Raw genomic sequence first — 72089 nt, forward strand, 5'->3', positions numbered from 1 at the left:
AAATGATACTACCATCATTAAAGTGCTCTAAAAGCCTTAACTAAGCTATTGCATACTCCTAAATATTTATAGGAAGCAAAAGCTATACCTTCGTCCGTCGTTAGCCCTTTGATGTCGATGCCTCCAGAATTTGGGCACAACTCCGCTACGACTACCGAACGCCTCTCCGACCTCCGGACTAAGCCTAAGAAGACTAGAACAGCTCCAAAAGGACTAGAAAGGAAAGGAGAACTCGGAATTGGCAAATGAAAGTGAAGTCTCGGCCGTCTATTTATAGACAACGATCGGAACTTCCGATCCTTGATCGGAACGTCCGAACCTCGATCGGAACGTCCGATCCTGCCATCGGAGCTTCCGAAGATCCTGATCTACCACGTGTCAAAATATCATTTTATGACTCCGGATAGGGGTGATCGGAGCTTCCGGTCCTGATCGGAGCTTCCGATCCAACCACACGTCATGCCTGACGTAATATCGATCGGTGCCTCCGATCGCTCATCGGAGCTTCCGATCGTGCCTTCGGAGCTTCCGATCCGTCCGATACCTAATTCAATTAATTAGCATTAATCCTTTAATTACTCAATTAGGGTACGGGCTACTACATTCTCCCCCACTTAAGATATTTCGTCCTCGAAATCAGATCTTAAGTACTGAATGCAAATACAGAAATCAGAAACATTCTTTATTCAAATCAAACGTTTACAGAGTTTGCAACTGAATACAACTTAAAGAATGAAATCAAAAAAACTCAGGATGGTCTTTACGCATCCTGTCCTCAAGCTCCCAAGTAGCTTCCTCAGTGCCTCGGCGCTGCCACTGAACTAAAACCAAAGGAATGACTTTTTTCCGTAAAACCTTATCCTTATAATCCAGGATACGAAGAGGTTTCTCAACATAAGTCAAATCCTTGTCTACCTGAACCTCAGACCGCTGCAGAATATGAGATTCATCTGCCACATACCGTCGCAACAGAGATACGTGAAACACGTCGTGAATACTGGATAGATGCGGTGGAAAAGCTAGTCGATAAGCCAAATCGCCAATGCTCTCCAAGATCTCAAACGGACCGATAAATCTGGGAGACAACTTGCCCTTAAGGCCAAATCTGAGAATCTTGCGGAAAGGTGACACTCTCAGAAACACTTTCTCCCCGACCTCGAACTGCAAGGGCCTACGCTTGATATTAGCATAGCTGGCCTGACGATCCTGTGCAGTCTTAATCCGTTTCTTGATCTGATCAACAATGTCTATCGCCTGTTGGATAAACTCCGGTCCTTCAGCCTGTCTCTCCCCCACTTCTTCCCAGAAGAGTGGAGTACGACAACGTCGCCCATACAACGCTTCAAAAGGTGCCATCCCAATACTAGTGTGATAGCTGTTGTTGTAAGCGAACTCGATCAACGGCAAATGATCCTGCCAGGCTGAACCAAAATCCATGACGCACGCTCTAAGCATATCTTCTAACGTACGGATAGTGCGCTCTGACTGACCATCAGTCTCCGGATGATAGGCTGTACTCAAACTGAGAGTAGTACCCATCGCACGCTGAACACTCCCCCAGAATCTAGAAGTAAACCTGGGGTCCCGATCGCTGACAATGCTCACAGGCACTCCATGAAGTCGGACGATCTCCTGAATGTACAGCCGTGCCATGCGATCCACAGAGTACTCTCGGCTATAGGCAATGAAATGCGCTGACTTTGTGAGTCGGTCCACCATAACCCAGATAGCATCACAGTTCCTCGGGGATACCGGCAAATGGGTCACAAAGTCCATAGTGATAAACTCCCATTTCCATTCAGGAATAGGCAGACTGTGAAGCAATCCTCCAGGTCGTCGGTGCTCTGCCTTGACCTGTTGACACACCAAACATCTCGAAACAAACTGATAAACACTGCGTTTCATTCCCTTCCACCAGAAACGAGTACGTAGATCCTTGTACATCTTGTTGCTCCCAGGATGAATACTCAACTTAGTGCGATGTGCCTGAGATAAAATCTCCTCTCGCAACTCTTCATCCTGTGGAATCACAAGCCTACCAGACAAACACAAAAAACCATCTGACTGATAATGAAATCCAGACGAGCTACCCTCGTTAGCTAGACGAGCTAAACGCTGGGTCTTTGAATCAGACATCTGAGCATCTCGGATCCGCGAATACAAGGCTGGCTCAGATAATATCGCAAACATCTGGATACTCTGCATACCTTTCTTATGCTTGAAGGTAAAACCTGAAGTACAACAGTCACTGATCGCACTAGACATCGAACAAGTCTGAAGTGCGGATAGTCGCACCTTGCGACTCAAAGCATCAGCGGTGAGATTAGCAGCTCCCGGATGGTACTTAATCTCGCAATCATAGTCCTTAAGCAAATCCATCCAACGTCTCTGCCTCATGTTCAATTCTGCCTGAGAGAACAAATACTTGAGACTCTTATGGTCGGTGAAGATCTCAAATTTCTCGCCATACAGATAATGACGCCAGATCTTCAAAGCGAACACAATGGCTGCTAACTCCAAATCATGGACTGGGTAGTTGTCCTCGTGAAGCTTCAGCTGTCTAGAAGCGTATGCGATCACATGCCCATTCTGAGTCAGGACACAACCTAACCCCTGAAGAGAAGCATCCGTGTAAACTACATACCCTCCAGATCCTGACGGTAATGCCAACACCGGCGCAGAAGTCAACCGCCGTCGAAGCTCACGAAAATTCTCCTCACACTCGGAGGACCACTCAAAATCTACACCCTTGCGGGTAAGCTGCGTCAACGGTCGAGCTAACTGAGAGAAGTTCAGAATGAAGCGACGATAATACCCTGCTAGACCCAGAAAACTATGGATCTCAGCAACTGTCGTCGGACGCGACCAATTAAGTACTGCTTCAATCATGCTTGGATCAACAGAAATCCCCTCCATGGATATGATATGGCCAAGAAAAACCACTCTATCCATCCAGAACTCACACTTGCTCAGCTTGGCGTACAATTGCTCATCTCGAAGAGTCTGTAGTACCAACCGCAAGTGAGAAACATGCTCTTCCGTATTACGTGAATACACCAAGATGTCGTCAATAAAGACCACGACAAACTTGTCCAAATACTCCCTGAAGACACGGTTCATCAAATCCATGAATATAGCTGGAGCATTGGTCAAACCAAATGGCATCACTAGAAACTCGTAATGCCCATAGCGAGTACGGAATGCAGTCTTGGCTACGTCCTGATCACGGACTCTCAACTGATGATACCCAGATCTCAAGTCAATCTTGGAGTAAATTGATGTGCCCTGCAGCTGGTCAAACAAGTCATCAACACGAGGCAACGGATACTTGTTCTTCACAGTGACTCGATTCAGCTGCCGATAGTCAATGCACAGCCGCATCGACCCATCCTTCTTCTTCACGAAGAGAACAGGAGCTCCCCAAGGAGATACACTAGGACGAATGTACCCCTTGTCTAAAAGATCCTGTAGCTGATTCTTCAACTCACGCATCTCTGACGGAGCCAGACGATACAGTGCTTTAGAAATAGGCGAAGTACCCGGCATCAACTCTATGCCAAACTCGACTTCCCTAGCAGGAGGAAAACCCGGAATCTCATCAAGAAACACATCTGGAAATTCATCCACAACAGGAATGCTCTCTATCCCAATACTCTCAGCGGACAAATCAACTGCATAGATAAGGTAGCCTTCCCCGCCAGACTCCAGAGCTCGACAGGCTCTCAAAGCTGATACCAAAGGCATCGGGGGTCGCGCTCCCTCACCATAGAAAAACCAACTCTCACTCCCTTCCGGATGAAAGCGTACTAATCTCTGATAGCAGTCCACTGAAGCTCGATAGGTAGTCAGCACATCTATCCCCAAAATGCAATCAAAGTCTTCCATCGCCAGGACCATGAGATTCGCTAACAGAATGTTCCCTTCGAACTCTAAAGGGCAACCCATTACTAGACGCTTAGCCAAAGCAGATTGGCCCGTCGGAGTAGAAACAGACATCACTACGTCTAGTGCAATGCATGGTAACTTATGCCTCTTAACAAAACGTGCAGAAATGAAGGAATGAGATGCACCAGTGTCAATAAGTACAAGAGCAGGTATACCATAAAGCATAAATGTACCTGCGATGACTTTCTCATTCTCCTCCACAGCCTGATCATGTCTCAGGGCAAACACCTGGCCAGAAGCTCGTGGCCTCAAATGAGAACTCCCAGCAGACTGTCCCTGCGACCTCTGCTGAACGGTGGCCTGAGAACCCGATCCTGAACCAGATCCAGAACCGCCTCCCCCAGACTGTGGACAATCCCTCCGGATATGACCAGTCTCTCCACAACGGAAACAAGCTCCAGAAGCTCTGCGGCACTTGTCGGATGGATGGTTCTTCCCACAGTGATCACACTTGTCCTTCTTACCGAAACGGACAATACCTCCAGAACCAGAGGAAGAAGAAGATCCAGACTTCTTGAAAGTTTGGGCACGGGGACCCAAAGAACTAGCAGGTCTCGACTGAGAGAAAGACCTGTTCCGCCGAATGCTGTCCTCCGCCTGGTGACAACGGCTCACCAAACCCTCGTAGGACATGTCGTCGCCAACCGCCACACGGTCATGGATCTCAGGGTTAAGGCCCTGAAGGAACAGATTATACTTCATCTCTGAGCTATCAGCAATCTCGGGCAAATAGGATAGCAGATCAAAGAACCTCTGCTGATACTCATCGATAGACATGGTTCCCTGTCGCAGACTCAGTAGCTCGCCTGCCTTCGACTGTCGGAGTGCAGGAGGAAAATACCGCTTTTGGAAAGCTGTGCGGAACTCGGCCCAGGTGGCCACTCCTCTCGCCGCAACAAAAGGTGTAGAAGTAAACCTCCACCACCTGCGCGCACGCCCATCCAGAAGATAGCCAAGGGTCTCCACCTTCTGCTCCTCGGTGCATTGGAAAGTCTGAAAAGTCGTCTCCATGCGGTCTAACCAGTTCTCCGCATCCTCCGGAGACTCACCTCCAACTAAGGGCTTGGGACCCATAGCTAAGAATCGACGCACAGTGAAACGCTCGTCGTCATGATGACGATGACGTCGTTCTCGACGAGGCTCCCGGTCGGCATCACCCCAACGCCCACCAACACTGCCATGAGAACTCTGGTCGTCACGATTTGACATCTACAAAAATACCTCAAGATGAGACTAAATCCCAAGAAATCTTTTGCATGCTCTGATACCATAAATGTAGTGACCCTTACCCGGATCACCTACTAAACAGAACTTAGGCATGCAATTAACTTAATAAAACGGATATCAGAATAAAACTGCGGAATCAAATAACATTATACAATCCCAAGTAAAGGAATCTGTAATTATCCAATATTATACAACCAAATCGAATAGCTGTATAAACCCAGAACAACAGTAATAAAACCTAAGCGAAGCTCCAGCTGGCCAACCACTGACTAGCCCCTCCTGGATCCACCCTCCTCGTCCAATCGCAAACCTGCCCCATGGAATAGGGTGTCCAGAAAATACAGAGTACGAGACGTGAGCATAAAACGCTCAGTGCGAGAGTATGAGTATACATGCATGCAAAGTGAACTCCCTATAGACTCGAGGTCAAGGATCAGATAACAGAGACAGACCGGGCCCTGGTATGTAGCACGCTGTGCCGTCGCTTCAGGAGGTGGCTCCCATACCGAGATAACTGTGGATACGCCGGACCCAAATCGATGGAAGTCCATCCACTAACAGGATAGGGTACAACCCTACTAACAGACATCTCGAAGGAGATACAGCAAGATGCAAATGAAGGCAGCATAATATCATGGCATATAAATCATGCAGTCACATAATACATGCATACTCAGTCAAGATATCTCGAACAGTACTTTCGTACCTCAATACAGTGCAAGCTCTACCAACTCTAGGTCCACGCCTATAGTCTGCTCTACACTGCCAAATGATACTACCATCATTAAAGTGCTCTAAAAGCCTTAACTAAGCTATTGCATACTCCTAAATATTTATAGGAAGCAAAAGCTATACCTTCGTCCGTCGTTAGCCCTTTGATGTCGATGCCTCCAGAACTTGGGCACAACTCCGCTACGACTACCGAACGCCTCTCCGACCTCCGGACCAAGCCTAAGAAGACTAGAACAGCTCCAAAAGGACTAGAAAGGAAAGGAGAACTCGGAATTGGCAAATGAAAGTGAAGTCTCGGCCGTCTATTTATAGACAACGATCGGAACTTCCGATCCTTGATCGGAACGTCCGAACCTCGATCGGAACGTCCGATCCTGCCATCGGAGCTTTCGAAGATCCTGATCTACCACGTGTCAAAATATCATTTGATGACTCCGGATAGGGGTGATCGGAGATTCCGGTCCTGATCGGAGCTTCCGATCCAACCACACGTCATGCCTGACGTAATATCGATCGGTGCCTCCGATCGCTCATCGGAGCTTTCGATCCTGTTCGGAGCTTCCGATCCTGCCTTCGGAGCTTCCGATCCGTCCGATACCTAATTCAATTAATTAGCATTAATCCTTTAATTACTTAATTAGGGTACGGGCTACTACAGTTTTTATCTTAAATGAGTTTATTTGAGTTAATCAGAGATTACAGAGTTCTCGAGCCGGTTTGATTTTGATCAGGGTCCTTTTTGCAAATTTTGGAAATTTCAGGGACTAAAATGCAAATATGGAATTTTATATATTATCTACAACTTGATTGGATTGAGAATGGTCTTCTTCTCCTCCTCCTTTCCTTCTCCACGCCTCCAACCTCCATTAGAGAGCCAAACGTGAGTTTGGAGCTTTCAAAATCCAGTCCGAGCTCGATCCGTCCGTTAGAAATTAATTCTGAAGGCAGATTATCGATCACTGCAGTGAGAGCTCTGTTATATTGTAAGTATTTCTCCGATCGGATATGTTTTGTTTTTCGGAGGTTGTTAGAATCGATTTAGATTCTAGTATGTTGTTATAGACAGAGTTCTGATCGTTTATTATCTGTCGGTTTTGAATTAGAGCGACGTCCGGATTTGTTATGATTTTTGGAAGCCATTTTCAAAAATGTGGATTTTGAGATTGATGGGTTTGCTTTGTTATTGTTGTTTTGGGCATTGAATTGAGTTGTTATCAGTATTGAACTGCTGTCTGCGTTGCCGGTTTGTTCAGTTTATAGTCGTTATGCCGTCGGTTTGAGTTTTGGGTTTTCGAATCGTTTTTGTATTGATTGAAGTCTTGGTGTGTGAGTGATCGTGGTTGTTGATCAACTCTTGAATTCTTACAGATTCGTTGGAGTTTGTCGAGCCCTGTGTTAGCAGCATTGTTCGTCGAGAGTTGGACGAAGAACGGTATAAAGAGTTTTCCTTGAACCGTTGCCTTGTTGTTGTTAGATTGTGTAGTTGTTTATACAATCTCTTTTGTAGCTTATCCAGAGTTGGAGCTACTGCATTGAAAGGTAAAAGCAGTCATCGTAGCGGGATAGCATACTCGGGACTGTTGGTTCTCGAGTTTCCCTTTTTAAATCACATATTGCATTGATACTTGTTCTAGCACGTGGAACTTGTAATTGTTGATTGATTGAGTTTTTGTTATGTGGCTTATGTTTATGTTTCTGTTATGCATTCATCTTGAGCCTACTTTGATTTCAGCGGGCAGAACCGCCCTTTTTGTTAGACGTTTGGAAACTATGATTGAGTGGCCTAGGTTGTAGTATTTCGCCTAGTGCTAGCATACTCATTATGGTTGCTCAAAGTCTAGAGGAGTGGGATACGTGGCACCACCTCGATTGGGAGAGTCGGTGAGTCGTTACGTGATCTCATCCTCGGGATCCCAAAAGCAGAGCAATACTCCCGTGTTTATCAGAATCGATATCCTGGTTTTAAAGACATGCATATCATTAACTTCGACTTGAATATGTGGTATGATAGCATGTTGTGTATTCATTACTTGATATGTTGCTTTTACTGGGATTATCATTCTCACCGGTTATCCGGCTGTTGCTTTGTTTTGTATGTGTACTTGGCAACAGGTGGGGCAGGAACAAGTCAGAAGAGGCATGGTTAGCTTCGAGGGCAAGTAGTAGAAGTGAGACTCGGTTTAGAAGTCGAATTAGCATGTTTATCTAGTTTAAGATTGAAGCATGTTAGAACTCGAACTTGATATGATTTGTTATTCGAATTAGTTTGTATTCGGATTGTAATCTGAAATCGAAGTATGTTGTTGTTGTATCGATTTAGACTTCTGGTTGTTTTTAGGCCTTCTGAAAGCATGACTTGTTATGGCATGTTTCCCTACACCCTGTTATTGCATTTGTATTTGAAGGCATGTCGAACCAAGCGCGGAATCTTTTTTTTTTTCTGCAGCCTGAGCATTTTTTGCCCAGGCCTTCCGCGCGCGGGCGAGGCGTTCCTCGCGCGCGCGCGAGGCCTCCGTTTGGCCTCGGGATCGTTTGCCCGCGCGCGCGCGAGCTTGGTTCCTCGCGCGGGCGCGCGGCGTTTTTTTTAAAAAAAAAAAAAAAAAACTTTGACTTGTTTTACTCTTGGATTCTTGTTCGCTTAATTGTTGTTTAATCCGAGATTAGTGGTTTAGAATCGAGGTCTCACAAGTAGACTGTGGTTTTGGTTTTGGAGGATTAGTTGGTGTGGCCTTTTTGGTTGAGCTTTCAGTGCAGCTACTTTCCTTGACAAACACAGGACCTTTTGAACTTTCACCAACCTCAAATTTGCTATTTTCAAAACCTAAACCGATCGTACCATCTCTTCCCATCATGAGTAGAGAATCAAGCTTAGTAGTGCTTGAATTAAACTTGGCCAATGTAGTTTTTGCTTTTCCGAGTCCTTCCTTCACCTGACTTAATTCCATGTCTTTCTTACTCAGCATGACTTCCAGTCTAGACACATCAGCCTTTAGATCAGAATTCTCTTTGAAAAGAACGGTATTCATCTTATTCCTTCCGATCCAATCAGTGTGTAACTCTTCAAACATCATCCGAGCTTCTTCCATGAACATTGTTTCTTCACCTGTATCACTATCACACATATTATCAGTAATGGAAGAATTTAAACAAACTGACCTTTGGGAGGTATTACGGCCAGGTGTGGCAACACCTGCGGCGACACCTAAAGGATTGACTTGAAACTTCTTTTTGCTTTCCAGTAGGGCAGATAGGGCAGTGTGACTTTCTTCATGCTCTTCTTCATCAAACTCTCCATCACTTAAGGACGTATTCATCCCTTCCCTAAGCGTGTTAGCACACTCATTTGCATAATTTCCAAAGCCTTGACAAGCATGACATTGTACCGTGTCTAACTTCTTTGGAACTGACTTCTTCTTCTCTTCCAACATCAGTCGAGGTTTAGGAGTATCAGTAGGTTTCTTTGGAGACTGTTCTGGTCCAGTAATTCTCAAAGGCTTGTTAGAAAACATTGGAGCCTTGAGTTTTTGATCCGTCTTCCTTGTCTCTTTCATCTTCTTCAGATAATCATTGAATTTCCTAGTCATGAGTGAGATCGAATCATCCTCTAAATTAGACTGATGAACTTCTTGGTGGAATTGAACATACTCCTCATATGTAGGCTTTGAAGCTTGAAGTGCTATAGATTTCCCTTTATCATTCTCTTGTGCTGATGAGTTCATCTCGAATACTTGAAGGATACTTATCAGTTCAGTCATCTTCATCTTTGAAGTGTCTTTTACTTCTTAAAGCGCCAAAATCTTCCCATTGAATCTTTTTGGCAAAGACCGAAGGACTTTGTTTACCATATTCTCACTGGCTATAGGTCCTCCAAGAGTATGTGCCTCTGTAGCTATCTCCCTAAGCTTCTTATCATAATCAGCAATAGTCTCATTCTCATCCATCCTGATATTCTCAAATTTTGCGTTCAACAATCTCAGTCTTGTTCTTCTCACACTATCAGTACCTTCACAGTGTTCTTGAAGAGCATCCCACACATCCTTGGCAACTGTGCAGTCAGATATGATTCCAAACATTCTCATATCCACAGATGAAAAGATTGCATTGATTGATTTAGCATTGTAGCTTGAGCTTTGTGTTTCCTCAGCGGTCCAAGTCTCTTCTGGCTTGATGATGTAATCTCCTTCTGGATCTAATATCTTTGGAGGATTCCAACCAGTCAGAATACTTTGTCATGCACGAACATCCATCGCCTTGATGGTATATCTCATCCTTGTCTTCCATAGTGCATAATTCGTGTCATCAAGAACCGGAGGTTTCAAAAACGAGTTTGCAACAGACGATGAGTCCATCTTATTCTCTGTAATAAAATAAACAAACCAGGATCAGTTCTTAGTGTATCAATAATATGGCTCTGATGCCACTTGTAAGGAAATAAAGGTTGCACATAAACAGTTTGAGGTGTTGTCACAAGGTGTTGACAACACCTACAATAACATCTTGAGTAATTTGCAGCGAAATATAATTAAGGCGTGAATAAAATAAACAAGCAACCAAAACAATAGACTCAATTGATTTAAGCAAGAGTATAAAATACTCTTGCAGCGCCTCAGGGCAAAACTTCACTAGAAACGAATCAAAGAGTTTTACAAACCCTAAAACTAGTGATTATTGTAAAATCAATTTCTCAAAAAACATATGAGAAAATAAACTGTAAAAATAACTCCTAAAAATTCTATGCAAGATAAAACAAATAAAATAGAGTAAGGAGTTGAAAATCTTGATGCCAAAACTTGTAGAGACGAAAACACTCTTTGATCAATGATATACAAGTGTTCTTCAATGCATCAAGTAACCACGACCGATTCAAGCTTCCAGAAGATCTTCAATCCTTCGTTTCGACGTACATGAAGCTCTTAGACTCAATCTCTATCTCGGTCTCTCTTAAGTCCATATACAGGCTAGAGTCCTTCTTTAAGATGTTTCCTTGTAGACATAGGATTCTAGATCTTGTTCCTTTTTTATCACGTCAAATCTACTAAGTAAAGAAAGATATATATTAGACTTGATATGATAAATATTATAATAAGCTTATCAATATCTCAAATCAATTTATTCAAGGAAATAAATCACTTAAATAAATATTACTTCATGTCCAAGGAAGGCAAAAGATACTAAATAAAATCTTTTTAGAATTAAGAGATTTTAAGGAATAAAATATTCCTTTCACATGTGTTATGAATGCTATCTGTTGGAGTGAAATAATTGCCCCAGCAGGTAGAGCGATCGAACCATGGCGCTTGGGCTGCTGTGCGGTTTAAAAGATTTGAGTTGCATCATTACCACCAGTTATAACTTTTGGTAAAGCGGCAAGCGCTCGGTCCTACAATTTGTATCAGAGCCAAGGTCATGGGTTCGATTCCCATTGATTACAAGAAGTGCATGAGAAGTAGATTGTTGGAGTGCAATAATTAAAACGTAAATAATAACACCAAACCAACTTAAAAATACTCAAGAATTAGTACTTGTGCGGTGTCTCATGACAAAAACTTTCACTAAAAAATTGTAAATTATTTTACAAAAACCTTAATACTAGTTAACGACGTGAAAAATCAATTTTCTCAAAATATGTGAGAAAATAAAACATAAAAAGAAAAACTCCCTATGAAACAACTGATGCCAAAAACGCAGACAACCGGAATTCGACCCTAGTTGCCAAAACTCGAGAGACACAAAAAGTGCTCTCCACACTCCAAGGCAACAAGGGAAGTTGGCAAGCACGTCTGTGCAAAAATTCTCTTTCTTCAATGCTTCAGAACTTTGTAATGATTTTGCCTTTGCTTTTATGAAGTCTATATCTCTCAAACTCTTGTTTCTTTCATGCTCAATATCTCTCAATGTTCTTCTTTTCTGCTTCTCAAATTCTCCCTCTTTTTAAGTGTGAGAATCCTATCTTCATTTATCTTAATCTTGTATCCTTTTTCAAATGTGAAAAACAAATCCCTACAAAGAATAAAGAAATTAATTAGAAGATAGATAATTGAGAGATGATATCTCCTAGTTTAAAATATATGCATCCAACTCTTTCCTAGTTTAAGATATCTCAACCCTTATCAATTCAGTCGATGCTACCCCACCCGGGCAGTGCCCGAGTGGGGTAGCAACGGCCCGGATCACCAGAGAGATCACATGATGTGATCTCCCGGGTGATCCGGGCCATTGATGCTGGCAGATCGGGCAGTGCCCGACTGCCAGCATCGACTGAACCCCCCTTATCTATGATATATACATGATAATAATTTTAATCAATAATCCAAGAAAGACAAAACTCTTAAAGAGTATCTTTCAAATCATGAAAATATATTAATGAATAATTAAATCCTCTCAATCTCCATTTTTCACCTTTCTGAACAAGACACGCGACTCCCCTTGAATTTAAACTTATCAAATCAGTACTCCCCCTGAATTTAACGCAATTCCTGAGTGTTGTCTCTAGATGTTGGCAACAGCTGCACACAACACTCACCAAATACCTGTTCAAATCAAAGCACGTAGTGACCTGAAAATTTAATCAAAACAACATAAACAATTATATATCAAACAAACTAAACCAGAGCAAAGAGAGTTTTAATACCAACTCAAAATACATAAAACCAATAACTTAAAAGCTTAAAACTGATTGCTCTGAGAGTAGCCAATGTTTTTTCCATCAGAGCCAGAGCCAGCACCATCAGCTTGTTCTTCTTCTTATCCCTTTTTTTGTCCAGAAGATTTGCCAACGCCAAGTAGACTTCTGTATTGAACCAAGAGGGCTTCATAATAAGTAACGTCTGTCTTGGCCTGAGTGATCTTCTGTGCATCATGCATCATCTGGGCTTGGTTAGATGCCGAGTCCAGTTGAAGAGTGGAACAGGGTGGTATTGATGTGAAACTGACGAGTTCAGTATTGCTAATATCTGGCACAACATCTGAATCTGTCCAAGAAAGATCTAGCTTTCTTTGGCCTTTAAGAAAAGCAGGTGATAGCTTCAGTTCTTCCACAGCATCAGAGAATGGTTCATCATCATTCTTCTCAGAACCTTGTGACTCCAGTATTGCATAAATCAGAGAAGGAAAAGGAAGCTTGTAAGTGACCAGTCCATAATCTGCATATTGCATCACTGTGTTGAACACAAGTCTTCCAAAGTTGAATGTTGTGTCAGTCCCTACAACATATAACACAGCGACCTGATGTTTTGGGACACTTGTGACATTTGAGGACGATGTCCAAGTCTTCACAACTGTTTTGTGAAGAACCGAATACAAATAAGTAAGCCTTGCTGCAGACAGTTTGTGGGGATGAGCAGGAAAGTGTCTTACATGACCACCTGTGATTACAGAGGTAATCACATCCAGAGTAGGCAGGACATCATCATCCACATCAGGAGAATTAAAGAACCCATTTATCAATGCTGGACTAAAAGCAAAAATCTGATCTCTCACATAAACTTTACCAAACTTTGCAGACTTGGGGTTCTTCACATCAGCAGTCAAATTTGTATAGAACTCTATAACGGTTAAACCAGTCAAAACCGATCAAGAACTGATCTGACATGTCAAAAATTGGAAAACATGTTTTTCGAATTTCTTTTATTTTTATTTGAAAAATTAAATTTTTATTCTTAAAATCTTTAATATTTTATTATATGTATATTATTATTTGAAATTTATATTTTGTGAAAATTATTTTAGTAATATTATATCTTTTAATAAATTTATTTATTTATTTTAAAATCTATATCTTGAAAATATTTATAATTGTTCGGTCTTTAAATTATGATAAATATAATTTTTTTAGATAAATCTTTTAGTTTTTTAAAATTTAAAATAAAATATATTATTCAATATTTTATATTATATAAAAGATTTTCTAGTTCGATCAATTGAACCATTTTTTAAAAATAGATCAGTTCGATCACTAGTACGATTATAATAACATCTATATGAACAAAGATCGACTAACTTATCGAAGAAAATGACGATGCATTCAACATCTTGAGAGCATGACGAGGAGATGGAGGGAAAAAAAAATAATTAAATCTTTCACTGTTATTTTAGTTTTGGTGCATCACAAACTATTACATGCTTTATTCATATAGAGGTAAGAAAAAGATTTACATATTTTGATTTTTTTTTAAAAAGCAAATATTATATTACAAAAATACATGTTTAATATTGAGTAAGTCTCTTGTAAAATGATATTACGTATCAAAATTCATAAAACGGGTCCTCAGTCCATAAGTTGAACATAGTACACCATAATAACATCAGAATACAAATAAAAAATATAACTCGTTTAAACTCATTTTCAACACCACTTGATAGCCTCATAATTTCTTATTCAAACTTCCACAGAGCCCAGATACACATCATCAAGACCAACTTCACGAGAATTGGCATCAACCGAACTACCAGCGCTGCCATTTGCGAGACAAGAAGGAATCCTGGTACGTTTCACCCAAACAAAACCAATAAGAGAATACCACTACACATTCATGTACACACTACCAAAAATTGTAAACATGCTTCAATAAACAGTAAAATTCTAAAAGACAGAAGGTCATGTTGAAGAAAAGTGAAACATTCGTTGAATATCTAAGCTCGTACTTGTAAGGCACATCACCAAAGTAAAAGAGGCAGCACAAACACGGTCATCCTTGCTGATATTTGCAAACAACAAAACTTTTAAATATCGTCGGATCCAATTAATCACAAGATAGACTAATGAACGGACAAGATGACTTTCCAATCAAGACAAACTTAAAGCTAGAATAAATAAATACTAAACTAACAAAAAAAACATCACATACCATTACAATGCTCAAGTCATCTCCAGCCCATTGTACTTTATTCGAAAAAGAGATTTTAATAGATAAACCATTAAATTCATATTCATAAAGTACAAATGACCATATTGAAGAAAAGTGAAACGTTCATTGAACATAAGCTTGTGCTTGTAAGGTACATTAGTACTGACAATCACGATCATTCTTAATGAAATTTGCAAACAAATGACACAAGATTTTTACTGTGCAAACAAATGACACCAAACACAACTTACATGGGATCCAATTAATAACATGATATACCAATGAATAGATAAGATGACTTTCCAACCAAGACAAACTTAGGGAGTGTTTGGTAGAGCTTCTACAAAGTGCTTCTCAGCTTCTAGCTGCATAGAAGTGCTTTTGAGTATTTGTGAATGTTAAATTCTGCTTCAACTTCCACAACTTTTACCCAAAAGCAAAAACCTAAAATTTGATGTTTTTTCATCTTCTTCTTTTTTATTTATTTATTTAAGGTATAAAATTACAAGTAAACATATATACCGTTAAAAAAACTTATCATATTACATATGTTATTATTATTATTATTTATAAAATATTTTTTTTTAATTTTACATTATTATTACAAGCATTTTTTTAAAAAATATTTTTTAAAATTTTACATTATTATTACAAGCATTTATTTAAATATATATATATATATATATATTGCATTTTCATACATTTTCGTACATATCTTGTATATTTATACAAATTTTTTCATTTTTAATATTTTTATTAATCTTACATATTTTTTCAAGTATTCATCTTATAAAAAATAAAATATTTTTGATACAAAATTCATAATGTAAAATAATATATAAACTCATTTTTTATAGTGTGAGTATCAAAAATTAAATAATCAAATAAGGGTATGATTGTCATTTAGTTAAAAATTAAGTTTGGAAGCAATTATTTTCCAAACACTAAACTTTAGCTTGTATTAGCTTTCAACTTCTATTTTCAAACACTATCTACTTTAACTTCTCACCAACTTCAAAATAATTTCTAGTAAAATCACTTTTAAATAACTAAAAGCTCTTCAAAACACACTTAAAGCTAAAACATATAGATACTAAACTAATGAAAAACATCACATAACAATGCTTAGGTCATCTCCGCCCCCATTAAGTGATTTTAGTACTTCAAAACAACACCATTTCTGCACCAAGGATAAAGTTGTTCTCCAATCCATCAACTCTTCTACAATCCATCAAAACTCTAAACTTAACTCCAAAATAAACATTTTAGAAATAGAAATTTCAGAAATTCATATAGTTTATATACAACAATTATTTTATTCCGTGAATTATTTATTAATCAATTAATATAAAAAATTACACTTAAACTATAATATTAATTTATTCTTAACAATGAATTATAACTTAATTTAATCTTATTAAATAATTTTACCAAATAAGTTTAATAAAACCAATTCTTTACGAAAATTATCTTTATTAATTAAATATAAAAATTAAATACTTACATAAAGAAATAAATAATTAAATTCAAGTCATTAATAAAATAGTTTACTTTAAATAACTTTATATTAAATAATTTGTATCGTGAATCAAATACCAAACACAAATAAATTATACTATTGATTTGAATCTAATTTGAACTTTCGACATTTGTCCAAACATCAAAAGCACTTGAAAATGTTGAACTTTTTTTAGGTATTGATTGGAAGAGCTTGTAGGAAGCACTTTTCTAACTTTTCCTTCACATTTTTTTAAAATTACAGCTTCTGTATCCAAACTGACAATCTTAAAGCTATAATAAATACACAACCAAAGAGAAATAAATAAAGGAAAAATGCTTTAAGATATGATTTCATGATGAATTTTACCGTGAGCAGCTGAGAAGACAATTTTCAGCATGATCATCGGGAATCGTAATTTCTTTGCAACCCTAAAAATATATAACAAAAATTAACTTCCAAAGATGGTATGCCAAAGAAAAGATAACAGTGACAAAAAATTGAGCCTTTTGATGACACATTCATATTCCTCTTTTGCTCGTTCAATTCTACACTAAAATAATGGCTTTGATATTATTTCAAACTTAATTGAAGACGACACTTGTGCTCATATCATGGCCTCAATCAATCATCAAACAACATTACTCAGCAACTCAAAGAATCTTTAAGCGTTTACTTCCAAATACCATGCCATGCGGAAACCACTCCATTTGATGCATTTAGAACTTGCTGAGCAACAAGGCACATATCTATGTTTTGTCTTCTATGTTACCTCTTTCCATCTCATATTTAATAGTTATTGACTGGGACAATAATATCAAAAAAGTAATGAATCCCTACTTTGAAAGCTAAAAGGAACCAGTAAAAATCCAAACTCCATAATAAACAGACGTGGGCTTTCATTTAATTTTAACTCAGTTTTGAATTTGCATGCCTAGCATGTGAGGCTATAAATGTTGTGGGCCCAAACGAATAGAGTCTCGTAGCAGGAGAGAAGCTATTCTGGAACAAGGCTCTGTTATGTCCCCACACGAACCCACACAACGAGTATACAAGAGGTTCACGCATGGGCGGTTCAAGCAGCCGCAGTTGGGCTAGTATATCCTTGCATAAAGATTGGAGTCTTCTATATTTTTAGATTACTTTATCCTTGTTTTATTTTATATTTATTTGAATTCTGCAGATTAGGATTATTGGTGGTTGTTTTTCTTTTGAATTTAAGATAGGGATAAGATCGTATTTGGCTTAGGTTGGAGTCTTTGAGTCTGATGTATTTATTGAACCACAAGGAATGAATAAAGCATCAGAATTTTACCAAACAAAAACATCGTCAAGATCGAAGGTTCTCTTTTCAACGAGCCTTAAATTTACTCGTCACCATTGGGCGCCAAGGTCGAAGATCGAACAAGAAGGAATTATATTCTGACTTGGACGATTTTATTCCCCAACGTCCCGTAACGAGATCTCAAACAAAGAAACATAACAAATTGGTATCAGAGACAGGCGTTATGGGTGAATCGTCTGCGTCTCAGAAACAATTCGAGGCCTTCATGAAAATGTATATGGACGATAGAAAGGCACAGGAACAGGACCGGCAGGAGCTTCGTGCACAAATGGAGACATTATCACTGGAAATGGCGGCTATACGCACTGAAACTTTTGGTAACCGCGACAATAACTCCAATTTCGACACCAACAGACAAAAGGAGAGGGATAACGGGGACTCCACTTCGAATTTTCCCAAATTTTCGAAACTGGTTTTTCCCAAATTTGATGGTCTCACCGACCCATTGGGGTGGCTCAGTCGCTGCGAACATTTTTTCCGCCACCACAACACAGCGGAGAATGCAAAGGTGGGTATGGCCTCTTACCACCTTGAGGGGGATGCGCAACTGTGGTTTTTGAAGGTGGAACGTGATGAACCAGTTTTGACTTGGGCAGATTTCAAGGAGCACTGTAACCAACGCTTTGGTCCAGCCTTGCGGTGCACCAAATTGGGGGAGTTAGCGAGGTTACGCCAAACTGGGACGGTTGATGAATATCAGCGACAATTTGAGCAATTGTCGACTCGGGCGAGTACCTTATCCCAAGATCAAGAAGTAGAACTCTTTATTACAGGTCTGAAGGAAAATATCTCAGCGGAAGTATTAGTGCATCTTCCCTTGACTCTACCCAGGGCGATGCAACTTGCGCGTCTCTACGAACAAAAATCTGGACAGCGTCGGCAAGATAGTGGGATTAACAGCAAGAAACCTTCAGGTACTCTTTCAACTCAACCTTTTGTTAAACGTTTGAGTCGGGCTGAAATGGATGAGCGAAGAGCTAAGGGGTTGTGTTACAATTGTGACGAATTATATACATCGGGACACCGTTGCAAGAGGCTGTTCTGGATTGAGGCTTACGACCACCCGTATGTGGATGCAAATGACCCAGGCACCGAAGGACCCGAGATCTCCATTCATGCGATCACGGGCACCCAAGGGGCTCAAACTATGCAGATCCATGGTATCATCAGTCACCTTCCCTTCATTGTCTTAATTGATTCCGGCAGTACACACTGCTTCTTGGATGCTTCTTTGGCAGAGAAATTGACACTGATTATCGAGCCTCAGGCTTCTCTATGGGTGATTGTGGCCAATGGGCGTCGCCTACAATGTTTGGGGGTGTGTCGCAAGATCTCTATCACATTGGGTGAACAACCATTCTGCATTGATTTTCTAGTGATTCCGTTACAAGGGTTTGGCGCTGTGTTGGGTGTGAATTGGCTCCGGAATCTCGGGGCGATACAGTGGGATTTTTCCAAGATGTGCATGTCCTTTACCCATAACAACCAAACAACAGTTTTGCAAGGAATAACAAAGGAACGTGATCACCATGTTGGCGAGCTTGCTGCCACACGAGTCGTGGACTCCACGCATGAGGATATGCCCTCTCTCTTGGAGGAATTCTCGTGTATTTTTTTGGAGCCTACTGGGCTGCCACCTTCTCGGAACTTTATGCATCGCATAATTTTGGAGCAAGGGACAAATCCAGTTGTCGTGCGACCTTACAGGTACCCCCATGCTCAAAAGGATGAAATTGAGCGACAGTGTGCGGAAATGCTGGAAAAGGGCTTTATTCGCCCCAGTCATTCCCCCTTCTCATCACCGGTGCTGTTGGTAAAAAAATCAGATGATTCTTGGAGATTCTGTGTAGATTATCGTGCACTCAACACAAAGACAATCAAAGATAAGTTTCCGATTCCTATCATCGATGAATTATTGGATGAATTACATGGAGCTCAATTCTTCACGAAATTGGATCTCCGCGCCGGGTACCATCAAATTCCAATGGACCCCGACAGTATTCACATGACGGCATTCCGCACTCACCATGGACACTTTGAATTTCTAGTAATGCCTTTTGGGCTTACTAATGCCCCCTCCACCTTCCAAGCGCTGATGAACTCATTATTTCGCCCATTTCTCCGGAGTTTTGTGCTCGTATTCTTCGACGACATTCTGATTTATAGCCAATCTTGGCACTCACACTTGCACCATCTGCGTACCATCTTCAGTGTTCTTCAGAAACATCAGTTGTTCTTAAAGAAATCGAAATGTACTTTCGGAGGAAAGGAGGTAGCTTACTTGGGTCACATTGTATCTCCTTCGGGCATCCATGTGGATCTCGCAAAGGTAGAGGCCATTACACGCTGGCCCCAACCCACGACCCCCACGGCTTTGAGGGGATTTCTCGGGCTGACTGGTTACTACCGTAAATTTGTCAAGAACTATGGGTCCATTGCCGCCCCACTCACTGGTATGTTGCGTAAGAATTCATTTACTTGGACACCGGCGTCACTACATGCATTTGGGGAACTAAAGGCAGCCCTCACTTCCACCCCGGTTCTTGCTTTACCTGATTTCTCACAAACATTCATTGTCGAGTGTGATGCGTCTGACTTAGGCGTAGGGGCTGTTCTACAGCAACTTGGGCGGCCTATTTCTTTTTTTAGCCAGGCCCTGGCCCAACGCCACCAAAAACTTCCAGCTTATGAGCGTGAACTTATTGGATTGACTAAGGCTGTGCGTCATTGGCATGCATACTTTTGGGGACAGTCATTCGTGGTCCGCACTGACCATTACAGCTTAAAATTTCTTTTGGAACAGCGCCTTGCCACCCCGGCCCAACAGCGCTGGGTCACCAAATTACTTGGTTTCGATTTTTGTGTTGAGTATAAGGAGGGACGCACAAACATTGTCGCAGATGCGCTGTCACGGAGGGAAACTAGCGAAGGGCAGCTGGCCTCCCTCTCTACGGTTCACTGGGATTTTTTATCCGATATACAGAAGGAGTACTCCACTAACGAGGAATTACAACTCTTATTACAGCAAATGTCCGATGGACAACTACAGGGCCCTTGGGAGCACAAGGGCGGGGTTCTGCTGTACAAAAACAGATTCTACATCCCATGTGACTCTCCACTTGTCGACAAAATCATCTCTTCTATCCACAATAGCTGTCACGAAGGGTATCAAAAGACTCTCTACCGTATTACTAGGGAATTCTTTTGGCACGGCATGCGTCGACATATTCTGAATTTTGTTGCTTCTTGTTTGGTTTGCCAACGCAATAAAGTGGAACAGCTGCGCCCCGCAGGGTTACTTCAGCCACTGCCCATTCCTCATCAGATTTGGTCTCATATATCAATGGATTTTGTTGAAGGCCTACCCTCCTCTCAAGGGAAGAATGTCCTTTTTGTGGTGGTCGATCGGTTCTCTAAGTACGCACACTTCTTGCCTTTGGCCCACCCATATTCGGCTGCCTCGGTCGCCCGCATTTTCTTTGATCACATTTTCAAACTCCACGGTCTACCAGAGTCGATTGTTAGCGATCGCGATGTCACCTTCACTAGTTCCTTCTGGAAGGAGCTCTTTCGCCTTCAAGGTACCAAGCTTTGCTTTAGCTCTGCCTACCATCCTCAATCCGATGGTCAAACCGAGGCTGTCAACCGAGTGGTAAAAATGTACCTTCGCTGTTTCACAAGCGATTACCCAAAAAAATGGGTGAATTGGTTGTCTTGGGCAGAATTCTGTTACAATACGAGCTTCCATTCTTCTCTGAAAGCCACACCATTTGAAGTAGTTTATGGGCGCCCACCCCCGCGCTTACTGTCATACTGCCCAGGGCTGTCCAGGATTGCAGCAGTTGATCATGAGCTCCAAAGCCGTGATGCAACCCTGAAAAATCTCCGTGATCGCCTACTCCGTGCGCAACAGGTTATGAAGACCAATTACGATGCTCGACACAGGGAGATAGAATTTGCCGAGGGCGAGCTGGTCCTCCTCAAATTGCAGCCTTATCGCCACCTGAGTTTGGCTGCCCGTGCCAACAGGAAATTATCTCCACGCTTTTATGGTCCTTTCAAGGTCATCGCTCGCATTGGCAAAGTTGCTTATAAACTTGAGCTTCCGTCGTCGGCTAAAATACACCCAGTGTTCCATGTCTCTTGCTTAAAAAAATTCCGAGGGGACTTCAGCGTTTGCACTTCACTGCCTCCCCTACACTCCGAGGATTCCCGCCCACTTCCGCAGTCTGTGCTCGATACAAGATTCCACAGAGGCCGTGCAGAGGTTCTAGTTCATTGGCAAGGCCTTTCCCCAGCCGAGGCTTCGTGGGAGGATGCTGCACTTTTGGTAGAACGTTATCCTTCCTTCGTGTTTGAGGGCAAACACGCGTCTCATGGGGGGGGTGATGTTATGTCCCCACACGAACCCACACAACGAGTATACAAGAGGTTCACGCATGGGCGGTTCAAGCAGCCGCAGTTGGGCTAGTATATCCTTGCATAAAGATTGGAGTCTTCTATATTTTTAGATTACTTTATCCTTGTTTTATTTTATATTTATTTGAATTCTGCAGATTAGGATTATTGGTGGTTGTTTTTCTTTTGAATTTAAGATAGGGATAAGATCGTATTTGGCTTAGGTTGGAGTCTTTGAGTCTGATGTATTTATTGAACCACAAGGAATGAATAAAGCATCAGAATTTTACCAAACAAAAACATCGTCAAGATCGAAGGTTCTCTTTTCAACGAGCCTTAAATTTACTCGTCACCATTGGGCGCCAAGGTCGAAGATCGAACAAGAAGGAATTATATTCTGACTTGGACGATTTTATTCCCCAACGTCCCGTAACGAGATCTCAAACAAAGAAACATAACAGGCTCTCACACTCCCAAATAAATAAAGGCCACTGGAGTCGGTTATTCTTTTTCTCGAGTAGCATGCACGGGTTGTACAGAAAAATTTATCTGGTTTTCTTACCTTTCAATTGAGTATAACATATTCATCATATTTCAATTAAATACCTTTTTGTGAATTGTTAAATTATGGTTGCAACAGTGACAAAGGAGTTTTAAAGCTTGTAAACCAAGAAATTTTCAATTGGCATCACTATCAACACTACACATACCACTGAACACTCAAATAAACCAGATCAAGGATAATATGAACCCAATTAAAAATAACGAAAATTGACTGTAGACAAATTTGGGGAGGGGAGGATAGTACCTTGATCTCACAAAGCAATACTTTTTTCCCATTCAGCAAATCAACAACTCCTCGAAAAAGACAGCTTTCATGACAGTCAGGAGCGCATGCCCAAAATGTCAAGCAAGATAATACAACAAACCTGTTAAGCTTGCCAACCTTCTTGAGATAGAAATTCTTTTTCTGTAACAAACACAAAAATAAAAACAAACTTACTCATTACGTGAGTTAAATAATCAAGGCTGCCAATAATATATTAAATAATTTCTCTAACTTCTTTCTCGTTGTAGAATTTCAAGGCCAACCCCGCCAAATAGTTGAAATTTTCTATCCCATCGCAGTAAAATCGTGTGGTTCCTCCACCTGGGTGACATTCACGCGGGTTGAAATATGTATCACACATCTGCCAACAAATTTAAACTTTTAAGTTTTTCGATGTTCATTCATGGTGTGATAACGTAGAGTGCTAAGCCCAATTAAATCGAATAATAATATCGTAACAACACTATAAAATCCAAAGGATCAATCAAATGTGGTAGAAGAAAGGAACAACTTACATTGCGCAGATATGAAAACTCTGAATCATCCACTGGAAATAACCCTGCAAAATCAGTATCCCATTCAACTGTACTCATTTTCTTTGATCCCTCGCATTTTATATGCACACAAAATTCAATGATTTTTACCCAAAAATAAAGTCATCGATAAGCGACCTAACAAAACTCATAATACAGGTTCATGATATTTAGGCACCGTTTGGTTCATGGATTTGATGATGATGGATAAATAATCTAAGGATTATAAATCAATATACTTGGATTAGACAATGGTGTATGACATCAATCCTTGGAAGAACTTGAGTCAAACATTGAACATAAAAAAGATGATTAATCAATCAATGTGTTATCCTTCGCACCAAACGATGCCTAAGAAGTAGTAAAGATTATTTTTAAGATATAGCATACCTTAAAAAATTGCTTTTAAATATAAGCATGAAATTGTCATCTCAACGGGGTATAATGCAAGTTTTCAACAGCCTTAACTGGTTATCATCATCTTCCTAAGATTCAAGGACATGCACGTGTGAAGATGAGAACCAAAGTTCAACAACATGCAACTTATTTACACAGTAAAATATGTTTACAAATTAAACTTCTAGACTTAGCCAGTATACCCAAAACCTGAGACTTCCCAGGTCTCAAACTCTTCACCAACTTGGAACTTGGTTCAGCTCCAAGATCTCTTTAACTCAAAATATGAAGTGAGCATGATAGAACACGAGGAGGCTTAGAAATCAACAATATGAACTAGGGCAAGCTAGTTTCTCATGTGAACTCGTCTACAATATGAACAAGGGTAAGTCAACCTCAAGACAGCACCAAAACAAAATTTATGCAGTCGGGTTTCAATTCCAATTTTGTCAAACTAGATTTGTATTTTGTATCCAGTCCTAATGGACTCAATTTGTCCCGAATTCAGTCAACCCACATCCCACAGCTAGCCAAGCACAAATTCAATTCAATAGATAAAAAACAAAACCTGTTAGATGAGTCCGGGCAAACTTGTTGACATCCCTTAACTTTAGATGATGAGCCGGGTTAGCGAAGGGAAAATACGAGGAGATTGAAAGGGAGAACATGCACGATTGCACCCTAATCCTCCATGAGTTCTGCTCCCAGTGACAGACTTTATAGGTGAGGTGAGCTGAACTTCGGGTATGGGCTCACACTTACTCCTCCATTTGTATTTCTTTTATTATTATTATTATTAAATATTTTTTATATTTTAAGAGAGTGTCTCTTGTTTTAATTCCAATAGTACCCTTTGATAGCCAAAAAAGGTTTAAAAGACTTGAGAACATCAAAACTGAAAAAAAAAAAAAAATTTGCTTTGGTCTCTAAATAAGTTATTCCTTTCCGATAAACACTAATAGCACACGATATATCCATAAAATGTAAATTTCAAGATTACGTACCATCCACTTTGAACAGATCTACACCACCACGACAAACAGCTGCCCCAAAACTGCCATCAACCGAACCACCGGCAGTTTCACTAGCGTCGTAATCATCAATCCTTGTAGATTTCACCCAAAAAAACTCAATAAGAGAATACTATGAATACTGTACATGCATGTAGACACTGCAAAAAACTATGTTTCAATCAAAGAAGAGATTGTAATGAATAAACCAAAAAATTCTAAAGTAAAAATACAAAAGGCCATAATGAAGAAGAGAAACAGTCCCTGAACATCTATGCTCACACTACTAAGGCACATAACCAAAGTACAATAGGTAGCCACAATCACAGTCCTGACTGGAATTTTTAAAAAGATAATATAAGACTTTTAATAACGCCGAATCCAATTAATCACATTATATACAGATCAGTGTTCCAAAAGGCAGCGCCTAGGCGGTAGGCGGTTGCCCACCACCTCGCTTTTTTGCTAGGCTATGCCTCTAGGCGTTGCCCGCCAAATCTCCCGCCTAGGTGGTGCCCAAGCCGCCTAGGCGGTTACTATTTTTTATAAAAAAAATTTAAAATTAAAAACTAAAAGAGAGAGGCGACGCGAGAAACAAACACAGAAGAAAAAAAGAATCGCAGAAAAAAAAAGTCAAGCAAAAAATTAAATATCTTATTAAATACGAATACTTGATATCTATTAATATTAGTATCTATGTAATTATTATTATTATATTTTATAAGAGTTTCGTACAAAAACTGAGTATAAGACATAAAAATTATATTTTATAGTAAAACTCTTAATATCCTAAGTTATTTATTATTTAGGTTTTTTAAAAAAATCGCCTAGCTAGGCGGTGGGTCGCCGCCCGCCTACCGCCTTTTAGAACATTGATACAGATGAATTGATAAGATGACTTTCCAACCAGAACCATCTAGAGCAAATGACTTCCCATCTAAGACAATCTTAAAGCTAGAATATATAATAAATTCTCAACATAACCAATGACAAATCAATAAAGGAAGAACATGTTGAGGTATGATTTCATGATGCATTTTACCGTGGACGTTTGAGACAAGAATTTCCAGAATTATCAACTGGACTCTTAATTTCATCCTCATCCTAAAATTAAATGACAAAAATTAATTTCCCAAATATCATGTCAACAAAAATAAAAACAGTGATAAAATGTAGAGGCTTTGATGATGCAATCTTATTCCTCTTTTGCATGTTCAAACATAATCTAAAATTATGGCTTTGATATTTATTTCAAACTTAGTTGAAGACTACTCGGGAACTCAAAGAATTTCAAGCATTTACTTCAAAACGCCCTGCCACAAGAAAACCACTCCATTTGATGCATACATATAGAAATAGCTGACCAATATGACACATCTCTGCTTTGTCTTCTATGTTACCTTTCTCCATCTCATATTTTATAGTTATTGACTGGTACAATAACTGAATCAAAGATAAATTCACATGGCTAGCATACAACAAGTAATGAATTCCTAGTTTGAAAGCTAGTTAAAAATCCAAATCCCGTACTAAACAGGCTTGGTCTAATCTAATTTAAACTTGATTTTGAAATTGCATAACTGGCATGAGGCTAAAACTGTTATGGGCCCAAAAGACAGTCGCATAATGCGTGAGAAGCCCAAAATTGTATTTGTTTGTTCTAGAAGAAATAAGGCTCACACACACTAGAGGTTGAGAATATATGGAGAGAATAGAGCTACTGGGGAGTTGGCTATTTCTTTTTCCTGTGTAACACATTCTAGCCTGTGCTAGGGTTGTACCAGAAAAAAAAAAAAATTCAGCCTTCTTTCCTTTCAATTCAACAGAACATATTTATCATATCTCAATTAAATACCTTTCTGTGAATTGTTAAATTGTGGTTGCAACAACAAATGAGTTTTAAAGATAATAAACCAAGAAGTTTCATTTGGCACCACCATCAACACAACACACAGCACTGAACATTCAAATAAAACAGGAACAAGGATAATATGAACTCAATCGAAACACTAATGAAAATTGACCAAAGACAAAACAGTGAGAATGATACCTTGAACTCACAAAGCACTACATTAACCCCACCCAGCACATCAACAAAACCTCGAAAAAGATGGCTCTCATCACTTTCAGTAGACCCAGCCAAAAATGTCAAGCAATAATATGTGACCAATAAGTTAAGCTGGACAAATTTCTTGACATAGAGATTCTTTTGCTGTAACAAACCCAAAAAAATAACTAACAAAATAAGTAACAAAATCATTATAAGTGTTAAATAATCAAGGCTTAAATAATTTGTCTAACTTCTTGTTCGTTGTAGAATCTCAAGGCTGATTCCGCCAATTCTATGACATATTTTAACCTATCAAAACGAAAAAGTGTGACCCTTGCAGCTGGATCACGATCACGTGAGTTGAAACGTTTATCACACAGCTGCCAACAAATTTAAACAGCGTTAAGTTTCCGATGTTCATGAAACGTGGTGTGATAATGCAGAGTGTTAAACCGAATCAAATATCAAATAATAATACAGTACAAAACTAAAAATTCCCAAGGATCAAATCAAATGTAGTAGAAGAAAGGAATAATGTACTTCACGTCAAATCAAATGTAGTAGAAGAAAGGAATAATGTACTTCACGTAGTGATGACAACACCGAGTCATTCATTCGAAAAACCCTTGCAAAATTAGTATCCCATTCAACTGAACGCATTTTCCTTGATCCCTCACATTTTATATGCACAGAAAATCAATTATTTTTACACAAAATCCAGTTATCTAAAATAGTCAAGCGCAAAACTCATAATTCAGGTTCATGATATTTAAAGTAGTATACATAATTGTTAACATATGGCAGACCTTAAAAATAGATTTTCAACATAAGCATGAAATTGTCATCTCAACAGGGTATAATACATAAGGTCCCCATAGAGTAACGGTCTATCGTCTTATTACTATTCAAGGGCATTTGCACGTGAAGATAAGCACCAAATTCAGACTCAAAGTTCAACACCACGTACTCATTTACATAATAAATACGATTACAAATTAAACTTGTAAACTTAGCAATGTATCCAAGCCTGAGACTTCCACGACTCAAACTCTTAACTATCTTGGAACACAGAAGAGAGTTAAGCTTCAAGATCTCTTTAACTTGAAATAATAAGGGTCCGTTTGGAGTGGGTTATAAGATAGATAATATAGAGATAAGTAATATATTGTAATAAAAAATAAAAAATAAAAAAGATAGTTAATATATGATTTGATTTGATTGATATATTATGGTTTGTTTGATTTGATTGGTTATATTTTATATAAAAATTTGTTCGTTTCTCAAGTGTCCAGTTGGCTGATAAAGGGGATGCATGCTTAATCCACATCTTCCAATAAGGAACAGAGATTTTCGCATTGGGCCATGCTTTGCGGTTTCAATTATCCAGCAAGAAGTTTGATTTAACTATCTACCATATGACAGCAAGAGTTGGCAATTATACAAACCCCGAAACAGCACCAAAATGAAATTTGTGGCAGCAAGATTTAAATCCCATTTTTATATTTGTGAACTCAATTTTTATATAGTCTCTGTCTTGTCAGATTAATTTTGGCCCACATTCAACTAACCCACGGCTAGCCCAGCAAAATTTCAATACAGGAAAAGAGAGAACAAACCAAACATTTATCATCGTCTCTTACTGTTGGATGATGAGTCCAGGTAAACATTCATTGCCATCTAGTACCAATGGATGATGACCCAGCCTTGCAAAGGGAAAATACGAAGAGATCGAAGGGAAACAGCACCAGCCCAATTGTGGCCTAATCCTATGGGTTATACTCTGTCAGTTTTTTTATATCACTAAGGTAAGATGGGCTGAACTTTGGGTGTGGTCTCACACTCACTCCTCCATTTGTATTTGTACATTTATAATATAACGAGTTCAAATTTATATGTTATTTTAATGTTAATACATTTTGAAATTTGGTTGAATAATTCGCAAAATCTTCACACTTAATTTTGTTTGTCAAGTGTGGGGGGTTGTGGATAAGCGAGGATAGTTTGCAAGGAATATATTAAACCTTGTGTATAGATCAAATCGAGTACGGGTTTAAGTTTTGAAAGGTCGGGGTGGGTAAGGACCCGTCAATATATTAAAAAGCGCTCTCAGGTCTCCGGTCCTAGCCAGGTTGTGTGTCATACTTGATTAAATTTGACTATATTGTGCAAGTACCTCATTGTATTCAAGTTCATACATCTTGATGCATACCTCTTGTCAGACTTACAAATACGCATAATTTTCAAGCATTGGTTATGATCATATCATATTTGGTAATCATTCCCTCGGATTCCCAGATCGTATGAAATATAAGCTCTGGTTGCAGGAGAAGGTGATGGCAGCATCTATGGAAGAGAGCATTGGACCACTTCAGCCACAAAGGAAGAGAGCATTGGACCACTTCAACCTCATGGGAGGTAGTCCATGTTAAGTTAATTTTCAAAAGCATTTTGAATGAACAATATTTCGTTAGTTATCTGTATATTTTTCAAGTCAGTTTCCATTAATTACAAATTTCCATGAAATCACCAAAGAAGACAATGCTGGAATTACAAAAAAGACTTCACCATCACCATAAAATTATAATTAAAGCGGGTAAGCCTACATCATTACGAGAAAAAAATTGACAATAATTCAATAACGTTAATAAAATAATTAATTAAATTCAACCTTTATAAAGTTGAATTGTTGAAAATTTGTGAATTTTGTTTATTCATAACAAGCTTCAAACATATTTAGACGATAAACAACACACTTCATATACATTGAATTTAAATTTCACGCTTACGTACCATCCACCTTGCCCAGATCTGCACAACAATGACGTACAGCTGTCCCAAACATGCTTCATTCAAAAAAAAAATTGTTAATGGATAAACCACAAAATTCTAATCTAATCTAAAAATATGAAAGACCATAATAGAGAAGTGAAACATTCATCGAGCATTTAAACCTGCACTACTAAGACACATCACCATAGTTGCACAATCATGGTCCTCCTTACTGAAACTTGCAAATAAATAAGACGAGACTTTTAATATAATCCAGTTAATCACATGGCATACTAAAGAATACATGAGATAACTTTCCAACCAGGACCATCTTAAAGCAAGAAACTATAAATACTAAACTAATGAAAAACATCACATAACGAATCTTGGATCAAATGACATCCCGACTAAGACAATCCAAAAGCTATAATAAATACACAACCACTGACAAATAAATAAGGGAAGAACACATCAAGGCATGATTTCATAATGCATTTTACCGTGACCATTTGAGACGATATTTTTCCAAAACATCAACCGGAACGAAATTTCATCGTCATCCTAAAAAATAAATAACAAAATTAACTTCCAAGCTGAAAGAGTAGGTGCCCGTTGAGCCAACTTGTGGCTAAGGGCTTTGATGACTCTTTGTATAAACAATCTTTTGTTTAATTTAATTTACACTTTTATTAATGGCAATGACTTTATCTTTCTTCATATTGTTATATTGTGATATACTATTGTTGTTTTGATAAAGACCTTGAATATACTATAGTGTATGTAAGATGTGGTAGAACATGGAGATGTCTATCATGAAACACATCTTATAGTCACTGTGTATTCTAAACTGTTCCTAGTCGATTGAGCCGTCCGATAATAAGGATAAGGATCGCTCGAGTTTGAGACTAGCATTTGCGATGCAGAGTACCACGTTTCATTGGTAAGGAACATAGAGATGTTCGAAGCATGCAAATAGATATTCATACGATGAATGATCGAACTACCCTATCCGGACTTTCCAAGTGGTTATCACTTATCGAGTGGATAAAGTCCGCGGTTTTGGTTGTACACCATTAGTCCTTACTACTTGAAACATCATTGAGACTCTATATGCTAGTACTGTGCTTTGACTCGTTTACCGACTCTATTGGGGTCATCAGGTGTCGGGATTGGGTACAGTTACAACACATATAGGAGTCGATGCTTTGTTGTCAAGGGTTCACCACATACTTGTGAGTGTGGATATCCTATGCGATCTGAGGAGATATTAGTGTGACGAATCTCTGGCCAGAGTACATGATGTGTTTTAAGAAATGGTTTCTTAGTAACACATGCGATGTCACTATTTGATCTTCAAGATGTATTGCATAGTTATCGAATCTCGAACGACTCTCGATATACCAATGGTTGTTGATTCGATCGGGATATATGGATGAAGGGACCGTACTGTACGCTAACCAAAATCTATTGGTTCTTGCAGGCACTATCAGTGATACCTAGGGAATCATGGGGCGATGTTGCTAGGCGCTCTTACCATGATTCGATGGGTAAGTCGGAAATTGTTGTTCCGAGTCACAAGGAGTTGTGAGCCCACGGCTAGCTGTATCCCTGAACCATTGAGGATCACACAGAGTAATGAATTTTTAATCCCCGTTGAGATAGTTAAATTTAAAGAGTTAAATTTAATGAACAAAGAAGTTGGACTTCTTATTTAAGAGTAGAGGAGTAAGATTTCCTAAAATGACATAGGGATGGGCATTTTTGGAAACCACTGAATTCGGATTCAGAAAAATTTATCTTGACTTTAAAAGGTGCAGAAATGGTTTCTGTACACATTGGTGAAATCAGTTTATCAATCGGAGTCATGATGAATTTTATATTAATTTCTGAACATGCGGGCTTTGCTTGTCGGGCTTGAACTTATGACTAATGGGCCCTAAGCTGTTAGTGGCCTACATTATAAATAAGTTATTGCAGTACAGAAATTGAACAGAACAGGTCACAAATTTTCGAAAACCTAGTTATTTTATCTCAATAGTGGCCGCCCCCCTCCCTCTCTACTCGGAAAAATCCAGCCTGTGAATTTTGAATTATAGTCTGGTTTAACGGATCAAATTCGTTAATTCTCTTCGTAGAAACTTCTGATAGATTTTCTAGTGCAATCTATCAGAGGGATTAATTATCCGTTCGTGGACCTGATTGAAGAACAGTTCGTCCATCAGTTCCAGGGATATACAATAAGAGCAGAGCAATCTGTTGGTGTCCATAATCTCGCTTCGAGATTGGAGGTAAAAATTTATAATTGTTATTTAATTTTTACACACACAATTTAATCGTAAAAGTTTTGATACCCATTATGGAATCGTTCCATATAAAAATTTTTAAACTTCCGCTGCACCGGGTATCAATTCTGATTGATCTGATCGCCGCGTTCTCCAACAGTGGTATAAGAGACATGTTGCTCAGATCAAGAGATTAAATTAATCGATTGTACAAAAATTTTTAAGCCTCGGTTTTTGAAACAAAATAAATATTTTAAAAATAAATTTTTTTTTTTTCGGGCATAACCCGGGTAGCGATTGGATCGCTGCCCGGGGGGGGGGGGGGAAGCGATGGTCGCTGCCCAGCGCAGGGCGGCGCACGTCGCTGCCCATGGGCAGCGACGTGATCGCTGCCCTAGGGGCAGCCGGGCTGCGCGGCCCGAGCCCTTTGGGGCGCGGGCAGCCCGGGAGTGTCCCGGGCGGCCCGCGGAAAAATTAATTTTTTAATTTTAAATTAAATTTTAATATGTTAAAATTCTATTTTTGGTCCGATCGAAAATTGTTTTGATTGGTCCACGAGGCGTCGGATCGAATTGTTCGAGTCCGAAAATTTTCAAATTGATTTTTGGATAAATTTGAATTTTTGGAAAATTTAAATATTTTATCCGTTAAATTGAATTTTGAAATTAATTATTTTTGGTACAATTGATGATAAGATATGATCTTATGGATATATTGAGTAAAATATGATTTTATGTATAAAATTGGATTTTATAGATAAAATATGATTTTATTTGATAAAAAGATAAAATATGATTTTGTATGTAAAATAAGATTTTATATATGAAATATGATTTTATCCTTTTAAATTTAAATTGCCATTGCATGTTATCCAATAAATTAATTTTGAATTAAATGTTAGTGGATAAGGATGATCTATTGCCATGACCAATTTTGTAGGTGTATGTTAGGAATTTACATTTGTTTTTATTGTTGTTGGATTTATTAATGGGCCTGGTTTATGGCCCAATATGAATTGTCATATGTAATAAAAGTGGGCTTGGTTTATGGCCCGTTCCCACCCCTTAAAAATGTATCCCCTACTTGTCATTGTTATTTATTGTAAATACATTAGATTTAGTGGGAGATGAAGATTTGAAGACGGAGGTGGGCCCAGCAGACAATAAAGACAGAAGAAATGTAAATTGGAATCTCAATGTAATAGGATTGCATTGCATACTGCATATTACCTAGGATTGGACTAAGAATCGTGATTGGCAACCACGGGTCGATTAGAAATGGAATCGATCATCCTATATAATATGTGATATTATTTTTGTATGCATGTTTTAGACATAATTGTGTGAATCCGGCAAGCATACAAAATTTTAAAAATGATGAGACAAATTTTCAAAATTAAAATCCCTCATTTTAAATATGATTTAAAATTGATATCAAGATAAATAAAGGAAATTTAAATTTGTTTAAATGTTCCTACCTTCCATCAACGATCAATGTATGAGATGCTATCCGCGGATACGGTCCGGCTCATATTATTGGGGGGGCCCGTTCGTCGGAAAGCTGTACATTGGATCGACACATGTTGTAAGTTGGGTGGAACTCCGATGGGATTGGCTCATATTATTGGGGGATCCACATGGCGACCGTCCATCACAACTTAATATTGATGGGTCATCTTGACATGTCACAATAAACGGCGTCATATTATTGGGCCCTTATTGGACATGAGGTAAAAACGTGGAGGTTGCTTTGGAAGCAATTGGGCTCTACCTTTTGAAAATATGGTTGGCTGATATTATTCGGGACCATAGTTTGTCAATTGGAATCCATGTTCTCACTAAGGAAAACAGTTTCCCGTTTTCACTAGAGGGTAGTGAAATCGTTAAAATAGTGGGAGTGAGATTCATAAAATAAATTTCGCCTATTTTATGTCTTAGTAAATTACTTAAACAATCACTGATATTTATTTGTTTCTTTTCAGTATTTCATAAAGATGAATTCGCGTAATCCACTTTTCTCGATCCTCGAACAAAATAAATTGACTGGCGCAAACTATACGGAATGGTTCCGTAAGTTGAAGATTGTCTTGAGTTCGGAGAAGATGCTCTACGTGTTAGAAAAATCTCCTCCGAAGGAAGCACCAGCTGACATAAGTTCGGAAGAGTTAGCCAAACTTGATACATGGTGGGACCATGATATCAAGGCCAAATGCTATATGCAAGCCTCGATGTCTGATGAACTCCAGAGGCGATTTGAGGACACCGTGAATGCTGCTGACATTCACGTACAACTCAAGGAACTTTTTGGGGCTCAATCGAGGGCTGAAAGGTTCGCTACTGTAAAGGAGCTAATGACGTGTCGCATGCGTGAAGGGACTTCGGTCCGTGATCATGGGGTACGAGTGATTTGGCTCATACAGAAGTTGGTAACCCTTGATTTGGTGTTGGAGCATGAACTCAATGTGGACTTACTAATTCTATCTCTTCCTTCTTCGTTTGACGAATTTGTGGTGAATTTCAATATGAACAATATAAAGGCCTCCCTTGAAGAGATGGTCAATATGCTTGTGACATATGAATCCACATTAAAAAAGGATAAACCGGCTTTCTTGGTGGGCTCCTCTTCTTCTGCTAAGAAGGGGCCAAGTACAAAGGGTAAAAAACGTTCTACCCCACCCAAGAAAATCGAACCCGAGAAGAAGTACAAGACAAAGGCTTCAAACATGGAAAAATCCAAGGATGTTTGCCATTACTGCAAGAAGCCCGATCATTGAAAGCGTAACTGCAAGGAATATCTAGAGCAGTTGCGAACTGCGAAGGGTATGTTCTATATTGAAATAAATGTTTCACTTAATACTACTTCTTGGGTATTGGATACCGGATGTGGATCTCACATTTGCAATGATTTGCAGGTGATGACAAGAAGTCGTAGGCTTAGAATGGGTGAGACCAGCTGAGGCTGGGAAATGGTTCCAGAGTTGAAGCTAAAGCTGTGGGAGATATTTATTTAATTTTGCAGAACGATTTTAAGTTACTTTTGAGAGATGTTTTATTTGTTCCGGATTTGATTAAAAACATTATTTCTGTTTCTATGCTTGATAGAGATGGTTATTCTTGCAATTTTGTGAATGAGATTTGCAATATTTACAAGAATGAATGTTTGATTGGAAATGGACAACTTGAAAATGATCTATATAACTTAAAACTAAAAGACGTTCCAATAAATTATGTTGATAAACCGGCAACAACAAACAAAAGGAAAATCGATAGCCAAAACCCGGCAGACCTTTGGCACGCTAGGCTAGGTCATATTTCCTCAAGGAGGATGAACAAGCTAGTGGGAGAGGGCATGTTTGATATGTCTGATATTAACTCTCTACCTACTTGTGAATCCTGCCTGAAAGGAAAAATGACTAAATCTCCTTTTAAGGGGAAACCTGAGCGTAGTCAAAATCTGTTGGATTTGATCCATACAGATGTTTGTGGTCCATTTAGAGTTGGTACTCAATATGGCCACACCTACTTCATTAACTTTACTGATGATTATTCTAGGTATGGGTATTTATATTTAATGAAATATAAGTCTGAAGCATTTGAAAAGTTCAAAGAATTCAAGGCTGAAGTAGAAAACAAGCTAGGTAAAAGTATTAAAGCACTTCGATCGGATCGAGGTGGAGAATACTTAAGTACCGAGTTTTTGGACTATCTGAAAGAGAATGGGATTCTCTCTCAGTGGACTCCTCCTATGACACCACAGCTGAATGGTGTATCGGAGCGTCGTAATCGAACTTTGTTGGACATGGTTCGATCCATGATGAGCTTCACTGAGCTTCCACCTTCGTTTTGGGGCTATGCGCTTGAAACGACGGTATTGTTGTTGAACAACGTCCACACGAAAGCAGTGGACAAAACACCATACGAGTTATGGAATGGCAAAGCTCCTAAGTATTCGTACTTGAGGATTTGGGGATGTCCTGCTTACGTGAAGCAGACAGTGGGAGATAAGTTGGATAGTCGATCCACCTTATGTTATTTTGTAGGGTATCCGAAGAATTCAATCGGATATTATTTCTATTATCCTGCTGAAACAAAAGTGTTTGTTTCAAGGAATGCCACCTTCTTGGAGAAGGAGTTCTTATTGGATAAGAAAGGCGAGATGATGGAACTCGAAGAAATTCGAGAAGAACCCGAAATACAAAATAACGATCCTACACCTCAGGAACCATTGATAGACACGCCTGTACCTAGAAGATTCGAGAGGACTTCTAGACCTCCTATTCGATATGGCCTTCTTCTTGAAGGGGATCAAGATGAACCCGATGTTGGATGTGATCCAAGAAACTTCAAGGAAGCAATTTCTGATGCGGATTCAAATTTATGGCTTGAAGCTATGCAGTCGGAAATAGATTCGATGCATACAAACCAAGTTTGGTCTTTAGTAGATCCTCCCGATGGAATTGTTCCAATAGGGTGTAAATGGATCTACAAGAGAAAGCTTGGGCCTGATGGTAAGGTATTGACCTACAAGGCGCGATTGGTGGCGAAAGGTTATACTCAAAGACAAGGAGTTGACTATGATGAAACCTTTTCACCAGTTGCAATGTTCAAGTCCATAAGAATCCTTATTGCCATAGCTGCTTGGTATGACTATGAGATATGAAAAATGGATGTGAAAACTGCTTTTCTTAATGGAGACATTAAGGAAGAAATCTATATGAAGCAGCCTGAGGGGTACACATCCATGGGAAGCGAGCATAAGGTATGCAAGCTTCAGAGATCAATTTATGGTCTAAAACAAGCATCAAGAAGTTGGAACCAGAAATTTGATGAAACAATAAAGGATTTTGGTTTCATCAAGAACCCGGAGGAACCATGCGTGTACAAGAAAGTAGTTAAGGATGCTGTGACATTCTTAGTACTTTATGTTGATGACATCCTACTCATTGGGAATGATGTAGGGATGTTGCAGTCAACAAAGATATGGTTATCAGGTAGATTCTCGATGAAGGATTTGGGTGAGGCATCCTATATTCTTGGGATACAGATCTATAGAGATAGATCTAAGAGAATGATAGGACTCACTCAATCAACCTACATCGACACCATATTGAAACGGTTTTCAATGGATGGGTCCAAGAGAGGACATCTACCCATGTGTCATGGAGTTTCTCTATCCAAGTCTATGTGTCCCAAGACGGATGAAGAGATAGAGAAAATGACACATGTACCATATGCGTCAGCCATAGGTAGTATCATGTATGGGATGATATCTACCAGACCGGATGTAGCATTTGCTCTGAGTGTCACGGGCAGATATCAAGCTAATCCCGGTCAAATGCATTGGAAAGCCGTGAAGGACATTCTTAAGTACTTACGAAGGACTAAGAATATGTTCATGGTATATGGAGGAAGAGAACTAAAATTGGAAGGCTATACCGACTCTAGCTTCCAAAGTGACGTGGATGACTCGAAGTAAACCTCTGGATTTGTGTTCATGCTCAATGGCGGTGCTGTCTCTTGGAAGAGTTCCAAGCAGGACACCACAGCGGATTCCACAACTGAGGCAGAATACATTGCAGCATCAGCTGCTACTAAAGAGGCCGTTTGGATGAGGAATTTCGTCCAAGAGTTGGGCGTCATTCCTGAAGTTGTTGGTCCAGTCCCGGTGTACTGTGACAACACGGGTGCCGTTGCTCAGGCAAAGGAACCAAGGTCTCATCAAAGATCCAAACACGTACTGAGGAAATACCACATCATCCGGGAGATTGTGGAAAGAGGAGACATCACTATCGAAAGAGTGGCCTCTACAGACAATATCGCTGATCCACTTACTAAGCCCTTGTCAGGATCATTATTTGACAAACATCGCGAAGCAATGGGTCTACGTAGTATGACTAGTTGGCTTTAGGGCAAGTGGGAGATTGAAAGAGTAGGTGCCCGGTGAGCCAACTTGTGGCTAAGGGCTTTGATGACTCTTTGTATAAACAATCTTTTGTTTAATATAATTTACACTTTTATTAATGGCAATGACTTTATCTTTCTTCATATTGTTATATTGTGATATACTATTGTTGTTTTGATAAAGACCTTGAATATACTATAGTGTATGTAAGATGTGGTAGAACATGGAGATGTCTATCATGAAACACATCTTATAGTCACTGTGTATTCTAAACTGTTCCTAGTCGATTGAGCCGTCCGATAATAAGGATAAGGATCGCTCGAGTTTGAGACTAGCATTTGCGATGCAGAGTACCACGTTTCATTGGTAAGGAACATAGAGATGTTCGAAGCATGCAAATGGATATTCATACGATGAATGATCGAACTACCCTATCCGGACTTTCCAAGTGGTTATCACTTATTGAGTGGATAAAGTCCGCAGTTTTTGTTGTACACCATTAGTCCTTACTACTTGAAACATCATTGAGACTCTATATGCTAGTACTGTGCTTTGACTCGTTTACCGACTCTATTGGGGTCATCAGGTGTCGGGATTGGGTACAGTTACAACACATATAGGAGTCGATGTATTGTTGTCAAGGATTCACCACATACTTGCGAGTGTGGATATCTTATGCGATCTGAGGAGATATTAGTGTGACGAATCTCTGGCCAGAGTACATGATGTGTTTTAAGAAATGGTTTCTTAATAACACATGCGATGTCACTATTTGATCTTCAAGATGTATTGCATAGTTATCGAATCTCGAACGACTCTCGATATACCAATGGTTGTTGATTCGATCGGGATATATGGATGAAGGGACCGTACTGTACGCTAACCAAAATCTATTGGTTCTTGCAGGCACTATCAGTGATACCTAGGGAATCATGGGGCGATGTTGCTAGGCGCTCTTACCATGATTCGATGGGCAAGTCGAAAATTGTTGTTCCGAGTCACAAGGAGTTGTGAGCCCACGGCTAGCTGTATCCCTGAACCATTGAGGGTCACACAGAGTAATGGATTTTTAATCCCCGTTGAGATAGTTAAATTTAAAGAGTTAAATTTAATGAACAAAGAAGTTGGACTTCTTATTTAAGAGTAGAGGAGTAAGATTTCCTAAAATGACATAGGGATGGGAATTTTTGGAAACCACTGAATTCGGATTCAGAAAAATTTATCTTGACTTTAAAAGGTGCAGAAATGGTTTCTGTACACATTGGTGAAATCAGTTTATCAATCGGAGTCATGATGAATTTTATATTAATTTCTGAACATGCGGGCTTTGCTTGTCGGGCTTGAACTTATGACTAATGGGCCCTAAGCTGTTAGTGGCCTACATTATAAATAAGTTATTGCAGTACAGAAATTGAACACAACAGGTCACAAATTTTCGAAAACCTAGTTATTTTCTCTCAATAGTGGCCGCCCCCCTCCCTCTCTACTCGGGAAAATCCAGCCTGTGAATTTTGAATTACAGTCTGGTTTAACGGATCAAATTCGTTAATTCTCTTCGTAGAAACTTCTGATAGATTTTCTAGTGCAATCTATCAGAGGGATTAATTATCCGTTCGTGGACCTGATTGAAGAACAGTTCGTCCATCAGTTCCAGGGATATACAACAAGAGCAGAGCAATCTGTTGGTGTCCATAATCTCGCTTCGAGATTGGAGGTAAAAATTTATAATTGTTAATTAATTTTTACACACACAATTTAATCGTAAAAGTTTTGATACCCATTATGGAATCGTTCCATATAAAAATTTTTAAACTTCCGCTGCACCGGGTATCAATTCTGATTGATCTGATCGCCGCGTTCTCCAACACAAGCATCATATGGCAAAGAAAGATAGACAGTGATAAAATGTTAAGCCTTTAATGATGCAATCATATTCCTCTTTTGCTTGTTCAAATCTACCGTAAAATAATGGCTTAAATATTTATTTCAAACTTGGTTGAAGACTCCACTTATGGTCCTAATATGGCCACAAGCTATCATCACATGATATTAATCTGCAACTTCAAGTATTTTAAGAATTTACTTTAAAATACCCTGCCGCAAGGAAACCACTACATTTGATGCATACATTTAGAGCTTGCTGAGAAACATGGCACATATCTATGCTTTGTCTTCTATGTTAGCACTCTCCATCTCGTATTCATAGTTATTGACTGGGACAGTAATTGAATCAAAGATAAATTCACATGGCATAGCATAAAAAAAGTAATGAATACCTAGTTTGAAAGCTAAAAGGAACCAGTAAAAATCCAAATTCCATAATAAACAAACTTGGATTTCATTTAATTTTAACTCAGTTCTGAATTTGCATGCTAGAATAGATGGTTATACCTGTTGTGGGCCCAAAAGAAGAGAGTCGTGTAGAGGGGGAGGAACCCAACTGTATTTGTTTATTCTAAAAGAAAAAAGGCTCACAAACACTCGTGAGAGGTGGGTAGAGTACATGGAGAGAATAGGGCAGGGCTACTGGAATCAGTTGTTTCTTTTTCTCCAGTAACACATACAAGTTGTAAAGAAAAATTTTCTTATGGGTTTCTTTCCTTTCAATTCAGCAGAATATATATTCATCAACTTTGAACTAAAAAACTTTTTGTGAAATATAAAATCGTGGTTACAACAATAACCAAGGAGTTTTAAAGATTGTAATTTGTAAACAAAAAAATTTGATTTGGCATCACCATCAACACAACACATACCACTGAACATCTTTCTATCTTTCTATTCCATTATATTAAAAATCTGTATTAATTAATAGAGACAAAAAAAATTGTAGGTTGGTGTGGCTAAAATAAAAAATAGCAACAGGGTCCCTCAAAGTTTTTGAAAATTATGATATTACCCATATTTTAATATAAATCAAATTTAAGTAAAAAAAATTGTACAAGCACGCAACGCGTGTGTAGGAGCACTACTGCACTAGTTCAAATAAACCAGGAATAAGGATAATGTGACTCAACTAAAACACAAACAAAATTGATCAAAGACAAAATGGCAAGGATGGTACCTTGATCTCACAAAGCACCACCGTCATTGCACCCATCACATGAACTACACCTCGAAAAAGATGGCATGCATCACCTTCAGCAGTCCAAGCCCAAAATGTCAAGCAATAGTACGCAATAAATATGTTAAGCTCGACAACCTCCTTGAAACAGAAACTCTCTTTCTGCAACAAACCCACAAATACATTAACAAAATAATTATGCTTGTTAAATGATCAAGGCTGCCAATAATATTAAATCATTTGTCTAACTTCTGTGTCATTGTAGAATTTCAAGGCTAATGACGCCAAGCAGTTGAGTTTTTCTTGCCCATCGACATCAATATGTGTGATCCCTGCACCGAGGTCACAATCACACCGGTCGAAATGTGTATCACACAACTGTCAAAATATAATGTAGAGTGTTAACCTGAATGAATATCGAATAAAATAATACAGTAAAAACTATAAAACTCAAAGGAACAAATCACATGTAGTAGAAGCAAGGAACAACATACATCACGCAGTGCCCACGACATTGAATGAGCTATTGGACAATTCCCTGCAAAAATAGTATCTCATTCAACTGAACCCATTTTCTTTGATAACTAAATCTCATATGCACGGAAAATTCAATGATTTTTACCTAAAAATACAGTCAACCGGTAATCAACCCAGAATAGTAAGGCGCAACACTCGTAATTCAGGTTAATATATTTATAGTAGCAAACATTATTGTTAAGATATAGAATACCTTAAAAATAGATTTTAAACATAAGCATGAAATAGCCATCTCAAAAGGGTATATACTATGTAGCACAGATACTCCTGTTTTTTTTTTTTGAAGTATCGGATACGGATACGATACAGATACGGATACGATACGCAAATACGCGTATCGGATACGGTAAAAAATATGTCATTGACTTTTTTGAAGTTTGACCAGTCCGATACGGCGAGGATACGGCACGGACACGGCACGGATACGGCATGAACACGGCTGGGATACGTTTGGGCTCAAATTGCAAAAAAATTAAAATTTCTAGGGTTAAATTGAAAACCAATAGACTTCTGAGGGCTATTTAATAAATATACTAAAATTAATTGGGCCTAAAAAGCCCTAAGTAGTCTAACTCCTGCGATTATTTTTCTGCCCATCCATCGCCCATCCATCGTCATTCGTCAAGCATCCGACTCATCCCAATTCCCAACACCGATCGCCAGACGCTGTCCCGCCACCACTCGCCGCCGCTCCCCGACTCGCCGCCGCTCCCTGCTTCTCTCTTTCTGGTATGCTTTTTTTTTTCTCCCTTTCTGAACGTTTTTTTTTCTTTTTTCTTCTGAAATCAGTGGCCACTACCTAGATTAATTTTTCTCCTGCAGCCCATCGCTCGCCGTCGCCACCACTCGCCGCCGCTCCCCTCTGCTCGCCGTCCCCTGCTGCTGCACTCCACTCTCCCTTTCTGGTACGTTTTCTTTTCCTCCCTTTGTGATACATTTTTTTTTCTTTTTGATTCTGAAATGCCCAGATTATTTTTTGCTTTTTGGGATGTATCTTGATCTTCTCAATTGTTGTTTCTAGCAGAAAAGTCTTGATTGATATTGTACATTAGGCAGTAGGCAGTAGGTTGTACATTATGCACTAAGCAGTAGGTTGTTTCTTTGTTGGAAAGTCTATTGATCGATATGTTTGTATTATTTTCAGCCTATTTGTCATGGAAAGCTTTGAAAATGAGAGTGGACAGGAGGATGTTGATGATTATTCTCCTTTGTGGAGATTTGTAACCAAGGTGGAAAAGGAAACTGGAGGTGGAAATGTCACTTGGTCATGCAACATATGTACTAAATTGTGCAAAGGATCATATACAAGGGTGAAAGCACACCTTTTAAAACAAAAAGGCGTTGGAATTGCTGGTTGTACGGCTGTTACAATGGACCAAATGAAGCGTATGCAACAGCTTGTGGATGATGCAGAATTGAGAAAGAAGAATTCTAAACCGAAAGAAGTTCCATTGCCTTCATCGTCTGTATCATCAAACATGGCTTCAAAATCTTCATTCAGTGGTCCTTTGCAAAGCGATGATCCAACAAAGAAGAGGAAACTACCAATTGGCCCTCTTGAAAAAGCTTTTAACTTGAATGCTAGAGATGAGCTTCACTCTGAAATTGCTAGGTTGTTTTACACCGGGGGATTATCTTTCAACATTGCTAGAAATCCTCATTACGTTCGTGCATTCAGTTTGGCTACTCAACGAACGATTCCAGGTTATCTTCCACCTGGATACAATTTATTGAGAACTTCACTTCTTCAAAAAGAAAAAGCTCATATTGAAAAATTGTTGGAGCCAACAAAAGCTGCTTGGAAACAAAAAGGAGTTAGTATATGTAGTGATGGGTGGTCGGATGTGCAAAGAAGACCGCTAATTAATATCATGGCAGTGTGTGAGAGTGGTCCTATGTTTTTGAAGGCGGTTAACTGTGAAGGTGAGTACAAGGATAAACTTTTCATCTCTAAGTTACTCATTAATGCCATAAATGAAGTGGGACATCAGAATGTTGTACAAGTTGTCATTGATAATGCTTCTGTTTGCAAAGCTGCTGGGTTACTCGTTGAGGCAAAGTACCCACACATATTTTGGACTCCTTGTGTTGTACACACATTGAATCTTGCTTTGAAAAATATTTGTGCACCGACTGACTCTCTACAAAACAGAGAAGCCTTTGATGAGTGCAAGTGGATAGCTGAAGTAGCAAATGATGATTCAATGATCAAGAATTTTATCATGAATCACAATATGAGATTATCGATGTTCAACGATAGCTCAAACTTGAAGATGCTATCACTTGTGGATACTCGATTTGCTTCCACGATCATTATGCTTAAGAGGTTCAGACAAATCAAAAGATGTCTTGAAAACATGGTGATTAGTGAAAGATGGGATCTCTACAAGGAGGATGACGTAGTGAAGGCTAGAGCAGTGAAGTACAAGATATTGGATGATCAATTTTGGGAAAATATTGATTATATACTTGCTTTCACAAGTCCGATTTATGAGATGCTAAGGAAAGCAGACACTGATCAACCTTGTCTTCATTTAGTCTATGAGTGGTGGGATGAAATGATATAGAAAATGAGAGTTGCTATCTCAAAGGGGCCTCATAGTGGAGATTCAAAATTTTATGATGTTGTTCATAATATTCTGGTGGAGCGATGGAATAAAAGCAACACGCCTCTACATTGTTTGGCGCATTCTTTGAATCCAAGGAAAAATTCTAAAAAATTTCAACTATCTAAGTTTTATGCAAATTTGAAATATTAGTTCATGAATGATGTTAAACTATAAATCTTTTTGTATAGGTATTATAGCCATGAGTGGCTTCAAGAATCTACCAATCGTCTTCCTCCTCATAGGGACATCAAAGTTTCAAGGGAAAGAAAAAAGTGCATTGAAAGATATTACTCCAATTCATCCGAACGAAGAAGTGTCAATGAGGAGTTTGCTTCTTTTTCAGCTGCCATTGATGATTTTGTTGATAATGATGCAATGCGTGATCGAGGTTTGATGTCTCCAACTAAGTGGTGGGTTGTCCATGGTGCTTCTGCACCAACTCTTCAAAGTTTAGCTTTGAAGCTACTTGGACAACCATCTTCTTCCTCTTGTTGTGAGAGAAATTGGAACACCTACAGTTTTATACACTCACTAAAGAGGAACAAGATAACACCACAAAGAGCGGAAGATTTGGTGTATGTTCACTATAATCTTCGTCTTTTATCTAGGAGAAGTCCACATTATAGTGAAGGAGAGAGTAAGATGTGGGATGTTGGAGCAGATGGATTTGATTCGATGGACATGGAGGGTGCTGCTATCCTTGAAATTGCCAATTTGTCTCTTGATGAACCTGAATTGGAGTCGGTCTTATTTACTGACGAAGGCGGTGTTGGTGATGAGACCGATATGGATGTTTGATTTGTTTACTTGTTTAATATGGATTTGGTGTTTTATTATATTTTGTTATGTCTTGTGTTTGTGATGGATATTATGATTGATGAAATATGGTTTTCTAATCTAGGATATTTAATTTCTAATATTAAATTTATATATATTTAATATTTTATATTATTTAATATTCAACGTATCATAGCCGTATCGTATCTATATTTTCAAAATTTGCCGTATCGCCGTATTCATATCGTATCCGATACGATACTCGTACCCGTATCCATGCAACATAGCAAACACCTTATTAGCTGAAAAATCACTTTTTCTTTAAAAAAAGTGATTTTCTGGTCTAACTTTTAAAACCAAATGGGGCCTTAACGTGGTGGGTTGTAGATAAGCGGGATATTTTGCACCCATTATGTTAAAGCTCCTGAATAGAGGGGTTATAGCAGGTTAACGAGACGGTCTGACCCACAACCCGTGACAACCCACCATTAAACGGCACGGGACGGGCCCGGTTGGGATAACACCAATCCACCTATGTTAGATATTGAGGCGGGTCAACCCAAAAGACTTTTGTGTAATATAGTGGGTTGGGCCGGGACGGCCCGTTCGCCAGTTTGGGGGATTAGGAAATTATCAACCCAACTCACCTATTTTATATGGCAGGGCGAGCTAAAGCGATGAATCTAGTCCACTTTGACACCTCTACTCATAAATAGATTAGGTCGAGTATGGGTTTGAACTTTAAAGGATAAGGTTAGGTATGAATCGTTTAATGCTTTAAGGAGACACTTTCGGGTCTTTGGGACCTAGTGGCCATGACGTAATGTCATCCCTAGCCTAAATTGATTATGGTATGTTTTTAAAGCTCATTAAGAAAATCCTTCTTAACTCTCAAAAAATATAAACAAATGGGTTCATTTTATTTTTTGGTTTCTTAAAAACATTATATTTCATCTCAATTTTCACATTATTTCACAATATTGATTCAAAATTTATTTGTTTAGAAAAATAAATAGAGAATGAATAAGCTACCAAAAATTTTATCTAGCTTTCCAACTCAACTAAACAAGTGTTAATGGTGAAACTTGTTCTTGGGGTCGTGGATTCATAGATCGTACTGAAGAAAGGTACTGGTAGCTGTAGAAAAGATATGGCAGTATCTAAGGCGAGAAGTTTTCGCGTTGGGTTCAAACCATTGCCTCAGCCACAAAGAAAGATAGGTTTTGGGCCACTTAAACCTTATTATGGGTGGTAGTGCATGTTAAATTAATTTTGAAAAGCATTTCGAGTGGGCTATTTTTTGCTAGTTATTGGGAATAATTTGGACAGTTTCCATTAATTCCACCTTTCAATGAAAAGAAGAAAATGTTGTAACTATGAAAAGACATCACCATAAACAACACACTGTATATACATAGATTGTAAATTTCATGATTACGTACCATATGCATCCATGTCGCTCAGATCTAGACAAACAAGGCTAATCGAACCACTGACAGAGTTCTTTGCGCCAAAATCATAAATCCTTGAACCCCTCCCAGTCATCGAGGCTCAGAAGTGGGCGGGGCAGTAGCTAAACTCACTTGCCCAGACCCAGGAGAAGGGATGCGTTTTGGGTAAGCTGTCCCCCCTCTAGCCAGTACCCTAGGGGGCGGGCACAGCAGCTACATGGACCACTTCCTCAAAGAAACACAATAAGAGAATAATACATAAGCTTAAAAACAATCCCAGAAACTGTAAGCATGCTTCATTCAAAAAAAAAAAAAGATGTTAATAGGATAACCATAAAATTCTAAATACCAAAAACCATAAGGAAGAAAAGTGAAACATTCATTGAACATCCAAGATCCTACTAGTAAGGAGCATCATCAAAGTAAAAGAGGTAGCATGATCATGGTCTTCCTTACTGACATTTGCAAACAAATTACAGACTTATAATATCAACGGATCCACTTAATGGCATGATTAACTAACGAATAGATAAGATGACTTTCCAACCAAGACAAACTAAAATGTAGAATAAATAAATACCAAAGTCTAAACTAATGAAAAACAGCACATGACATAACAATGATTAAAGCAAATGACATCCCAACTAAGACAATCTTAAGTTGTAATAAATACACAACCAAAGACAAATAAATAAAGGAGGAACACAATAAGGTATGATTTCATGATGCATTTTACCGTGAGCAGCTGAGACGACAATTTTCAGAATGATTAGAGAAAATGACCTCCCAACTAAGACAATCTTAAGTTGTAATAAATACACAACCAAAGACAAATAAATAAAGGAGTAACACAATAAGGTATGATTTCATGATGCATTTTACCGTGAGCAGCTGAGAAATGATTATCTGGAATTGTAATTTCATTGCCACCCTAAAAGAAAATAACAAAAAATTAACTCCCGAACATGGCATGCCAAAGAAAAAATAAACAGTGATTAAAAGTTAAGCCTTTGATGATGCAATCATGTTCCTCTTTTGCTTGTTCAAATCTACTCTAAAATAATGGCTTTGATATTTATTTCAAACTTGCTGATCAACATGGCACATATCTATGCTTCGTCTTCTTTGTTACCTCTCTCCATCTCATGTTTTATAGATTGACTGGGACATTAATTGAAGATAAATTCACAATTTCACATGGCTAGCAAAAGAGAAGTAATTATCCCTACTCCGAAAGCTAAACAGAACCAGTAAAATCCAAATTCCATAATAAGCAGACTTGGGGTTTCATTTAGTTTTAACTCAGTTCTTAATTTGCATCTATAGCATAAGGGCCTATAAATGTTGTGGGCCCAAAAGAGAAGAGTCACGTTGGGGGAGGGAAGCCCAAAACTGTATTTGTTTATTCTGGAAGAAACAAGACTCACACACACACCCCTGAGAGGTGGGGGAGAATATATGGAGAGAATAGGGCTATTGGAGTCAAGAGTCAGTTAATTGTTTTTTTAGTAGCAGGTACTAGCTTGTGCTAGGGCTGTACAGGAAAATTATCTCTGGGTTTCTTTCCATTCAGCAGAATATACTCATCATATTTCAGTGAAATATCATTTTGTGAATTGTTAAATAGTGGTTGCAACTATAGCAAAGGAGTTTTAAAGAATGTAAATCAAGAAATTTCATTTGGCATCACCATCAACACAACACATACCGCTCAACATTTAAATAAATCAAGATCGAGGATAATATGAACTCAATTATAAGTTTAAAACAATAACGAAATCGACCAAAGACAAATCGGGGAAGACGGGACCTTGATCTCACAGAGCAATACTTTCTTCCCATCCAGCTAATCAACAACACCTCGAAAAAGCTGGCTTTCATCGCTTTCAGCAGTGCGTGTCCAAAATGTCAAGCCACAAACCACGATAAACCTGTTAATCTTTCCAACCTTCTCAAGATAGACATTTTTTTGCTGTAACAAACCCAAAAATACGCAAATAAAATCATTGAGCGAGTTAAATAATCAATGCTGCCAATAATATTAAATAATTTGTCTAACTTCTTTCTCATTGTAGAATTTCAGGGTTAATTCCGCCAAATAGTTGGCATGTTCTATCCCATCGCTGTAAAATCGTGTGATCCCTGCACCTGGGGCACAGTCACCCGGGTCGAAATATGTATCACAGAGCTGCCAACAAATTTGAACATCGTTAATTTTTCCATGATCATGAAAACATGGTGTGATAATGTAGAGTGTTCACCCCAATTAAATATCGAATACTAATACATACAATAAAATAAAAAATCCAAAGGATTGTAAGTAGAAAAAAGGAACAACGTACGTCACGTAGATATGACAACCGTGAATCCTCCACTGGACAAAGCCCTGCAAAATCAGTATCCCATTCAACTGAACCCGTTTTCATTGATCCCTCGCATAAATTAAATGATTTTTACCCAAAAATAAACTCACTCAATAATCAACCAAAAACAAACGCAAAAATCCATGGCTACCAAGCATAAATTCAATTCAATACATAGAACAAGAAGAATAAAACCAAACATCCATCGCCATCTCTTACCCATGGCTCTAGGGAAAGAATACGAAGGCATCGAAGGGGTATACGAAGACATCGAAGGGGTATACGGAATACGAGCAAGATTGCGCCCTATTTCTCTATGAGTCGGGTTTTATACAACCTAGGTGAGCCGAACTTAGGGCATGGGCTGACAAGAAAAAGATCAAGATAGTTTTTTTAAATGGTCCTCAGCAAATATCCAGAGTCAATTTTGGCCTTAATTTAAGATATTTTTTTAATTAGTATATTTTTTAACCATGTAAAGTTACAAAATGTTTAAACTCTGTCATCACCTGCCAGTCTGCCACCACTAATTTATGATTCTATATAGTCTTCGACAACTCATTTACTCACCCCAATCAATATTTCAATTGATTGGGGGTTGTGAATCAGCACAATTTGATGCTCAAATTGTTTCTGTTCGAAGCTCTCTTCTCCAGTCGTCTTCTTCGTTTTTCTCTTCATTAAATTGTTGGAAAACGCGGCTCTCAGATCAATCACGATTAATACCCGGTGCAGCGGAAGTTTAAAATTTTTATTATGGAACAATTCCATAGTGTGGGTATCAACCGTTTAACGATTAAATTATAAGTGTGTGTAAAATTAAATAACAATTATTAAATTTTACCTTCAATCTCGAAGCGAGATTATTGGACACCACACAGATTTTTCTGCGCTTCTTGTATCTCCCTGGAACTGATGAATATTCTGTCCTTCAATCAGGTCCACGAATGGAGGTTTAATCCCTCTGATAGATTGCACTAGAAAATCTATCAGAAGTTTTCTACGAAGAGAATAAACGAATTTGATTCGCTATTCCAGACTGCAATTCAAAATCACAGACCGGAATTTCTCACGCAGAGAAGGGAGGGGGGCGGCCGAAATATTTTAGAGAGAGCTAGGGTTTTCGAAAAACTGTCTCTTAAATTATGACCTGTTGTGTGTAATTTCTGTACTGCAATAACTTATTTATAATGTAGGCCACTAACACCTTAGGGCCCATTAGTCATAAGTTGAGGCCCGACAAGCAAAGCCCGCATGTTCAGAAATTAATATAAAATTCATCGTGACTCCGATTGATGAACCGATTTCACCAATGTGCACAGAAACCATTTCTGCACATTTTAAAGTCAAGATAAATTTTCCTGAATCCGAATTCAGTGATTTCCAAAAATGTCCATCCATATGTCATTTTAGGAAATCCTACTCCCTTACTCTTATTTAAGAAGTCCAACTTCTTTATTCATTAAATTTAACTCTTTAAATTTAACTATCTCAACGGGGATTAAAACTCCATTACACTGTGTGACCCTCAATGGTTCAGGGATACAGCTAGCCGTGGGCTCACAACTCCTTGTGACTCGGAACAACGATTTCCGACTTGCCCAACGAATCATGGTAAAGCGCCTAGCAACATCGCCCCATGATTCCCTAGGTATCACTGATAGTGCCTACAAGAACCAGTAGATTTTGGTTAGCGTACAGTACGGTCCCTTCATCCATATATCCCGATCGAATCAACAACCATTGGTATATCGAGAGTCGCTCAAGATTCGATAACTATGCAATACATCTTGAAGATCAAATTAGTGACATCGCATGTGCTACTAAGAAACCATTTCTTAAATCACATCAAGTACTCTGGCCAGAGATTCGTCACACTAATATCTCCTCAGATCGCATAGGATATCCACACTCGCAAGTATGTGGTGAATCCTTGACAACAATGGATCGACTCCTATATGTGTTGTAACTGTACCCAATCCCGACACCTGATGACCCCCATAGAGTCGGTAAACGAGTCAAAGCACAGTACTAGCATATAGAGTCTCCATGATGTTTCAAGTAGTAAGGACTAATGGTGTACAACCAAAACCGCGGACTTTATCCACTCGATAAGTGATAACCACTTGGAAAGTCCGGATAGGGTAGTTCGATTATTCATCCTATGAATATCCATTTGCATGCTTCGAACATCTCCATGTTCCCTACCAATGAAACGTGGTACTCCGCATCGCAAATGCTAGTCTCAAACTCGAGCGATCCTTATCCTTATTATCGGACGGCTCAATCGACTAGGAACAGTTTAGAATATACAGTGACTATAAGATGTATTTCATGATAGACATCCCCATGTTCTACCACATCTTACATACACTATAGTATATTCAAGGTCTTTATCAAAACAACAATAGTATATCACAATATAACAATATGAAGAAAGATAAAGTCATTGCCATTAATAAAAGTGTAAATTATATTAAACAAAAGATCGTTTGTACAAAGAGTCATCAAAGCCCATAGCCACAAGTTGGCTCACTGGGCACCCACTCTTTCAATCTCCCACTTGCCCTATAGCCAACTAGTCATCCTACGTAGACCCATTGCTTCGCGATGTTTGTCAAACAATGGTCCTGGCAAGGGCTTAGTAAGCGGATCAGCGATATTGTCTGCAGAGGCCACTCGTTCGACAGTGATGTCTCCTCTTTCCACAATCTCCCGGATGATGTGGTATTTCCTCAGTACGTGTTTGGATCTTTGATGAGACCTTGGTTCCTTTGCTTGAGCAACGGCACCCGTGTTGTCTCAGTACACCGGGACTGGACCAACAAATTCAGGAATGACGCCCAACTCTTGGACGAACTTCCTCATCCAAACGGCCTCTTTAGCAGCAGCTGATGCTGCAATGTATTCAGCCTCAGTGGTGGAATCCGCTGTGGTGTCCTGCTTGGAACTCTTCCAAGAGACAGCACCGCCATTGAGCATGAACACAAATCCAGAGGTTGACTTCGAGTCATCCACGTCACTTTGGAAGCTAGAGTCGGTATAGCCTTCCAATTTCAGTTCTCGTCCTCCATATACCATGAACATATTCTTAGTCCTTCGTAAGTACTTAAGAATGTCCTTCACGGCTTTCCAATGCATTTGACCGGGATTAGCTTGATATCTGCTCGTGACACTCAGAGCAAATGCTACATCCGGTCTGGTAGATATCATCCCATACATGATACTACCTATAGCTGACGCATATGGTACATGTGTCATATTCTCTATCTCTTCATCAGTCTTGGGACACATAGACTTGGATAGAGAAACTCCATGACACATGGGTAGATGTCCTCTCTTGGACCCATCCATTGAAAACCGTTTCAATATGGTGTCGATGTAGGTTGATTGAGTGAGTCCTATCATTCTCTTAGATCTATCTCTATAGATCTGTATCCCAAGAATGTAGGATGCCTCACCCAAATCCTTCATCGAGAATCTACCTGATAACCATATCTTTGTTGACTGCAACATCCCTACGTCATTCCCAATGAGTAGGATGTCATCAACATAAAGTACTAAGAATGTCACAGCATCCTTAACTACTTTTTTGTACACGCATGGTTCCTCCGGGTTCTTGATGAAACCAAAATCTTTTATTGTTTCATCAAATTTCTGGTTCCAACTTCTTGATGCTTGTTTTAGACCATAAATTGATCTCTGAAGCTTACATACCTTATGCTCGCTTCCCATGGATGTGAACCCCTCAGGCTGCCTCATATAGATTTCTTCCTTAATGTCTCCATTAAGAAAAGCAGTCTTCACATCCATTTGCCATATCTCATAGTCATACCATGCAGCTATGGCAATAAGGATTCTTATGGACTTGAACATTGCAACTGGTGAAAAGGTTTCATCATAGTCAACTCCTTGTCTTTGAGTGTAACCTTTTGCCACCAATCGCGCCTTGTAGGTCAATACCTTACCATCAGGCCCAAGCTTTCTCTTGTAGATCCATTTACACCCTATTGGAACAATTCCATCAGGAGGATCTACTAAAGACCAAACTTGGTTTGTATGCATTGAATCCAATTCAGACTGCATAGCTTCAAGCCATAAATTTGAATCCGCATCAGAAATTGCTTCCTTGAAGTTTCTTGGATCACATCCAATGTCGGGTTCATCTTGATCCCCTTCAAGAAGAAGACCATATCGAACAGGAGGTCTAGAAGTCCTCTCGGATCTTCTAGGTTCAGGCGTGTCCAGTAATGGTTTCTGAGGCGTAGGATCGTTATTTTGTATTTCGGGTTTTTCTCGAACTTCTTCGAGTTCCATCATCTCGCCTTTCTTATCCAATAAGAACTCCTTCTCCAAGAAGGTGGCATTCCTAGAAACAAACACCTTTGTTTAAGCAGGATAATAGAAATAATATCCGATTGAATTCTTTGGATACCCTACAAAATAACATAAGCTGGATCGACTATCCAACTTATCTCTCACTGTCTGCTTCACGTAAGCAGGACATCCCCAAATCCTTAAGTACGAATACTTAGGAGCTTTGCCATTCCATAACTCGTATGGTGTTTTGTCCACTGCTTTAGTGTGGACGTTGTTCAACAACAATACCGCCGTTTCAAGCGCATAGCCCCAAAACGAAGGTGGAAGCTCAGTGAAGCTCATCATGGATCGAACCATGTCCAACAAAGTTCGATTACGACGCTCCGATACACCATTCAGCTGTGGTGTCATAGGAGGAGTCCACTGAGAGAGAATCCCATTCTCTTTTAGATAGTCCAAAAACTCGGTACTTAAGTATTCTCCACCTCGATCCGATCGAAGTGCTTTAATACTTTTACCTAGCTTATTTTCTACTTCAGCCTTGAATTCTTTGAACTTTTCAAATGCTTCAGACTTATATTTCATTAAATATAAATACCCATACCTTGAATAATCGTCAGTAAAGGTAATGAAGTAGGTGTGGCCATATTGAGTCCCAACTCTAAATGGTCCACAAACATCTGTATGGATCAAATCCAACAGATTTTGACTACGCTCAGGCTTCCCCTTAAAAGGAGATTTAGTCATTTTCCCTTTTAGACAGGATTCACAAGTAGGTAGAGAGTTAATATCAGACATATCAAACATGCCCTCTCCCACTAGCTTGTTCATCCTCCTTGAGGAAATATGACCTAGCCTAGCATGCCAAAGGTTCGCCGGGTTTTGACTATCGATTTTCCTTTTGTTTGTTGTTGCCGGTTTATCAATATAATTTATTGGAACGTCTTTCAGTTTTAAGTTGTATAGATCGTTTTCAAGTTGTCCATTTCCAATCAAACATTCATTCTTGTAAATATTGCAAATCACATTCACAAAATTGCAAGAATAACCATCTCTATCTAGCATAGAAACAGAAATAATGTTTTTAATTAAATCCGGAACAAATAAAACATCTCTTAAAAATAACTTAAAACCGTTCTGCAAAATTAAACAAACATCTCCAATGGCTGTAGCTTCAACTCTGGAACCATTCCCGAGCCTCAGCTGGGTCTCACCCATTCTAAGCCTGCGACTTCTTGTCATCACCTGCAAATCATTGCAAATGTGAGATCCACATCCGGTATCCAATACCCAAGAAGTAGTATTAAGTGAAATGTTTATTTCAATATAGAACATACCCTTTGCAGTTCCCAACTGCTCTAGATATTCCTTGCAGTTGCGCTTCCAATGACCGGGCTTCTTGCAGTAATGGCAAACATCCTTGGATTTTCCATTGTTTGAAGCCTTTGTCTTGTGCTTCTTCTCGGGCTCGACTTTCTTGGGTGGGGCAGAACGTTTCTTGCCTTTCATACTTGGCCCCTTCTTAGCAGAAGATGAGGAGCCCACCAAGAAAGCTGGCTTATCCTTCTTAAGTGTGGATTCATATGTCACAAGCATATTGACCATCTCTTCAAGGGTGGCCTCTATCTTGTTCATATTAAAATTTACCACAAATCCGTCAAACGAAGAAGGAAGAGACAGAAGCAGTAAATCCACGTTGAGTTCATGCTCCAACACCAAATCAAGGGTCGCTAACTTTTGTATGAGCCAAATCACTCGTACCCCATGATCACGGACCGAAGTCCCTTCACGCATGCGACACGTCATCAGCTCCTTAACAGTAGCGAACCTTTCAGCCCTCGATTGAGCCCCAAAAAGTTCCTTGAGTTGAGCGTGAATGTCAGCAGCATTCACGGTGTCCTCAAATCGCCTCTGGAGTTCATCAGACATCGAGGCTTGCATATAGCATTTGGTCTTGATGTCATGGTCCCACCATGCATCAAGTTTGGCCAATTCCTCCGGACTTACGTCAGCTGGTGCTTCCTTCGAAGGTGATTTCTCTAACACGTAGAGCATCTTCTCCGAAGTCAAGACAATCTTCAACTTCCGGAACCATTCCGTATAGTTTGCGCCAGTTAACTTGTTTTGTTCGAGGATCGAGAATAAAGGATTACGCGAATTCATCGTATGAAATACTGAAAAGAAAAACAGACATATATCAATGATTGTTTAAGCAATTTACTAAGACATAAAATAGGCGAAATTTAATTTTATGAATCTCACTCCCACTATTTTAACGATTTCACTACCCTCTAGTGAAAACGGGAAACTTTTTCCTTAGTGAGAACATGGAGTCCAATTGACAAACTTATGGTCCCGAATAATATCAGCCAACCATAATTCTCAAAAGGTAGAGCCCAATTGCTTCCAAAGCAACCCCCATGTTTTTTACCTCAAGTCCAATAAGGGCCCAATAATATGACGCCGTTTAAAGTGACATGTCAAGATGACCCATCAATATTAAGTTGTGATGGACGGTCGCCATGTGGATCCCCCAATAATATGAGCCGATCCCATGGGAGTTCCACCCAACTTACAACATGTGTCGATCCAATGTACAGCTTTCCGACGGACGGGCCCCCCCAATAATATGAGCCGGACCGTATCCGCGGGTAGCATCACATACATTGACCGTTGATGGAAGGTAGGAACATTTAAACAAATTTAAATTTCCTTTATTTATCTTGATATCAATTTTAAATCATATTTAAAATGAGGGATTTTTTTTTTAATTATAAAAATTTGTCTCATCAATTTCAAATTATTGCATGCTTGCCGGATTCACGCAATTATGTCTAAAACATGCATACAATCATAATATCATATATTATATAGGATGATCGATTCCATTTCTAATTGACCCGTGATTGCCAATCACGAGTCTTAGTCCAATCCTAGGTAATATGCAGTATGCAATGCAATCCTATTACATGTGCTTCCAATTTACATTTCTTCTGTCTTTATTGTCTGCTGAGCCCACCATCTTCAAATCTTGATCTCCCACTAAATCTAATGTATTTACAATAAATAACAATGACAAGTAGGGGATACATTTTTAGGGGTGGGAACGGGCCATAAACCAAGCCCACTTTTATTACATATGACATTCATACTGGGCCATAAACCAGGCCCATTAATAAAACCAACAACAATAAAAACAAATGTAAATTCCTAACATACACCTACAAAATTGGTCATGGCAATCGATCATCCTTATCCAATAACATTTAATTCAAAATTAATTTATTGGATAACATGCAGTGGCAATTCAAATTTAAACAGGATAAAATCATATTTTATATATAAAATCTCATTTTACATATAAAATCATATTTTATCTCTTTATCAAATAAAATCATATTTTATCTACAAAATCCAATTTTATGGATAAAATCATATTTTACTCAATATATTCATAAGATCAAATCTTATCATCAATTATACCAAAAATAATTGATTTCAAAATTCAATTTAAGGATAAAATATTAAAATTTTCCAAAAATTCAAATTTATCCAAAAATCAATTTTAAAGTTTACGGACTCGAACAATTCTATCCGAAATCTCGTGAACCAATCAAAAACAATTTTTGACCGGACCAAAAATAAAATTTTAACACATTAAAATTAATTTTAAATAAAAATTTAATTTTTCCCGCGGGCCGCCCGGGACACTCCCGGGCCGGCCCGCACCCGTGGGCGCGGGCCGGGGCAGCCCGGCTGCCCCTTTAGGGCAGCAATAGTTGCTGCCCTGGCGGCGCCGTGCGCCGCCCTGGGCGGTGCCGAGCGTCGCCCATGGGCGGCGCCGTGCGCCCCCTTTGGGCGGCGCTGTGCGCCGCCCGGGGCAGCAACAATTGCTGCCCCACCGGGCAGCGATCTAATCGAGCGTCGCCCCTGGGCGGCGCCGTGCGCCGCCCTGGGCAGCGCCGAGCGCTGCCTTGCGCAGCGCCGAGCACTGCCCTGGCGGCGCTGAGCGCCGCCCCTGGGCGGCGACGTGCGCCGCCGTGGGCGGCGCTGTGCGCCCACTTTGGGCGGCGCCGTGCGCCGCCCGGGGCAGCGACCGTCGCTGCCCCATCGGGCAGCGATCCAATCGCTGCCCGGGTTTTGCCCGGAAAAATAAAATTTTTATTTAAAATATTTATTTTGTTTTAAAAAACCAAGACTCAAAAATTTTTGTACAATCGATTAATTTAATCGTTTGATCTGAGCAACCTGGCTTTGATACCACTGTTGGAAAACGCGGCTCTCAGATCAATCACGATTAATACCGGTGCAGCGGAAGTTTAAAATTTTTATTATGGAACAATTCCATAGTGTGGGTATCAACCGTTTAACGATTAAATTATAAGTGTGTGTAAAATTAAATAACAATTATTAAATTTTACCTTCAATCTCGAAGCGAGATTATTGGACACCACACAGATTTCTCTGCGCTTCTTGTATCTCCCTGGAACTGATGAATATTCTGTCCTTCAATCAAGTCCACGAATGGAGGTTTAATCCCTCTGATAGATTGCACTAGAAAATCTATCAGAAGTTTTCTACGAAGAGAATAAACGAATTTGATTCGCTATTCCAGACTGCAAATCAAAATCACAGACCGGAATTTCTCACGCAGAGAAGGGAGGGGGGCGGCCGAAATATTTTAGAGAGAGCTAGGGTTTTCGAAAAACTGTCTCTTAAATTATGACCTGTTGTGTGTAATTTCTGTACTGCAATAACTTATTTATAATGCAGGCCACTAACACCTTAGGGCCCATTAGTCATAAGTTGAGGCCCGACAAGCAAAGCCCGCATGTTCAGAAATTAATATAAAATTCATCGTGACTCCGATTGATGAACCGATTTCACCAATGTGCACAGAAACCATTTCTGCACATTTTAAAGTCAAGATAAATTTTCCTGAATCCGAATTCAGTGATTTCCAAAAATGTCCATCCATATGTCATTTTAGGAAATCCTACTCCCTTACTCTTATTTAAGAAGTCCAACTTCTTTATTCATTAAATTTAACTCTTTAAATTTAACTATCTCAACGGGGATTAAAACTCCATTACACTGTGTGACCCTCAATGGTTCAGGGATACAGCTAGCCGTGGGCTCACAACTCCTTGTGACTCGGAACAACGATTTCCGACTTGCCCAACGAATCATGGTAAAGCGCCTAGCAGCATCGCCCCATGATTCCCTAGGTATCACTGATAGTGCCTACAAGAACCAGTAGATTTTGGTTAGCGTACAGTACGGTCCCTTCATCCATATATCCCGATCGAATCAACAACCATTGGTATATCGAGAGTCGCTCAAGATTCGATAACTATGCAATACATCTTGAAGATCAAATTAGTGACATCGCATGTGCTACTAAGAAACCATTTCTTAAATCACATCAAGTACTCTGGCCAGAGATTCGTCACACTAATATCTCCTCAGATCGCATAGGATATCCACACTCGCAAGTATGTGGTGAATCCTTGACAACAATGCATCGACTCCTATATGTGTTGTAACTGTACCCAATCCCGACACCTGATGACCCCCATAGAGTCGGTAAACGAGTCAAAGCACAGTACTAGCATATAGAGTCTCCATGATGTTTCAAGTAGTAAGGACTAATGGTGTACAACCAAAACCGCGGACTTTATCCACTCGATAAGTGATAACCACTTGGAAAGTCCGGATAGGGTAGTTCGATTATTCATCCTATGAATATCCATTTGCATGCTTCGAACATCTCCATGTTCCCTACCAATGAAACGTGGTACTCCGCATCGCAAATGCTAGTCTCAAACTCGAGCGATCCTTATCCTTATTATCGGACGGCTCAATCGACTAGGAACAGTTTAGAATATACAGTGACTATAAGATGTATTTCATGATAGACATCCCCATGTTCTACCACATCTTACATACACTATAGTATATTCAAGGTCTTTATCAAAACAACAATAGTATATCACAATATAACAATATGAAGAAAGATAAAGTCATTGCCATTAATAAAAGTGTAAATTATATTAAACAAAAGATCGTTTGTACAAAGAGTCATCAAAGCCCATAGCCACAAGTTGGCTCACTGGGCACCCACTCTTTCATAAATTTCTTCTTTTTTTAAGTGCAATTTAGAAGAGAAATAGGAAATCCGGTTGTGGACCTGATTCGAAGATTAAAGAAAGAAGATAATCCAGTTGATCGTTCCTAGGGATTTACAACAAGAGCTATTTTTGAAATTGTTTCGAAATAGTTGAAGCCATCGTCAATATTTTACGATTGATATGTATAAATTTCATATACTCCCTATGAATGTTATTTTTAAACCATACGAGTGTCCAAGAATATTGAATGTCAAAATAAAATTTTAAACTTCCGATGTGTTAGGATCGAAATACGTGTGTAGAGGGGGGGGTGAATACACACTTAAAAATAAATAAGAGCTACAATAGCTCGTTCTTGAAATGTTAAAAAAAATAAACCGAGTACCGATGAATTATATCGAGTTTGGTTTTCAAATCAAGCGGAATAAACTCGAAATAATCCTTCGTAGAAACCAAATAAACATTTTATAAATCATTTGAACTAATGCAAGTTGAAATAATAAAAACAGTTTGGTTGAAGCATTTTATCAAACACTTTGTATGCTATATTTTGATCTATGAAGAACACATAAAATGCTTCAACAATGCATCTTAAAACAGTGGCAATAATAATGTAAATGCGATAAACAAATAGACATGAATTTGTTTATGGATGTTCGGAGCTCAATCTCCTATGTCACCCCTTCTTCCATCTCGAAAGGATCCACTAGAAGACTTTGATTTATACAAACCCATTTGTACAAACCCAATCCAATTTAGGACTTATCTCATGCCTAAACGAGAACTCCTAGCCACTCTCGATTGTAGGCCTCAACCTCACAATCCGCATATTGTTTAATGTCTCTTATGCCAAGACTACAAACACAATGTTTAATGTCTTTGTGCTAAGACTTTCACTCAACTAATCTATGAATACATCTCTCGAATATGTGAGTGAGTTGGGTGTGAAGAACTAAGGCTGCTCACGCTCAAGATTCTGATGATGTTCTTCACACTTTGGGCTTTGCTCTCATCTAGCTTGTTTTCTTCATGTAGGCTGCCCACACTTTGAATCTCATGCCCAAGCTTTTGTTTAATCTTCAAAGTGTTGTATTTATAAGCTCCAAGAATTATTTGAACGTTAGATTCAATAATATGACCGTTTGGGATGTTTCTGGACACTTTCTGGAGTTGCAATGATCATATTTGAGTTGCTGTCAATTTTCTGAGTTCGAGCTGATTTTACTGTTCATCGGACTGGTTTGACTGATTCGATCTGGTCAAACTCATCTGGTCTGGTCAAGCTTTGATCCGGTCTGGTCCGACTTTGATCTGGTCGAACTTTGATCTTGTTCTCATCAAGCTTGATCTGCATCATTCCAATTGATCTGGTTTGTTCCAGATTCAAGCTGATCTATTCATTTGCTTCTAGCTCTTGATTCACTGATTTCTGGGCAAAGTGATAAACATAAAAGTTGTATCCCTTTGTCTTGGCTTTCCATGGAATCAAGAATCAATCGATTTTGAGTTTGTATGTGAAAGATATACTCGAAATACTAAGCTGTGTCAGAAATTCTGTTCTGCAGAATTTCTGTGCAGATCTCTAAAATTCATCATGCTTTATCTGCTTCTTACACTCCGATTCAGATTTAGGTGCTTGAAGATGATTTGTAGATCATTGTCTTAGCTTCGTAACGCATACTGAATCATCCCGTTTGGATAAGTGAGCTGTAAGTTGTGACCAAAATACCAGAGATGGTCTGTTTGATCTGGTGGCTGTAACTTTGATCTGGTTCGCATCCAGATCGATATTGCGACCACTTTTTCACCTTGATAACGTCCTAATTAACTCATCTAGCCTGAGATATAACTTGTAGATATTGGAGTAAGATTTCTAACCGTTTTGGCCTCAAGTCATTTGAATACCCGAGCTGTGAGATATGATTGATTTACTGAGCTGCGCCAACTTGAGTTATTTGATTTCCAGCTCAAAGACTTCCAACTTTGATCTACTAACTACAACACTTGATTAAATATGTTAGAAACACAATAACAAGTTTTGTTAGCATCAAAATCAAGATTGCTTGTGTTTCACAACCCAACACGCTGCGTCTTCGGCACGAGAGATCCGGTATCCCAACAGTGGTATCAGAGACAAGTTCTCTGTATCGTATGATTTATTTCATGTTGAGAATTTTTAATTTCTAACCGCATAAAAATATTCACAAAATTGCATCGCATCAATATTATTATTTTTCAGATTATATATATATATATATATAATACCGATATATATAATGGTTATATATATATTGGTTATATATATTATAATAATATTAAGTGGTGTCGGCCATTATGGCCGACACACTTATATGTTATATATATTATATTTTTAGGAAGGATTGATTAAACATAAAAATTTATTGTTGTTTAATCTTTTTCTTTTACAAAAAATATAAGGAGTTTACCGGAACTAATTAAGCAGATCTAGATTCAAAATAAATACCCACAATGCTCTAAAAGCCATTTCTAGGCATAAATGAGCTGAAGGGTAGTACATGAATCAGATCTACTTAATATTTACCCCGAACCTTATAAAAAAATTTAACCATCCTTCAGATCACCATAAATCTCAAACCATCACAATACCATGGTCATTTTGTAGGAAAGTTATGATCTAACATAAATAACTTAGTCTGCCATAAGGCTCAATCAATAAAAGAAAATATTAAATAAAACTTAAAATAAAGGGGAAATAACTTACAAAAATTGTTACCAAGAAGCTTCAGACTTTATTTGCAGAATTGTTTTTATTACAAGAGAGAGAAAGAAAGAGAGGCGAGCAAACTCAAGCATGCCTCTAAACTTACAAAACACACTTATAAATAGGAAGAGCCGGACATCAAATCCCGGATTCCACGCTAAGCTTATAATACAACTTTTATTAAAATAATAAAAAGTAAAGATGCATTATTACATCTTTTAAAAGTAATATGACTTCTAACAATCTTTATAAAAGATGAAAGATATATTACCTAAAAGATTCCTTTCTTATCCAATCTTGGACTTGAGCTATGCTTTTAGTTTTTCAAAAGTTTCATCAATTTGATTTTCTTCAAGATTATCATCTTCGAGATCTTGTCCATCTTGCATATGCATTAATTTGATAAACTGATTATGGTTGTCATTTGAAGTCATGGACTGATCAGATTTTGAATCAGTACTACCAATATTTTTAAACAAATCTTTTTTCATTTCTTCAACATATAAGTCGATCATCTGTTCTTTTGAGTAGATGTCTTGATATTTCTGAGTGATAATTTTGAAGGGACTTATCACATCAGATTGTTTTCACTTCTCCTGTTGTGCAAAGTCATTTTTGTATTGAGAGATATTTTCTTCCATTTTTTTGTAATATCTCCATGCCATATGGTTTTCCAGTTTCAGGATCATTTCTGAGCAATTTTTCCCAGAATTTTGATAAACTTTTTCTCCATAAGCAAGGGATTCCCGGATCATTATATCCGAATTCTGGTTGCCATTTCCAGATCTATGAGATGCCAAATTCAATAAAGAAATTGCAGGATAAATTATTGTTGACCCAATTTGTAGTCATGTTCTGTATAACCTTTGGAGAGAATCTGATCCAATCTTCAAAGTAATTTTTGAAGTCTTCAGGTAAGATTTTTGAAGAAGGCCCAAAGAATTGCCACCAGTTTATGAACCAGCTAGGAATATTATCATGTGAATTATTTTCACATATTTTCAAGAACCAAGAATGTTTTATTTTTGAATTTTCGTAGAATAGAGTTGTATAAAAACTGTAAGGCCCGAAAATATTAAATTATTAATTATTGGATGTGAGAATTAAATTCCATATTTTGGGCAAATACTGATTTGAAAAGTTATGGAAATTATAGATTTAATGTCTGAGCCAAAAATATTTAAATTGAGAATTTACGGATGTTGAGAATTAAATTCCGAGAATTCTTAAATTTAAAGAATAAATATTGATTTGAATATTTATGGAATTTAAGATTAAATTCCAAGGTTCGAGAATGAATATGATTTAATTCGAAGGTAAAACCCGATCAGAGACTGGTTTGAAATATCAAAGTTTCAAGGGCTGAAGTACAAAAGGCCGGGATTATTTGATTTAATCCGAATTTATTTAATTTTAATCCGAGTATATTTAATTTGGGAATATTTAGAGTTTTGATTTAAATTCTAATATTATTAAATTATTTAGGATTGAAATTGAATTAAAAAGAAGGTCGATGACTGAATTGTAATTAATGAAGACTTGAGGGACTAAATTGCAATATTGATTGAATATATCCGAAATTACATGTCTTAGTCACCTTCAACGTGTATTTCATATATGTCATTCAGAATTTTGAGCAGAGGTAGCCGAGACCTTCAATTTCTTTTGATTTTCGATTTTTCAAATCTCCGTAACTTTTGATCCGATCGTTCGATTTCAATTCCGCAAATTGTTCTGGAATCCTTGCAATGAGGACTTCGATTTGATGTAAGTATTCCTATGAGTTAGCAAGGTTTTGAATAGATGATAAACCAGAAATCCGATTTTATGTGTCTATTTGTGTTCTTGAGAGTTTATTTGGTTCGATGTCGAAAACGGTTCAATGATTTGATATTGTATGCTATTATGAAGATGTCCAGCTTAGATTTGAACATATACCTATTGAATTCGAGTAGTTTATGAGGTGTTGAAGCTGGTATGAAGTCGTGTATCATGGTTATGTTGAAATAATGATTTCGATATTATTTCGGTTACCGATTTTCAATCGCTACGCCGCCAGTTTGAGAAGTTGATTGAGTTTGCATATCGAATGTCGAGCTGAACATGTTTGTAACTAGTGTTTATGTTTATAGCATTTGATTACTTCATTTCAGCATTGATAAGACTTGACGACGCAATAGGGACGCATTTGAAACGAAGAAGATGAAGAAGGTTTGCAGTGCTTTGATTGTGAAGATATATTGATGATTTCGAACTGATTCTGAAATGATTGAATAGAATGAAGTTGATATGAATGTTTTGATGCTATGTTTCAGATTTGAAGTGTTCAAAACAGAAGAAATATGAAGGTATAATGACGACATCGTAAGTCAGGGATTTTGAAACTCAAGAACGATTATTCTTGAGTTGTCCCGCCAAAACCACGTACTTTTTATGTTTTGATTTGATTTTGATGTTGTCGATCCATCCCAGGTAGTGGATCTTTGATTTAAGTCGATATGATTATGATATGAGATGATATTGAATTGATTCTATGCCGAAGTCGGAGGGTGACCTTATTGTTGAATCCGGAATGATTTCGATAGATGGATATCCATGTCAAGATCGGATACGAATCTTGATGGCAACGATGATATATGAATCAATTCTTAATTGAGATATGCGTTATTTACTCTATTGTTGAGTCGTTTACGATTAGAGTTGATATGATTTCTTTAACGCATTTATATGTCGAATGTTTTCTCACCGGAGTTTATTCGGTTGTTGCTTTGTTTTGTATGTGTGCATTGCAACAGATGGGACAGGAGCTATCTTGATAGGACGTTGATAGCTCGGGAGCGAGACTTAGCAAGTGTGGACTCGGGTTTAAGCTGAAGAATGGTAGTTAGATAACATTGAATTTGACATGAAACTTGTAATGTAGAAGCTCACTTTTGGAGACTTAGTGTAGCTTATCGTTTCATGCTTTTACGCTATTCGATTGATGTATTAAACGCATGATTTGATTCTTGAAACTTTATACATGTTGATATGCATGTTTTAGATTTGATAAACTCTGTTTTGGAGTTGATTTGTGATGATTCGGATTGAGGCCAAGCTTTGACAGCAAAAGATTGTTTGTGGGAAGTTTTTTGGTCGTCTGGGCGCACCCGCGCCCTGTTTAAGAAAAGTTTCTGCCACTCCGGGCGCACCCGCGCTAGGGAATGGGCGCACCCACGCCCATATTAAAAAAAAAAATTTGTTGTCTTGATTATTTACTTTTTGGTTTGTAATTAATCTTGATTTCCCATTAAGAAGAAAGAGTATCACCCGAGGTCCTCACAACAGGTGGTATCAGAGCGTAAGTTTCTGAGATTGAAGCTGAGCGAGGTAGATTGAGTAACATGCATTTATATTATTACATGATTGTGCATTACTTGATTTGATGATTCGATGATTTGAAGAATTGCATGTGAACATGATTTACTCTTGAAGTGAAACTATTTGATTTACTCATTTGTAAATTTTTGAATTTATTATCGATGTTGTTATAAGATTTTCTCCGGGTGATGTAAGCACCCATAATTGAATGAACAGTGTTCTTTGGGTGATGTAAGCACCCCAGACTGAACAGAAGGTTATGGTCAGACTGAACAGAATAGTATTGCTCAGCTGAAAGAAGTATATCTGATTGACCAGAACAGAATATCAGCAAATGAATAGATGTTATTGCAGGTAGAAGTTGACTTGAAGAACTTGATTAGTTTTTCAAATACTTGAAAGATACAGATGAATGTCGTATCAGATTGATTGAATACCCACTTTGAGACCTAGAAACCAGCTGATAGATTGTGACAAAGAAATGCTGAAAGAAAAGAGGTATATTATTTTGTTGTTGGTAAGTGCTTAGAACAGAGTTTGATTAAAGATTTTGTGCCACAACAACTAGAAATGAAGAGAAACAGAAGATTATACTAGAAAAGAAGAATATACCAATCAAAAGAAGAAGGAATGAAATTGTAGATATATGACAGTGTGTAAGATAAACACAACTTTAGCTACAATTTCTATTCCAGAGCAGATATGAAGTAAACGATCTAAAAGTAGATCTTTAACTCTAATGAACCGAGACAGATTGTTCTGGGTCTGAATGCAGAGTATGTTAGAAATTATTACCCTGATTGTGGAGGGAGAAATCCTAGCAAGCAGTACCAAGATATTTTAAGCAAATGTACTAGAATATGTTCGAAGCAAATTAGATTTTGAGAACATTTGAATACAGAACAGGTCCAGAAATATACAGAGGATCAGAATGAAAATGCATCTAGAAATGAGATTACAGGTAACAGATTTATTTTGTTTTAACCTGTTTATGTTATTGATGCAAGAGATATATGATAGCTGAAAGCTTATTATATTTTCACCTCTGTATCAGAAAAGAGAATTTGTGAATTGAACTGAGGAATGGAACTACTGCTTCGATGAAATGAAACTGAACATGTTGTTGTTCATACTTGAGATATTTGGTTTTGTGGCATGATAGATGATGATGCTATAACCAAGTGCTGATTCGTGATGTTTTTTTTTAGATTATTGAAGCACTTGATTTTGTGATTGGAATATCGGCATATTTTATGCTTTCCGAAGTACATGTTTACCTGAATATCTGAGTTGATTGGAAGCATGTATTACGTGAAAATGAAGTACAACTAGTTCTTGATCAGAACTCGAATTATTGAGAATGTAAGAATAGTCTGATCAAAGGAGGACTGAAATAGAATTGATGAATAGCAGAAGATTGATGATAAGAAACGATTCAATTAGATCAACAAGAACATAATGTGCATATGAATATGATAATATAGTATGAATCTAGAATTAAGATTCTTTGATTTCGGATCAGTGTATATTGTGTTGATTACAAATATAGTCCGAAATAAGTATATTTTATGCCCTGAATATGTTCAAGATCAAAACCAACATTGATAGATATACCAATGAGTGGAAATTGCAGATATGTTCCAGTAAGAGTTCAACTTTAGTTTAAGTTGTGAACTGAACTTCAATAGCGCATTAATGAATTTATGAATTGAATACTGCTTTTGAGGTTTATAGAATAGATGATGATATGAAAATCAGTTACAGTTGAGTATTTTCTTTGATTATGCTGAATCGATTACATCAATTGGATATATGATTCTTGAAATGTTGATTTGAGTGGCTCTCCTTGTTTTGTTCATAGAGCCTGAGTTAATTTACTCATTTTGAGTTATGAGATGCAAGTGAGTTGTTTTCACTTCGCAGAGTTTGTTATCCAGCAGATTTGATTTTGGATGACCTTGATTGAGAGATTTTCTCAATCTTGATTTATTTCTTTTAATTTTAAGAATTATTGATCCTTTGATGCAAAATTTCAGCGTATTTAAAGATTTATGGCTCGTAACGGATAGAAAGATTTGAATACTATTCAGATGTTGGATTGATTTTATAATTTGTCAGTACTTTGGAAATAGAAGTGAGAAATGAAATAGGCATTGATCGATTAATTTTAGATTTCTGTGTATTTTGGTTTGAGTATATTCAGACGAATATATCACCAAACAGAATGATTTTTGATTGGAAGTAAGCCAGAACTGTTCAGAAGATGAAAGAAACACAGAAAGTAAACTAAAGCCAGAACTGTTCAGAAGATGAAAGAAACACAGAAAGTAAACTAAAGCGATGAGACAGAATGCCAGATTGAGATATGAATTGAAGCCTCAGATCAGAATGGATGAATTCGTTTGTGACTATTTATCTGATTGTGCCTGATATTTTCGAAAGAGATATTAGAATTTGAAGAATGGCACAACAATTGCACAACAATGAATTCAATATTCGTTCAATAATTGTTTTATCAGAAGATAAAGCAAACAGATGTAACACAATTAGTACGTTTTCGAAGTTAAACGTATAGAGAGTTTCTGATGAAATTGACAATCGTTGACCAGATGAGTTCAGTGATAGTTTAGAAACTCCAGAAATTGAAACGATATTATAATTTGAAAGAATATTTTGCGAAACTACCATGATGAAGCAGTATAGAGGAGGTAAACATGTGGTAGGTATGATCAGATTGATTGAAGTTACTGAAGAAGATGATCTGTCTGTACGAATAAATCACTGAGCCGTGATCAGAATTGTGCGAGATGTTACAGTAAGCCAAGAATTATTGTTCCAAATTGAAACATTAGGTTTATTAGTGAATTGTAATACAGACGATTAGAAGGCTCTGAGTACTTTTTAGATGTGAAAGTGCAAGATGTTATTCTTGAATTGAAGAATAGTCAGAACAGATGAATCGAATTTCGAGAACTAACTATATCTGACATGATACCGATTATCAACAACTCTGAATATTTTAAAATCTGTGAATACAACCTATTATTTTCTGATTAATAGATAGTCTGAACAGACTAATCAGATTTTTAGAATACGCTGTCTAAGATGTGATACAGATATGACTAGATAGCTGTGAAGAAGATATGGATATGCTGAAATTGCAAGAATGATTAAAATCTATTGTCTTGATTCATGATTAAAACTTTAGATTTATTCGATAGATGTGGCATCGATTGACTGATGTTCTAGGTATTGGTTATATGTGATTGCATTATACCATTATTCGATTGATGGATTATTTGACTTGATTATACAGAATTTTTCAGAATATTCTCAGAACTTTAATACATGATTCGGTATTAATTGAGTTGATGTATTTCCACTTGATGATTATAATTCCTATAGCAGTTATCGAATGAATATTGAAGTGGTGCTGCGATGATGTGATGAGAAGAAATCAGATTTCTTTGTGTTGAAATGATACTACTGAAGTATACGACATTAGATCAGACATGATTTGCTGACATCAGATCATATTTGATTTGAGGAACACAAAGATGATAAATATGAATCTGTATAAAGCGAGAACAATGAAGAAGAATCAGAGTAAGTAATTGAATGGTAGATATAACTTTTGAAGCTGAAACTAATTCGTTAAGCGAAAGAGTTATTCTTGAAACATCATTCAATTCAGAATTTAGAAAGAGCAGAGTTGTTTTACAAATTCAGAATATGAATGGGAATACTGATCTTGAAGCGATGAGCAGAGTGACAATGTATATTTGATATATGTTCTATGCAGAGCATAGAATTATATAGAGAAAGAAACAAGTCGTCACTGAAGCTGAATTGCACTAACTGAGAGGTTAGACACAATTGATGATTTTCTTGAAAGATTTATTCTTTTCATCTTGATATGATGGATCTGATTTGTTCCACATATCTAAGTGAATGAAGTATTAGTAGATTCTTCCTATGTGCTTTAATTAGATGACATATATACTAAAGAAATTTTGAGTTAAGTCGAATATTCGACAGATCATTGATTGAGGAAAGAAACAACTCAGAGAGAATTCTTTTCAGTTAATTAAAGTACAAATGAATAGAGACAGAATACAAGATAATAGACGCAGATTAGAAGATATAATCTGATAAGAGATGAAGAGATGAAAGACGATGTTCAGAGATATATGATTGAAGTGAAAATCACTTCAAATGATTATTCCGTCTATCATATTTGATATTTCGATTGGATACGATTTCGAGGACGAAATCATTCTTTAGAGGGAGGAATTGTAAGGCCCGAAAATATTAAATTATTAATTATGGGATGTGAGAATTAAATTCCATATTTTGGGCAAATACTGATTTGAGAAGTTATGGAAATTATAGATTTAATGTCCGAGCCGAAAATATTTAAATTGAGAATTTACATATGTTGAGAATTAAATTCCGAGAATTCTTAAATTTAAAGAATAAATATTGATTTGAATATTTATGGAATTTAAGATTAAATTCCAAGGTTCGAAGTTTAAGATATCAGTGAAACAAGAACAAAACATTAAGGGTGATATGAAGCTAGCAAGTAAATCAAAAGCCACCAAGCAACGACAGGTGGCCCACCCAAAAACAAACAACTACACTGGGCATACCCAGGACTAGAGATAAGGTCAAATCAAGTAACAAGTATCTCCCAAGGCTCGGTGAATATGGATAACAATCTTCCTGAAGATAGCGTCAACTTGGGGCCGCTCCGCATCAAAGATCATTCGATTACGAGCACCCCATATATGGTAGAACACTGCAGCAACTCCAGTCTGGCACCTCCGCTTCTGAAAAGTAGTGCCCCTGTAGGACCTGCGCATAAATCTTAACAAACCCATTAAAGAACAAACATGATATTGAATACCCAACCAATCCCAGAGACGAGCCCAAAGCTGCCGAGAGACAGTGCACTCGAAGAAAACATGTTGGGCATTTTCGTTCACGACCCCACAAAACCCACAAGATTGGTCCTGGATGTATGGTTGACGGTCCTTAGTAAGGCATTTTCCATGGGCAACAAGCCAGAAAATAATTCTATGCTTAGGAAGGATGTATGGTTTCCAAACAATTGGCTTCCAAGGCCATCTCCCCGCCCCATCAAAGAAGCTCTTATAGAGAAGTGTGAGTCCATCCCTCTTTTGAAACCAAGTATCCAATTGCAAAGCTGCATTAGCCCAACCGTTGAATCTAACGGCAAGTTCATCCCTAAGCTCGACCAATTTCTTGATGAGGATATTGTCATCTTTCCGAGCTCTCCAGTCCTCTAAGTTATCCCAGTAGTTGTGGTTGATCCATTTCACCCATAGTGTGTCCTTCTTTTTGTGAATGTCCCAGAGTGTTTTAGCTAATAGGGTCTTATTCCAAATTCTCAAGTCATGAAGACCCAAACCCCCATCCTCCACAGGAGAGCAAACTTTCCTCCAAGCGATCGGAGGATGTTTTCTAGTCCACATAAAGTTCCTGCATATCTTGTCAATTTTGTCAATGACCCCACAAGAGATAGGGAGAACAGAGAGCCAATAACACTCAACCCCTTGAACCATAGATCGAAGTAACTCAAGTTTTCCTGCATAGGATAGAGTATGTCTGGGCCAAGAGGCTATTTTCTTTGCAATCCCATCAACCAGGCCACTATAATCTCCTTCCCTGAGTCTTCCAGCGGCAAGTGGAATACCAAGGTACCTAAAAGGAAACGATCCAATCTGGTACCCACTTAACCGAATGATTTCACTGCGATCTGGTTCTTTGACAGCTGCCATGAATAGATTAGATTTCATCGCATTAGCACGGAGGCCAGCAATCTTCCCAAACTTACTAACACAATCCAGTATGATTTTTACACTTGGGACATCACCCTTTGACAAAATCAGCAAATCATCAGCATACACCAAGTGGGTAATGTTAAAGTGATCACACCTAGGGTGAAACTAGAAATCTGCCAGCGTAGAGGCATGGAGAAGGGATCTAGAGAGCATTTCCATGCACAACACAAAGAGGAATGGAGACAAAGGATCCCCTTGGCGAAGACCTCTGGCCCCTTTGAAGAATCCAAACAATTGTCTACCTAATGAAATGGAGTAGGAGGTAGAGCTCACACACTCCATGATCCAATCAATAAACCGAGGGGGAAAATTGAGGAAACGCAGAGTATCCTGTAGAAATTCCCAGTGAACCGTATCATAGGCTTTCTGGAGATCTATCTTTAAGATGCAACGGGGAGAGCCTCTCTTTCTCGCATAATGCTTCAACATTTCCTGGGCCATGTGAATGTTTTCCACAATAGACCTACCTGGAACAAATGCTGCTTGGTCTTGACTAATCAAAGGCTCAATCACATCCACTAATCTATTAGTCAGGATCTTGGCAATGATTTTATAGAACACTGTACAGCACAATATTGGCCTCACATCATTGACTGTAGTGGCATGGTCTGACTTTGGCACCAATGCTATGGAAGCGTGGTTCCACTGTTTGAGTAACTTACCACTTCTAAAGAATTCCAAGACAGCCGCAATAACATCACCGTCAACAGTGGCCCAAGCCTTCTTAAAGAAGGCAACCCCGAAACCATCTGGGCCAGGAGCTTTGTCATCCTCAATGTTGAACAGAGCACTCTTGACTTCCTCCACATTCACATCTCTAATTAATCCCTCCCAACTGGCCTCCTCCACCTTCGGACCAGGCGCAACAAGGGAGGTATCCAAGGTATCTCTCTCCAAACTCGAGCCCAACAAAGCCCGATAGAAATTCACAAATTCATCCGCTATTTCATTTTGATCTATGGATGTGGAACCATCTCTGAGAGTGAAGGCCACAATCTTATTTCTCTTGATGTTCCTTTTAATCATGCCATGGAAGAATTTGGAGCATCTGTCACTATGTTTGAGATACTCACATTTGGCCTTTTGGGAAAGAAACAAGCGCTCCA

The 72089-nt window shown here is 38.4% G+C and overlaps 5 protein-coding genes across 5 annotated transcripts; 1 reads left to right on the forward strand and 4 right to left on the reverse strand.

Moving 5' to 3' along the window:
- Positions 1-14147: 14147 nt before the first annotated feature.
- Positions 14148-27469, reverse strand: LOC140888076 (uncharacterized). Its single transcript, XM_073295751.1, has 10 exons — positions 27392-27469; positions 27061-27189; positions 26810-26971; positions 25802-25863; positions 24761-24854; positions 23336-23425; positions 23053-23181; positions 22800-22961; positions 16618-16679; positions 14148-14384 (listed from the first exon to the last, which is right to left on the reverse strand). Exons 1-10 carry the CDS (start codon positions 27467-27469, stop codon positions 14282-14284), a joined length of 1071 nt encoding a protein of 356 aa, XP_073151852.1. The 3' UTR covers positions 14148-14281.
- A 12389-nt stretch (positions 27470-39858) lies between these two features.
- On the reverse strand, positions 39859-48020 carry LOC140891465 (uncharacterized). Its single transcript, XM_073299962.1, has 6 exons — positions 48010-48020; positions 47082-47130; positions 41320-41363; positions 41075-41203; positions 40826-40987; positions 39859-39974 (listed from the first exon to the last, which is right to left on the reverse strand). The coding sequence occupies exons 3-6, from the start codon at positions 41338-41340 to the stop codon at positions 39936-39938; spliced, it is 351 nt and encodes a 116-aa protein (XP_073156063.1). The 5' UTR covers positions 41341-41363; positions 47082-47130; positions 48010-48020; the 3' UTR covers positions 39859-39935.
- Positions 42517-44769, forward strand: LOC140888077 (uncharacterized). The gene is made up of 2 exons (XM_073295752.1): positions 42517-43910; positions 44160-44769. Exons 1-2 carry the CDS (start codon positions 42517-42519, stop codon positions 44767-44769), a joined length of 2004 nt encoding a protein of 667 aa, XP_073151853.1.
- Positions 48021-48033: 13 nt separating the features above from the next.
- Positions 48034-48835, reverse strand: LOC140891464 (uncharacterized). The gene is made up of 4 exons (XM_073299961.1): positions 48782-48835; positions 48542-48585; positions 48259-48387; positions 48034-48171 (listed from the first exon to the last, which is right to left on the reverse strand). Exons 1-4 carry the CDS (start codon positions 48831-48833, stop codon positions 48046-48048), a joined length of 351 nt encoding a protein of 116 aa, XP_073156062.1. The 5' UTR covers positions 48834-48835; the 3' UTR covers positions 48034-48045.
- A 20951-nt stretch (positions 48836-69786) lies between these two features.
- LOC140888078 (uncharacterized) lies at positions 69787-70920 on the reverse strand. Its single transcript, XM_073295753.1, has one exon. The coding sequence runs from the start codon at positions 70918-70920 to the stop codon at positions 69787-69789; it is 1134 nt and encodes a 377-aa protein (XP_073151854.1).
- Positions 70921-72089: the final 1169 nt, after the last annotated feature.

Source organism: Henckelia pumila, chromosome 3, assembly GCF_033568475.1.
Source record: "Henckelia pumila isolate YLH828 chromosome 3, ASM3356847v2, whole genome shotgun sequence".
Classification (NCBI taxonomy): Eukaryota; Viridiplantae; Streptophyta; class Magnoliopsida; order Lamiales; family Gesneriaceae; genus Henckelia; species Henckelia pumila.

What these genes read in the sequence shown, in the direction of transcription:
- LOC140888076 (XM_073295751.1), bottom strand. Translation starts at nt 27,469, where the DNA reads ATGCGTTCAGTTGAATGGGATACTAATTTTGCAAGGGTTTTTCGAATG. An exon ending in TGTTGTCATCACTACGTGAA is followed by an intron (nt 27,190 to 27,391) that starts GTACATTATTCC and finishes ATTTGTTGGCAG; the next exon opens with CTGTGTGATAAACGTTTCAA. An exon ending in TAGTGCTTTGTGAGTTCAAG is followed by an intron (nt 25,864 to 26,809) that starts GTATCATTCTCA and finishes ATTTAATTTTAG; the next exon opens with GATGAGGATGAAATTAAGAG.
- LOC140891465 (XM_073299962.1), bottom strand. Translation starts at nt 41,340, where the DNA reads ATGTCGTGGGCACTGCGTGAT. An exon ending in TGTCGTGGGCACTGCGTGAT is followed by an intron (nt 41,204 to 41,319) that starts GTATGTTGTTCC and finishes ATATTTTGACAG; the next exon opens with TTGTGTGATACACATTTCGA. An exon ending in TGGTGCTTTGTGAGATCAAG is followed by an intron (nt 39,975 to 40,825) that starts GTACCATCCTTG and finishes TTACTGTCCCAG; the next exon opens with TCAATAACTATGAATACGAG.
- LOC140891464 (XM_073299961.1), bottom strand. Translation starts at nt 48,833, where the DNA reads ATGTCTTCGTATACCCCTTCGATGCCTTCGTATTCTTTCCCTAGAGCC. An exon ending in GGTTGTCATATCTACGTGAC is followed by an intron (nt 48,388 to 48,541) that starts GTACGTTGTTCC and finishes ATTTGTTGGCAG; the next exon opens with CTCTGTGATACATATTTCGA. An exon ending in AATTCTACAATGAGAAAGAA is followed by an intron (nt 48,172 to 48,258) that starts GTTAGACAAATT and finishes GGTTTGTTACAG; the next exon opens with CAAAAAAATGTCTATCTTGA.
- LOC140888077 (XM_073295752.1), top strand. Translation starts at nt 42,517, where the DNA reads ATGGAAAGCTTTGAAAATGAGAGTGGACAGGAGGATGTTGATGATTAT. An exon ending in CTTCATTTAGTCTATGAGTG is followed by an intron (nt 43,911 to 44,159) that starts GTGGGATGAAAT and finishes CTTTTTGTATAG; the next exon opens with GTATTATAGCCATGAGTGGC.
- LOC140888078 (XM_073295753.1), bottom strand. Translation starts at nt 70,920, where the DNA reads ATGGCAGCTGTCAAAGAACCAGATCGCAGTGAAATCATTCGGTTAAGT.